This window comes from Rutidosis leptorrhynchoides, chromosome 2, assembly GCF_046630445.1.
Source record: "Rutidosis leptorrhynchoides isolate AG116_Rl617_1_P2 chromosome 2, CSIRO_AGI_Rlap_v1, whole genome shotgun sequence".
NCBI classification, from domain to species: Eukaryota; Viridiplantae; Streptophyta; class Magnoliopsida; order Asterales; family Asteraceae; genus Rutidosis; species Rutidosis leptorrhynchoides.
The window spans coordinates 638,796,083-638,868,171 of NC_092334.1; positions in this window are offsets into that span (position 1 = coordinate 638,796,083).

Below are 72,089 nucleotides of genomic sequence, written 5' to 3' on the forward strand. Positions count from 1 at the left end.
TAAGTGTAAAAGAAATGGTCATAGCGCGGTAAAGTGTGAGGTCTACGGACCAGGGGTTAACAGAACGAAAGGAACAAATGGTGTCGGAACGAGTAATGACGGAGCGAGTAGTGTCGGAGCAAGTTATGCCAATGTAGTTTGTTATAAATGTGGAAAACCGGGCCACATTATTAGAAATTGCCCGAACCAGGAGAACACGAATGGACAAGGCCGCAGAAGAGTTTTCAATATTAATACGGCAGAGGCACAGGAAGACCCGGAGCTTGTTATGGGTACGTTTCTTATTGACAATAAATTTGCTTACGTTTTATTTGATTCGGGTGCGGATAGAAGCTATATGAGTAGAGATTTTTGTGCTAAATTAAGTTGTCCATTGACGCCTTTGGATAGTAAATTTTTACTCAAATTAGCAAATGGTAAATTAATTTCAGCAGATAATATATGTCGGAATCGAGAAATTAAACTGGTTAGCGAAACATTTAAGATTGACTTGATACCAGTAGAGTTAGGGAGTTTTGATGTGATAATCGGTATGGACTGGTTGAAAGAAGTGAAAGCAGAGATCGTTTGTTACAAAAATGCAATTCGCATTATACGAGAAAAAGGAAAACCCTTAATGGTGTACGGAGAAAAGGGCAACACGAAGCTACATCTTATTAGTAATTTGAAGGCACAAAAACTAATAAGAAAAGGTTGCTATGCTGTTCTAGCACACGTCGAGAAATTACAAACTGAAGAAAAGAGCATCAATGATGTTCCCATCGCAAAAGAATTTCCCGATGTATTTCCGAAAGAATTACCGGGATTACCCCCACATCGATCCGTTGAATTTCAAATAGATCTTGTACCAGGAGCTGCACCAATAGCTCGTGCTCCTTACAGACTCGCACCCAGCGAGATGAAAGAACTGCAAAGCCAATTACAAGAACTTTTAGAGCGTGGTTTCATTCGACCAAGCACATCACCGTGGGGAGCTCCTGTTTTGTTTGTCAAGAAGAAAGATGGTACATTCAGGTTGTGTATCTACTACCGAGAGTTGAACAAACTTACCATCAAGAACCGCTACCCACTACCGAGAATCGACGACTTATTTGATCAACTACAAGGCTCGTCTATTTATTCAAAGATTGACTTACGTTCCGGGTATCATCAAATGCGGGTGAAAGAAGATGATATTCCAAAGACTGCTTTCAGAACACGTTACGGTCATTACGAGTTTATGGTCATGCCGTTTGGTTTAAATAATGCACCAGCTGTGTTCATGGACCTTATGAACCGAGTGTGTGGACCATACATTGACAAGTTTGTCATTGTTTTCATTGATGACATACTTATTTACTCAAAGAATGGCCAAGAACACGGTGAACATTTGAGAAAGGTGTTAGAAGTATTGAGGAAGGAAGAATTGTACGCTAAGTTTTCAAAGTGTGCATTTTGGTTGGAAGAAGTTCAATTCCTCGGTCACATAGTGAACAAAGAAGGTATTAAGGTGGATCCGACAAAGATAGAAACTGTTGAAAAGTGGGAAACCCCGAAAACTCCGAAACACATACGCCAGTTTTTAGGACTAGCTGGTTACTACAGAAGGTTCATCCAAGACTTTTCCAGAATAACAAAACCCTTGACTGCGTTAACGCATAAAGGGAAGAAATTTGAATGGAAGGATGAACAAGAGAAAGCGTTTCAGTTATTGAAGAAAAAGCTAACTACGGCACCTATATTGTCATTGCCTGAAGGGAATGATGATTTTGTGATTTATTGTGACACATCAAAGCAAGGTCTCGGTTGTGTATTAATGCAACGAACGAAGGTGATTGCTTATGCGTCTAGACAATTGAAGATTCACGAACAAAATTATACGACGCATGATTTGGAATTAGGCGCGGTTGTTTTTGCATTAAAGACTTGGAGGCACGACTTATATGGGGTCAAAAGTATTATATATACCGACCACAAAAGTCTTCAACACATATTTAATCAGAAACAACTGAATATGAGGCAGCGTAGGTGGATTGAATTGTTGAATGATTACGACTTTGAGATTCGTTACCACCCGGGAAAGGCAAATGTGGTAGCCGACGCCTTGAGCAGGAAGGACAGAGAACCCATTCGAGTAAAATATATGAATATAATGATTCACAATAACCTTACTACTCAAATAAAGGAGGCGCAACAAGGAGTTTTATAAGAGGTAAATTTAAAGGATGAAATACCCAAAGGATCGGAGAAGCATCTTAATATTCGGGAAGACGGAAACCGGTATAGGGCTGAAAGGATTTGGGTACCAAAATTTGAAGATATGAGAGAAATGGTACTTAGAGAAGCTCATAAAACCAGATACTCAATACATCCTGAAACGGGGAAGATGTACAAGGATCTCAAGAAACATTTTTGGTGGCCGGGTATGAAAGCCGATGTTGCTAAATACGTAGGAGAATGTTTGACGTGTTCTAAGGTCAAAGCTGAGCATTAGAAACCATCAGGTCTACTTCAACAACCCGAAATCCCGGAATGGAAATGGGAAAACATTACCATGGATTTCATCATTAAATTGCCAAGGACTGCAAGTGGTTTTGATACTATTTGGGTAATAGTTGATCGTCTCACCAAATCAGCACACTTCCTGCCAATAAGAGAATATGACAAGATGGAGAAGTTAGCACGAATGTATTTGAAGGTAGTCGTCTCCAGACATGGAATACCAATCTCTATTATCTCTGATAGGGATGGAAGATTTATTTCAAGATTCTGGCAGACATTACAGCAAGCATTAGGAACTCGTCTAGACATGAGTACTACCTATCATCCACAAACCGATGGGCAGAGCGAAAGGACGATACAAACGCTTGAATACATGCTACGAGCATGTGTTATTGATTTCGGAAACAGTTGGGATCGACATCTACCGTTAGCAGAATTTTCCTACAACAACAGCTACCATTCAAGCATTGAGATGGCGCCATTTGAAGCACTTTATGGTAGAAAGTGTAGGTCTTCGATTTTTTGGAGTGAAGTGGGGGATAGACAGATTACGGGTCCGGAGATAATACAAGAAACTACCTAGAAGATCATCCAAATTCAACAACGGTTGAAAACCGCCCAAAGTCGACAAAAGTTCTACACTGACATTAAAAGAAAAGATATAGAATTTGAAATTGGAGAGATGGTCATGCTTAAAGTTGCACCTTGGAAAGGTGTTGTTCGATTTGGTAAACGAGGGAAATTAAATCCAAGGTATATCGGACCATTCAAGATTATTGATCGTGTCGGACCAGTAGCTTACCGACTTGAGTTACCTCAACAACTCGCGGCTGTACATAACACTTTCCACGTCTCGAATTTGAAGAAATGTTTTGCTAAAGAAGATCTCACTATTCTGTTATATGAAATCCAAATCAACGAAAAACTTCAATTCATCGAAGAACCTGTCGAAATAATGGATCGTGAGGTTAAAAGACTTAAGCAAAACAAGATACCAATTGTTAAGGTTCGATGGAATGCTCTTAGAGGACCCGAGTTCACCTGGGAACGAGAAGATCAGATGAAGAAGAAATACCCGCATTTATTTCCAGAAGATACGTCAACACCTCCAACTGCTTAAAATTTTGGGACGAAATTTATTTAACTGGTAGGTACTGTAGTGACCCGAACTTTTCCATGTTTATATATATATTAAATGAAATTTTTAATTACATGATTAAGTGTTTCCAACATATTAAGCAATCAAACTTGTTAAGACTTGATTAATTGAAATAGGTTTCATATAGACAATTGACCACCCAAGTTGACCGGTGATTCACGAATGTTAAAACTTGTAAAAACTATATGATGACATATATATGGTTATATATATAGTTAACATGATATTATGAAAAGTAAACATATCATTAAGTATATTAATAATAAACTACATATGTAAAAACAAGACTACTAACTTAATGATTTTGAAACGAGGCATATATGTACCGATTATCGTTGTAACGACATTTAATGTATATATATCATATTAAGAGATATTCGTACATCATAATATCATGATAATATAATAATTTAAAATCTCATTTGATATTATAAACATTGGGTTAACAACATTTAACAAGATCGTTAACCTAAAGGTTTCAAAACAACACTTACATGTAACGACTAACGATGACTTAACGACTCAGTTAAAATGTATATACATGTAGTGTTTTAATATGTATTCATACAATTTTGAAAGACTTCAAGACACTTATCAAAATACTTCTACTTAACAAAAATGCTTACAATTACATCCTCGTTCAGTTTCATCAACAATTCTACTCGTATGCACCCGTATTCGTACTCGTACAATACACAGCTTTTAGATGTATGTACTATTGGTATATACACTCCAATGATCAGCTCTTAGCAGCCCATGTGAGTCACCTAACACATGTGGGAACCATCATTTGACAACTAGCATGAAATATCTCATAAAATTACAAAAATATGAGTAATCATTCATGACTTATTTACATGAAAATAAAATTACATATCCTTTATATCTAATCCATACACCAACGACCAAAAACACCTACAAACACTTTAATTCTTCAATTTTCTTCATATAATTGATCTCTCTCAAGTTCTATCTTCAAGTTCTAAGTGTTCTTCATAAATTCTACAAGTTCTAGTTTCATAAAATCAAGAATACTTCCAAGTTTGCTAGCTTACTTCCAATCTTGTAGAGTGATCATCCAACCTCAAGAAATCTTTCTTATTTACAGTAAGATATCTTTTTAATACAAGGTAATACTCATATTCAAACTTTGATTCAATTTCTATAACTATAACAATCTTATTTCGAGTGAAAATCTTACTTGAACTGTTTTCGTGTCATGATTCTGCTTCAAGAACTTTCAAGCCATCCAAGGATCCTTTGAAGCTAGATCCATTTTTCTCATTTCCAGTAGCTTTATCCAAAAAACTTGAGGTAGTAATGATGTTCATAACATCATTCGATTCATACATATAAAGCTATCTTATTCGAAGGTTTAAACTTGTAATCACTAGAACATAGTTTAGTTAATTCTAAACTTTTTCGCAAACAAAAGTTAATCCTTCTAACTTGACTTTTAAAATCAACTAAACACATGTTATATATCTATATGATATGCTAACTTAATGATTTAAAACCTGGAAACACGAAAAGCACCGTAAAACTGGATTTACGCCGTCGTAGTAACACCGCGGGCTGTTTTGGGTTAGTTAATTAAAAACTATGATAAACTTTGATTTAAAAGTTGTTCTTCTGGGAAAATGATTTTTCTTATGAACATGAAACTGTATCCAAAAATCATGCTTAAACTCAAAGTGGAAGTATGTTTTCTAAAATGGTCATCTAGACGTCGTTCTTTCGACTGAAATGACTACCTTTACAAAAATGACTTGTAACTTATATTTCTGACTATAAACCTATACTTTTTCTGTTTATATTCATAAAATAGAGTTCAATATGAAACCATAGCAATTTGATTCACTCAAAACGGATTTAAAATGAAGAAGTTATGGGTAAAACAAGATTGGATAATTTTTCTTGTTGTAGCAACGTAAAAATTGGTAACAAATCTATATTAATCATATCCTAGCTAACTTATATTGTATTATACATGTATTCTAATATATTATGTAATCTTGGGATACCATAGACACGTATTCAAATGTTTTGACATATCATATCGACCCATGTGTATATATTATTTGGAACAACCATAGACACTCTATATGCAGTAATGTGGGAGTTAGCTATACAGGGTTGAGGTTGATTCCAAAAATATATATACTTTGAGTTGTGATCTAGCCTGAGACGTGTATACACTGGGTCGTGGATTGATTCAAGATAATATATATCAATTTTTTTTTCTGTACATCTAACGTTGGACAACTAGTTGTAGGTTACTAACGAGGACAGCTGACTTAATAAACTTAAAACATCAAAATGTATTAAAAGTGTTGTAAATATATTTTGAATATACTTTGATATATATGTACATATTTGTTATAGGTTCGTGAATCGACCAGTGGCCAAGTCTTACTTCCCGACGAAGTAAAAATCTGTGAAAGTGAGTTATAGTCCCATTTTTAAAATCTAATATTCTTGGGATGAGAATACATGCAGGTTTTATAACTGATTTACAAAATAGACACAAGTACGTGAAACTGCATTCTATGGTTGAATCATCGAAATCGAATATGCCCCTTTTTATTAAGTCTGGTAATCTAAGAATTAGGGAACAGATACCCTAATTGATGTGAATCCTAAAGATAGATCTATTGGGTCTAACAAACCCCATCCAAAGTACCGGATGCTTTAGTAGTTCGAAATTTATATCATATCCGAAGGGTGTCCCGGAATGATGGGGATATTCTTATATATGCATCTTGTTAATGTCGGTTACCAGGTGTTCACCATATGAATGATTTTTATCTCTATGTATGGGATGTATATTGAAATATGAAATCTTGTGGTCTATTGTTACGATTTGATATATATAGGTTAAACCTATAACTTACCAACATTTTTGTTGACGTTTAAAGCATGTTTATTCTCAGGTGAATATTAAGAGCTTCCGCTGTTGCATACTAAAATAAGGACAAGATTTGGAGTCCATGTTTGTATGATATTATGTAAAAACTGCATTCAAGAAACATATGTCGATGTAATATATTTCTATTGTAAACCATCATGTAATGGTCGTGTGTAAACAGTATATTTTAGATTATCATTATTTGATAATCTACGTAATGCTTTTGAAACCTTTATTGATAAAATAAAGGTTATGATTGTTTTAAAAATGAATGCAGTCTTTGAAAAACGTCTCATATAGAGGTCAAAACCTCGCAACGAAATCAATTAATATGGAACGTTTATAATTAATATGAACGGGACATTTCATCTGAGTCCTAACTGTTCTTTCGTAATTCAGCAGTTGAATATGAACACAAAATCCAGCGTCTAAACTCCAAACAACAAATAAAAATTAATAGTAAAATTGTAGCTCAATTTACCTTTGGAGCATATATAACGTATGAGATGTACGATGTTCCACACCTCTGGCACACAATCTGCAAAATCAGCAGCTGCTACCTATTCGTTGCTATTTTGAGGTCTCAATCTCACTGCAACTTGTCAAACTATAACACAGTAAGATTCACATATCAGAAAATAACAATATCTGATATCGGCTAAAAAGTCATGTTTTTACCCCCGATATTGAATCCTAAAAGCATAAAGTTTAAAGCTTTGTCGGCAAAATAAACGATTTTTCGGTTGAAATTGTAGATAAAGTAATTACAAAGACAATGCAAAAAGAATCAAGAGAAACGGAGCTAAAACGAAGATTCTAGAGCGAAAACGGTGAAAGACAAGAAATCAAGTTACGATCCAGGGAATCAAGGCTGACCAGCACCCCATCCGGCCTGCCATACGGGCTGCCATATAGCCTGCCTGTATGGACACAGCCTGCCAAATACACCCCATTATGCGGCCCACCATGCGGCCCACCATGCGGCCTGCCAAATATGCCCTACCATACGGCCTGCCATGCGGCCTGCCAGACGTATTTTGGCAATTTCCAAGTCTATTTAAAGGGTCTTTGTCATTCATTCCAACACACACCTCTCTTCACTCTCTCACTACAATACACTTTCTCCCACTAGAGCTTTCAATGCCTTCTCACCTCCGAGCGGGAAATTTAGTACCCGGAGGCGAACGCCGAAGATTGTAATAGGAGCGGGCTAGAGGTTGTCAGCACTTGTAATGGTCCAGATCTCGTCTGTAAATGGTGAACACTTTCCTTAATTTAATAAAGTTATTATCATGAGTTGCTTTCATCCTGCATAATTATCTATCTGTTACAATTGTTTATCATGTGTTGAATATTTTATCTGAAAGTTATTATATTGTTATGCTGGAACCTTGACGGTTTAGAAGTTTAATTTACGGATCACCCTTTCTGCTTATTCAATTGGCTATAACCTAGTAGTAGGACCTGATCAACCCTAGAATACAAGGTAAGTAGTTATGTGTACTTAACGTCACCATAGGGATATAGTACCTACGTATGAATAACCATTTATTCGCCATAGAAGAGCTGCCCATTTAGATTGTGATTAGAGTTAGCAATAGAGAGTTCAGTTAACACTAGCTTACTCAGAAGCATGATTCGCGTCAGAAGCAATGTTCTTGAGATATTGTAAGATGATCCGGGGTTGAATAAGTGATCGCAAATGAGAGACTTCTATCCCAATTAGCAGTACCTTAGAATATCTAAGATTGCACATCTATTAATGTTAAGGCATAGCATAGTGATTTAGTGGTAGGATATTGCTTTAGTTAGACCAACTAGGATTAAGAAAAGCTGAGACTTTCCTTTATTGGGTAAACCACTTTGTTCATGTACCTAGGATTTCATCCATAAGGTCGTTCAAACCTTTCAGGTTAACATTGGGAGTAGGGATACCTGTCTTAGCCAGAATCTTCAAGGCCTAAACTCTTAGTGACAAATCAGTTGGGTTCACAGCTAGTTGATTGAGGTTTAGTGTTTATCTTAGGAAGTCAAACTCTTGTGATAAATCCCCTTCAGAACTCTATTCTTCACACCTATCTTTACTTTTATTGTCTAATTACTATTTTATCTAGTTAATCTATCACCTCTTGTCATTAGGGTTAACTATATAGGCACTTTTGTCCCACATTACTGAGCAAACATATAAAAATACGTACCTGAGTTATATTTACCACTTACTCATTAAAAGGAAGACAAGTAGGTGAGTTATAGCTTGGAACCCCAGCTAAATATAAATAATAAAACAACCACTACTCACCCTCGTGGTAGCTGATTCTGACGTGCCGCGGCCTAACGACACCGCGAAAATAAAACCGTCCGTTTCGGCCATATCACGAGGAGAAGTAAGTTTCTGGCGCCGCTTCCGGGGAACTCGAATTTCCGTCTGTTAAGGTAATCGTTGGTTCTATCAAGATATCTGAGATTCTTGAGTGGTGTCTAAGAAAGACAATTATACACGGACTTGGTTATTGGATTTTCCGAACAGTCTCCAATTATATTGGAACCAAAAGGATCCTGCCTCTCCGTTGTCTGCCTGGCCACTTGTTTCAAAGATAAATTGACAAGAAATACACATGCTTAACAAGCAGAGAGTTTGTCGGTATAGGATTTAAAGACGCCATTATAATAAACCCTTTTCAAATTATAAAAATAAAATATTAATTATGGTTTTAATTTCTGTAGTTTCCAACTTAACCGACTACGAAGAAAGTGCGAATGGCAGTTGCTCTCCCACAACTTTGGAAACCGGGGAAGTTTTTCTTTATAAACCTAAAACAAATCTAAACCCTGATGAGTCTCATCAAGACTTAGTTCTTGATTCTTGTAGTCCAAGACGCCGGATAGTTTCATCTGACTTGGAGATTTCATTGCTTTTGGAAAATTTTTACTCAAATGAACCATGATTCGACCCTCTTCACGATCCAAAAGGGAGGCTCAGTCTTAACGAACTCCTGATTATGGAAGATGAGATAAGGGAAGAATATCCAACTGTTTTCAATTATCCAGACTTGTTCGAATTTAATCCTAAAGAGATACGAAACCCTGATAAAACAAAAGCTCCGTTTATTGGAAATCTGTTAAATCCTAGCAGAAGGTTAGACGTCTATAGAGAATTCATTAGGCACATCTATTCCTCAGATTTCCCATTTTCAACATTTCAAATCAATCTGTTAAAAGAGCTGCGTTCTCAGAATCGTTCTCTTCACAAACTGTTAAAAGAATGTGGGGATGACCTTTTCGTCAAGTATCGGGATGCAGAAATTAATTTCAAATTCGATTTAGAGTCATTCGTCAGTTTTCTCCCTCACTTCACTAATAAGGAAATTTCTCTAATTCATATAAACCGTTATGTCTCGGCAATGATCTCTGAATTAGAATTTTGGATTGAAAGCAAGAAACCTAACCCTATTTCAACCTACGAAAATCGAGATTTCTTTTACTTTGATCCAACCTCATTTCTCATCAAAAGATTAATTGAAGCTTTTCCGAATTCTACCGAGGAAAGAATACATCAGAATTTCTTCACAAAAAGAAAGGAAGTATATTCAGAACTCGTGCAGATCCTCACTATGTCAAAATTTCCATTTACAATCCCGCAAAGGAAGATCATTCGAGAAATATCTTCAAACTTTAAATTTACTATCGGTGATCCTGACTGCGCGGAAGATCTTTTATTTCAAGACACAGTGGCAAAACTTCTTTTTAAACTAAATTATAGAGATATTGGGCCAAGGGATGGAATTTCGAACACTAAGAAAGTTAAAAGGGCTTTGGTTAAACTTATGGACGATATCGGAGATTTACAGAAGCGCGAGTGCAAGATATTAAGAGATTTCGAAATGTTTTCAATACACTCCGCTGATTTACTCTGGATGGTCAAAGAAGCTTTAAACTTGTCTTTCTTTCCGCGTCATTTCTAGAATTTAGTTGTAGAACCTATGTAATTTGTGTTTTTAATAAAAATAAAATATTTCAATTTTTAGTTGTCTTTTCTTATTTTAGTTAATAATATATCTTAGAAAATATGAAAAAATAAAATAAAATAACCAGGATTAAAATCCGAGGTAAAATTTTATCTATCTTTTCTCAAAACCCTTTAAAATTTTAAAATCATAAAAATTTAAAAAATTGTGCAAGTCGGGTGGGGGAAATAAGCCCGCGAGCCACACAGGCCTTTTCTTTTCCTTTTTCCTTCTCTTTTCTTTCTCTTTTCTTTTTGGCTTTCTTCTTCCCCTTCCCTGCTCCTTCGGCCGACGCACCCCACACACCACCACCACACTCAAAACTCAACCAAATTCAACAAATCAAAGTTCGAAACTTGTTCTCTCTAGCCTCCTAAACTCGATTCCATCGTCAATTTCGCACAAAAGGTACTCTTTCTTGATGAAAATTCGAATTTTATCCTAGGGTCAAATTTTTGAATTTTTAGAAAAACCTTGTTTTTGACTCAATTTTGGATTCCTTTATGCTTAGATAGATAATGTGATTACTTTGTGTTACTTTTTATGCTTGATTGAGGCATTTTGGATAGTTTTTGGCTCTCGACTCACTAGTTGAGGTTTTAGGGTAAAATTTGATGAAATCTTTGGAAATTTGATGTTTTGCTAGCTTAGTTAGGCTTAGTGATTCATTAGGAATGTTTATAAACTGATTTTGGAACAAAGTGGGCTTGTTTGCTTGAATTTGATAATTTGCTCAAACTACACGTAATTAGGACTTCGGTTTTTCCTATAGTTAAAACGTTTTTAAAACTTAGGATTGTCTTAAAACTAGTTCAAATAAAGATATCATTGATTTGCTTGCGAAAGTGTAGCCTAATCCTTGATTTCCCTTATTTTGTACGTTTTGAACAAATTTATTATTTTTCTTTCAAACGGCTCTAATGTTTGACTTTAACATGTTATAGCTCAAGTTTGATGATTAAAAATATTTAAGGTAATTAAGAATGGTCATTAGAATCATTGTATGCTTAAAAATAATCACATTTGGTTCAAAATTGCTTATTATGACTAAATTACTATAATTATTATTTTTAGCATTATTTATTGTAATCACGGGTACACTTTGAATTTTGCTCAAAAGTAAGTTTATAGTTCGTTTAAATGTTGTTTGCGGTAATTTGGCTATATTTGACTATAACAGGATTTTGAAAAATCCCATTTTTAAAGCCCTCATTTCAAATTTTTTTCGAAAAATATAGGCATTTTTGGATTCTAAATCTAAATTTTTGGAGCATAACCTATTTTTCTTGATTTTTGCAGATGGCTAATCGTTTACCAAATGATTATGAGTTGCCCCACTATTCGCGGGCAAGAAAATCCGAATGATAATGAGCCGTTTATGAGAGTTTGAATCAACCGAAATAAAGCGGGTAACAAATACATCAATTGGACGATATTGGAACAATGTGGTTGGGCTGATGAGCTCAGAAGAATCTTGACCTTCCAAGCCGAGGGTAGAATGCACCGGTCGTGGAAACAGTTGTTTGAGTTAAATGAAACGACATACAATGAGCCATATGCAGAGTTTATGGCTACCTGGAGTTTTGATTCGGATGTTGATCCAGAAGATTATAATAATCAGGAGTGTATCCATTTCCGACACCAAAACCACATGTATCATCTGACTCTCGCACGGTTTGCGAGACACTTGGAGTTGTATAAATCATCGCAGCTCACCCGGCCAATATTCAGGAATGGATATACCACCTTGAATCACATGGATCATCAAGCTTTCTGGCGAGAGCACACCACAGAGAATGGGCCATGGCAATCGGGTAAAAAGGCATCTAAATTCGCCAACCCCGTACTCCGAATCCTCCACCACCTAATCACCAAAACCCTCCATCCTAAAGCCAGATTTGGCGGTGTTGTTACGATCAGAGACATGCGCCTGATGCACGCCATGATGAATAACCAAAATATGCAGGTGGAACATCTCCTAGCTCAGGCTTTCACTAGTGAGAAGAATTCGACAAGCACAGTTGTGTCGGTTTTAGGGGGCGTTGTTACCAGATTGCTTAGGAACATGTGTGTTTTGGGAAGTGTTGAACGGTTTAATTATAGGACTGGAGTCGTGTCAGAGAAAATAGGGTATAAACTGTTGAGTTACTGGAATTATATTCGCGTTGAGGGTGAGCAGTTAATCATTCAGGCGAACCCAGAGATACCCGGTTCTGAAGATCGAACGGTGCCAGAGGTAAGAGTACAGGGATTCAGACCTGATACTAGGACACGGGATGGTAGGAGACAACGAGGTTCTCAGGAACCTATGGATGAGGATGATCCCACAGCACATGGACGGCCCACTGACACCCGCCGACACTCATCGGTTGGAGAGGGTGATCGACCACGATATCCACCATACCAGTACCACATGGGGGGATATACCCGGGCACGAGAGCTGGTTTGCCCAACATGCGATTCTTCAGAATCTGGATCATTTCACTCACTATGTGGGCAGACAGCTCTACGTCCCGCCTTATGAAAGGACCCGTCCTAATCCATCCGGAAAAAGTCCATATCGATTATAAACGATTCACAACAGTAGATTACATCGCGAGGTACTTGACCTCTATATGATACATTTACAAACATTGCATTCGTTTTTGAAAAGACAATCTTTCATTACATCGAAAGTTGATGGCATGCATACCATTTCATAATATATCTAACTATAATTGACTTAATAATAATCTTGATGAACTCAACGACTCGAATGCAACGTATTTTGAAATATGCCATGAATGACTCCAAGTAATGTCTCTAATATGAGCTAATGCACAACGAAAGATTTCTTTCATACCTGAGAATAAACATGCTTTAAAGTGTCAACCAAAAGGTTGGTGAGTTCATTAGTTTAATATAAATAATCATTTCATAATTTTAATAGACCACAAGATTTCATATTTCCATTTCTCATAAACATACGTCCCATGCATAGAGACAAAAATATCATTCATATGGATTGAACACCTGGTAACCGACATTGACAATATGTATATAAGAATATCCCCATCATTCCGGGATCCTCCTTCGGACATGATATAAATTTTGAAGTACTAAAGCATCCGGTACTTTGGATGTGGCTTGTTGGGCCCGATAGATCTATCTTTAGGATTCGCGTCAATTTGGAGATCGGTTTCCAAATTCTTAGATTACCAGACTTAATAAAAAGGGGCATATTCGATTTCGATCATTCAACCATATAATGTAGTTTCGATTACTTGTGTCTATTTCGTAAAACATTTATAAAAATTGCGCATGTATTCTCAGCCCAAAAATATAAAAGGGTAAAAAGTCAAATGAAACTCACGCATATAAATATTGTAAAACAGTTAATAAAGCATTTGCATGTATTCTCAGTCCAAAAATGTAAAGAGTAAAAGGGAGCAAATGAAACTCACTGTACTGTATTTTGTAGTAAAAATACATATGACGACATTGAATAATGCAGGGTTGGTCTCGGATTCACGAACCTATATCATTTGTATATTCATTAATATATGATTGCAATTGAATATATATATATATATATATATATATATATATATATATATATATATATATATATATATATATATATATATATATATATATATATATATATATATATATATATATATATATATATATATATATATATATATATTATTGGTGATGTAAATTGGCATTTTTAATCTTCCATAAATTTTATTTCTATATTTCCATTCTATGTGTATATATATAATAATGTTGATATGGTTAAGTTTTGTATATTAAATATATCTTTATACACACACACACACACACACACACACACACACACACACACACACACACACACATACACACATATATATATATATATATATATATATATATATATATATATATATATATATATATATATATATATATATATATATAATTATATTGTTTGTTGAAACTAATAATTATAATAATAGTAAAATAATATTTGTCATGGTAAAATGATAATGTTTTTAATATTTATTACTACTAGTAAAGATAATAATGTTAATAATAATTATAATAATAATAATAATAATAATAATAATAATAATAATAATAATAATAATAATAATAATAATAATAATAATAATAATAATAATAATAATAATAAGAGTGATATTAATAACAATACTTGTAAAAATATCAAATTTTATTTTTAATGAAAGTCATGATAATGATTTTAATCATTATTAATAATACTCCTAATAATCTTAATGATAATAATTATATTGATACTAACAATTCCATTAATTACAAAAAGTTACAAATACTAAAAGTACTAATAATTTGTATTTTCTTCAAAATAATCATAATTAAACATATTCATGATAATAATATCATAATTACTACTTATAATAATAATAACTTTAATACTTATAAATATGATAATTATAATTATACTACTTAATAATATCATGCATAATATTAATCATACATCAAGATTTTAAGAGTAATAATAACTATCATAATAATAACAACAACAACAATAATTATAATAATAATAATAATAATAATAATAATAATAATAATAATAATAATAATAATAATAATAATAATAATAATAATAATAATAATAATAATAATAATAAAACAAATAATGTGACTACCTTTAAGAAAACAGCAAAAAGGAATGTCCCTGCCAGAACTCGAACCCGAGACCTCTCGTTAATCATCAACACTCCATAACCAACGACCCATTTCTGTTTTTCCTGAATTACATGCTATCTAATATTATTTAACACTTATTTTTCTAATCCCATTTTCTTCATCTTCTTCAGTTTCCAAATCGTCCACAGTTCATATATAGATATTAAACTCGTAATAACAAAATACTAATTGTATTAGAAAGTGTAGATGAACCAGAAACAATTTGTAAATAATGATTTTGATTAATCAGTTAAAAAATATATATATATTATCTGTATCGCGAAGAACACAAATAACTCCAACCTTGATTTTGAAATTCAAACGGTTTTAGCTCATTGTTTCTACATAAAATAGGTTGTAAATCGTTCATGAAAACTTTTTGAAACATCAATTAAACATAAAACATCCAAACAAGTTCGAATTTCACGTTGAACAGATATGTTGACTTTAAAAAAAATCACTTTGACTCCAAAATTAAGATTCTATATGAAGAATTGACATGTGATATTTTGCAGATAGCTGTAATTGAAGATTCCTAACAGAACTTCATTTCTACATTTTGCTAACTCGTTCGAATTTGAAGTTTTTGAAAATAAAAATAAAACAGGGGTAACGTGTCTGGTTTTCTCAGAACTCCTTAATTAATTCGACAAATGCAGTAGTTAACAATAGTGTATATTTGATAATGGATGACATAAGGGTGAATGAACCCTTACAGCTTGTTGTAATCGATTTTTTGTGTAATGAATCGAGGTCGACAGGTAGATATTCAGTTTGTATAGAAATATATAAAACAATTATAAAAAGCAAATATAATTCCTAACAATTTGTACTGGATTTTTTTGGATTGTTTTTAGAATTGGATAAGGACAGGTAATAGATACAGGACCAAAACAAAAATCCCCTACAGTTCGATGGAGATGGTTACTGGACTTGTTCCATATCTGTTTTTATATTAATTAATTCCTAATAATTATAACACAATTAATTTATTATTAATAATAAGATAACTAATAATAAGGACATAAATCAATAATATCAAAATAATACTAATAGTAATATTAATCATATTAATAATCAAGATTGTAATAATAACAATATAAATGATAGTGTTTATAATAATACTTATAAAAATAATGATAATGAATAAATAATATTAATAACAAGAAATATGATAATTATTAATAATAATGTAATAATAATAATAATAATAATAATAATAATAATAATAATAATAATAATAACATTACAACTAAGTTATACATTTAATTGTTCTTATAATATATATATATATATATATATATATATATATATATATATATATATATATATATATATATATATATATATATATATATATAAAGTCTTTATTTTGATAATTATAATTTTACAAATAATAATAATATTAATATTAATAATAGTTATTGATAATGATAATGTTATTAACAATAAAAATAATATTAATATAACCTATTAATATTAGTACATAATTATTTACACAAAATGAAATATTAACATTTCTAAATACATAATATTTATAAATTACTTATATTGTTATATTCATATATATATATATATATATATATATATATATATATATATATATATATATATATATATATATATATATATATATATATATATTACATTTAAATTTATATCTCTATATCTAATTATATATATATATATATATATATATATATATATATATATATATATATATATATATATATATATATATATATATATCTTTACACACCATTGTTCGTGAATCGTCGTGCATAGTCGAAGGGTAATTGATGACATGAATACAGATTTTAAAACTTTCGAGACTCAACTTTACAGATTTTACTTATCGTATCAAAATCATATAAAGATTAAGTTTAAATTTAGTCGAAAATTCTCGGGTCGTCACAGTACCTACCCGTTAAAGAAATTTCGTCCTGAAATTTGAGTGAATAAAAATGTTTTCATGACGAATATGAGTTGATAAATAGAGTTTTATCATCATTGAGTAATATGGATAAAATGATTCGATTAATCGAAGCATATGAATGAAGGTATCACAAAAGATCGAGATGAAGAAATGGAGATTTTTCCATAACTTTTGACATAGTCGCGATTGAATTCCGGAATTCAAGGGATTTAAAGAGAATCTTCGAAATCTGAGAGATTTGATTCTTCGGCGGATAAGGAGATTAAGATCTCTTTAATTAAATACGGTGATCTGCCTCGATTACTCTGCCTAATATTTCCATTATAAATTAAACTCTTCCGTTCCATTATTCTCACCATTCCTATACTTTCCTTCTTATTTCATACATCCAAAAGATTGTGAGAATGCTTAATCCAGTTCTAATCCTTGTTCTTATTTTGGCTATCGCAATACTCATTCTCCTTTTCCAATTTTCACAGGAGGATTCTATTTTCTTCCACTTCGACCTTGGTGTTATATTGTTTTTTAATTCTCACGTGTCTTTAAATTGCGTTAAACATTGACATACACGGTTTGTAATTTATGTGTTGTTATCGGGCTTTATATTCTCCCTTATATTTCGAAGTCCCTTCTTCTGTTTTCCATAATCATCGTCATCCCCAGTTAATGCTCTCTTTTATTTACTGCGATTTATATCCCAATTTCTATTTCGGAGCTTTGTCCCTTCGTTTCTTCTTCTTGCGATTAAGCACCGCTTATAATGGTTCAGAATTCACAGGTATAAACTTTGGAATGAACATTGTTAATGTTCTAAGAAGGAAATCGTAATGGCACGATTTGATTTGTTAAATTACCAGAATCACTGAGAATAGAACTATCAAGAATATATTTTCTTGATATGTTCGGAAGTGAAGTAGAATGAACGAGTCGTGTAACATGGCACATGATGAAGTTATGATCTGTGAATCATAATGTCCCATTAGAACTCAGCATGACTTACTGTAATATAATCACGTTGATCAAGTGTCATTATATTATACTAACTCATGCATCAGTTCCCAACATTACTTCAATAACATTCATATTTTAAGCTCGAAAGTTTACAGAATATAGAAACTAACAGTTTCTATATGATGTAATACTGATAGCACGAAGAGATCAATGATTTCATATACGAATAGTTATAAAAATATCTCCAGAAATATGGAGGATATTTATAATGAAAGATACGATAATATCTCGGAATATCTAAGATCAGAGGATGATAGAAACTATTGTCTGCAAGGGTTTAGAGTAAGGAGCAAGATATTCACTAAAGACTTTAGCAGACATTGAATCATTTGGATTATTTGAAGTCAAACTTATTCTTTGTGATTTGTCCACGGCTTTCTTCATAGTTTCGCATAATCTGCTTTTCGTTACTAAATTTTCTATTGAATGTTTCCAATATAATGATACACAGGAAGCACGAGGAGGTATATAATTTCGGACGAGAATATTTATGAAAATATCTTCAGAAATATCGAATTACCTGGATTCTTTAAATATATGGTATGGTCCTTGTATTTGTCCTCGGACTCCTTTGTGGTTAGCTCAATCCGTTTTCCAGTTCCAACTTTTCTGAGCTTTTCCAACATACTATTCTTTATCATCAAACTTTCGATGATTATGGTCGTTTACGGTTGTCTATGGTTTCTGCTGCTTCATTCAGCTTTTTCAACATTCAGAGTATTGATTTGCGACTGAGTGATTTTCAGAATTCTAGAAGGAGAGATCATAATTCTAAGAGATAAATGTCATACATATAAATATTGATGTAGATATGATGTGAGTTTTCAAAGTACTGATTGCTGATTCCCGGTAATTGGTATGGCAGTTCTCGTTACAAAATACGGATGAGTATATGATAGGGTTTTAATGAATAAATATAATGATTTGTCAGAGAGATTTAAGCCAAGAAGTAACGAGGTTGCTGGTATGTCTGCTGGTAATATGGTGGAATATAAAAGAATTCTCCGGTATCAAAAGGGTAATCGTATATATCAGGGTTATAGTAAGGCTACTTCAAATGAAAAGTCGAAGTTGACTTGATGAAGCTGTGACAAAATTGGCTACCTTGAAAAGGGATCGCAAAATTATTTTTGCTAATAAATGCCAAAGGATCTGACGCGGCTATGTGTTAAACTTTTACTCAGTTGCCGAGAGTTTCTCAGGTGCATAACTATATACCAAAAAATCTTTCCTTCCGTAGATGAAGTGCGGTTGATTCATCCTATCGATTGAGGTGTTTTCAAGAATCATGAAAGGTTTGAACGCAGATTGTAATCGTCAAGATACAAATGAGGTTGAAGATGAAATCAAGTGGCAAACTTGAAGATTTGTTTAGTTTCATATGTTATAATCAATATTTTAATTCATTTTAATTGTCCAATGTTGGTGGTCCTCAATTGATAGTCCACAGTTAGCAATATATAATTTTTGAATTAATTAATACGTGTCGTGACCCGTATACATCTCAGACTCGATCACAACTCAAATTATATATATTATTGTAGAATCAACCTCAAACCTGTATAGAGAACTCGTTCATTACTGCAAATAGAGTGTCTATGGTTATTCCAAATAATATATATAAATGTGTCGATATGATATGTCAGAACTTTGTATACGTGTCCCGATATTTAAAGTGCGTAAAATAAATAACAGAAATTAAATAACAATAAATAAAGTGCGTAAAGTAAATAACAGAAATTAAATGACTATAAATAAAATTGCGAGAATGTAAATTGCGATAAACAAACTGCGATAAATAAATTGCGATAATTAAATGGTAATACGGAATTAACAGTTAGCTAGGATCAGTTAGCTAGGATTTTGTTAGTGTGGATTCTTAATAGAATTTCATATTGTTAATTAATCTGTTTCTAATCAATTTTTATTGTGTCCAGTATTTCTTCATTATGCCACTTGTTGGATTCTGATAGGTCAAAATCTAAATATGTAATTGGATGAATATGGTTATTCTGTGGTGAACGGATTTGTATATTGGTGGATGTAAGTAGGATAGTATATGACTGTTGAAACAGATTCAAAGAACGTACAATGTAACTTATTAATGTGAAATTTAAATAGTCCTCGGGTATTACCTACCCGTTAAAATATTTTCACCATTAACAGTTTGTACAAGAGAATTTTTAAATTACAATCTTTATGAAAACATATGTACATATATATTTTCTTCAGATGTATTCATGGATTTAATGAGTTAATATGATATTAAACTCATTTGCTTTTCAGTTGGAACTAGAATAACTAATCTCTAAAACTTTAGAGATTACATATTCGCCATGTCGAACGAAGATAAATGAGGTAGAACGATACGTAGAACGAAGATCATACTCAAAGTACATATGATGATATTGAAGCATGGATTGTTGATGGTACTGGTGCTGTTATTGATTGTACTGTTGGTGCCGGTGATGTTGCTGAAGCTGGTACATTTTGCACCATATTCTCCGAATTGATTATTCGAGCGTGAAGTTCGTTCACTTATTACTCCAGGATGATTGTCGGTCGGAACGAGCGGATGAATAAGGTTCAGAATTGTGGATAGAATATAATCTTGTTGAGTTACCCTAGAAATGAGACTGAAAATGGTGTCTCGAACAGGTTCGCCGGTAAACGCTTCAGGTTCATTGTCAAGAGGTGAATTCGGTTGATGGAAGGGATTGCCTTCTGCGCGTTTCCATTAATTAAGTCGACTACGAACCCATCAGATGAATTTGATAATGGCTGATTGGTTGATTCATACTGGTGACGCTGTTTTCGGAGCTTAGGTGAACATCTATGTCAAAATAGCTGTCGAAATAACTATCGAAATAGCTATCGGAATAGCTATCAGAATCTGAGGGACTCGAACTGGTTGCAGGATTCATCTCGTATGATCAGATGAAGGATTTTTTATAAGAATTAGATTATAGGATGTAGATTAGTACCCTGCAATACAAAATTTACATATGCATATATAATACTAAAATCCCATAAGTTACGGAGGAATCTACGGAAGTTGTCAGGCAGTTACAGTAACAGATACGCTAAGATATGAAGTAGCAGATACGCTAAGATATGAATTTTTGTCTATACACTATTCATGCAGTCAATGCAGTAAAACGTGTCTAGACTAAGAATGATAAGCAAGTGATTCTCTAAGAATGATAAACAGGTAATTTTTGACACGAAATGATAAGCAAAACTTTTGACATGCAGACACGGTCGAAGTCCAGACTCACTAATGCATCCTAACGACTATCAGTTAGACACACTAATGCAAAACCGGTTCGCTAAGACCACCGCTCTGATACCAACTGAAAGGACCCGTCCTAATCCATCCGGACAAAGTCCATATCGATTATAAACGATTCACAACAGTAGATTACATCGCGAGGTACTTGACCTCTATATGATACATTTACAAACATTGCATTCGTTTTTGAATAGACAATCTTTCATTACATCGAAAGTTGACGGCATGCATACCATTTCATAATATATCTAACTATAATTGACTTAATAATAATCTTGATGAACTCAATGACTCGAATGCAACATCTTTTGAAATATGCCATGAATGACTCCAAGTAATGTCTCTAATATGAGCTAATGCACTGTGACGACCCGAAAATTTCCGACTAAATTTAAACTTTATCTTTATATTATTCTGACACGATAAGCAATGTTTGTTAAGTTAAACCTCAAGGATTTTAAACTATGTTTATACATTCATTTAAACCTCGACCAAATTCCAATGATTCACGAACCATTAAATGAACATATATGAATATGTATGTATATGTGTATATGTTATAAATTGAAAATGTCAACAAAGTATTTAAACGTATAATGCTTTATATGAACGTATTTGTTTCAATATGATTATCGACGAAATTAAAAAAAAATATATATTAAATGATTGAATTATCAGAAACATTGAATTATGATTACAAGTCTCTGTTGAGAGGTCCACTATGATTTGAGAAAATCTATTCCTCTTAACGATATTCGGAATAATTTTTAAAGCTATTTATAAATAAAAATAAAAAGTGTCATTTACGAAAGTTAGACAAAAGCTAGTGGAAAATTGGTTTCCATAATATTCTATTAATCTATTTTCAAACGTACAAAAAACATTTTCAGTTTAAAAATAACTTTATTATTAAAACCTATATAACTTTTATAAATATCTAGAATCACTTTTGACAACTCATTACTTAACCAGTATAATAAATATAACGATATTTATATTTTATTTCATTAAATATATATAACGATTTAAATTAATATTATATATATTTATACGCGTATTATACATACATAGTTTTTATACTTTTACTATACTTTAACTTTACCTTTACTTTACTTTTACTTTACTTTAACTTTAATAATTCATACTTTAATAATTCACTTTAATAATTCATACTTTAATAATTCACTTTAATAATTCATACTTTAATAATTCACTTTAATAATTCATACTTTAATAATTCACTTTAATAATTCATACTTTAATAATTCACTTTAATAATTCATACTTTAATAATTCACTTTAATAATTTAAAAATCTATTATAAATAGAATTCAATAGGTTTCATTATTTCATAGAAACTTGAAAATATATTTCTCTAAACTCTCTCAATCGATTTACATATATATATATATATATATATATATATATATATATATATATATATATATATATATATATATATATATATATATATATATATATATATATATATATATATATATATTTGCTCTGTATTATTTCAAGATATTATTAGTATATATAAAATATTACGACGGAGTGCTATCCGAGTGATTTCAAAATAGTTTTTTTTGAATGAGTCGAAGCTAAGGAAATTATGGGTTATATGGAGGTGATGGGTATGGGTATGCTCATGAGGTCAATCTAGTGTTTATCATCTCCGTTGCGTCTACGTACTTTCCTGCAATATTGAATCTCAATATTGATACGTGAACACTCATAACTTAACTTTTATATATCAATAGTGTATCCCTGACTAGTGCTCGAGTATATAGGATTATGCATGCTTGTACATTCGATATTGTCCTTAGATAGGTTTGTTGAATCCTGAATTAGATACATATGCTACTGAGATAGGGTATATGATATGCATATCATTGGAAAGCTAACAAAAAATTAAGAACTTTTCATTTAGATATCGAATGGTTTCGATGAACGGATTAGAAGTTATAGTCAACTGAATTTTAGTATTATTGTTAAAATGATTATTATTACTATCGTCGTTATTATTTTAATAGAAATATCATTGTTATTATAAAATATCATTATTACTATTATGTTAGTATTATCATTTTATCATAATACCATTTTTAGTAAATATAAATATTGTTATAGAATAATAATAATTATTATTACAAAATAATACAACTTTCACTTATTATTTGTCACGACCCTACTTTTTCCGTTATCTTTTTCCGTTAATTATTTAACGACCGTTAACTGTCAGTGTGCCACGTCATTTCTATGACCTATATTATTATATTTGTAATAATATATATATATTAATTATTATGTGTTATGTGAATATATGTATTCATATTTTAATTTATACGTTTCTACGTCTCGCGGATTTCCATCCGGCGAATCTTTTCGGTTTTTAAACCAACGGTCGAGCTTTCGGGATTTTTAAATCCTAAATATTTTAAATATGATATTTTAAGGTCATATTATTAATAGGTGTATTTATATTTATTTTTCGTCGCGCGTTTGTTATCTTTCCGGATTTTTAATCGCGTAAACGTGTTTTGGCGTTTCGGGCTTCGTTCGGGCTTTCGGGCCACAAGGAAATTAACTTTTAACAAATTTGGCCTCATGGGGCCCACCCCCATGCAAAACTCGGCCGAAGCCAAGGGGGGGGTATCCCCTTTACACTTTGTTTTCCATTTTATCTTTCATATTTTTAGATTAATTCCCTAAAACCTAAATTTTATCTTTTTCTCTCCTTCTCCCTCTCCCTTTGCCGTCGCCATCACCAACCCTAGCATCATCATCATCAAAAATTATTGCTTGATTTAAGAATTGAAGATCATAATCGCATTCCTTGTTTCGTTCTCTACACGATTCCACTCTTTGATTCTCGATTTGGGTATAAACCCTAACCCTAGAACTTTTCATATTTATTTATATTTATGTATTTTGAGTTTATATTATTAGTATGATGTATATTAGTTGTTGTAATGTTGTTTGGATGCGTAGAATTACTCGTTTGTACATGTTTTCGGTTTGTAAATTTTGGACAGCAGTTTGATTCGTATATTCTGACTTTGTAACTGATATGAATGTTAAAATAAAGTACATAAATGAGTTCCTCTCATCAAGAAATTAATTTTAGACTCCGGATTCATGTCGTTTCGATTCCCGGAGCCCTAGATATGCTTAATTTGGTTTTTGTTAAAGATTGAAAGGTGTTCTTGGCATGAACAAGGTTGGGTCTGACTTTGTGACCATCCTTGGTGTCTTTAGGGTGTGTCATTTGGTTAGGACTGATGGTGAGACGAATTTTTATGTTCGGGTCACCTAAATCCGAGCCACGGTTCACCCGTTGTGCCCGAATTACTGTTTTGAGTAAATTGATTTCCCAAATGTTGTCATGGCTGATATCCACGACCTAGGGACTGTTCTTGGAGTGTTCTTGAGTTCATAATTGTGTCGGGTGGTTTGAGTAGGTGAAGTTGCATATGTGGCTTGCCCGAAACCGACACCCGGGGCTCAAGATACGACCCGACGAACTTTTAAACTTAAAACTTATGGTTAATGATTAAACTTATGTTAAAATTTATGGACTTCATTATTAATTAATTACTTACGATAAAAGAAGTAATTATTATTATTTAAAACTTATGATATAAATATTTATTATATCATTTAATTATTAATTATAATTTAATTAACATTTTAATTAGACTTATGATTAATAATACTTTTATTATTAAAGGAAAATACTTATGATAAGTATTAAATTTGTTTTTGAGAAATTATTAAAAGACTTATAATAAATATTAAATAATTATTTAATTATTATAAGACTTAATTATTATTTAATTATGATTTAATTATTAAATACTTATGATTTAATAATTTTAATTAGAAACTTATGATATGATTAATAATTCATTATTAATTAATAATACTTATGATATGATTTAAAATTCATTATAAATTAATAATATTTATATTATGATTGATATTTAATTAAGTAATTAAATACTTATGTTATACTAATTATAACATTTCAACTTATATTAACTTTAATAATTCATTTTATTTAATTAAACTTATGTTAAGACATTATTATACACTTTTGACTTTAAATAACATTATAACCTATGTTATTATTATAACTTACACTTTTAAAATTAAGGTTGACTATGTTTGACCAAGGTTGACTTTTGAGTTGACTTTCGGTTGACTTTGACTTTCAGTTGACTTCTGTTGACTTTCTAAATAAGGAAACTTTCCTAACTTCAAAACTTTCTAAAAATAGAACTTTCTAAATTTGGAAACTTTCCAAAAATAGAAACTTTCCAAAAATAGAAACTTTCCAAAAATAGAAACTTTCCAAAAGTAGAAACTTTCCTAAAAAAGAAAACTTTCCAAAAATGGAAACCTGCTAAAAATAGAAACTTTCTAAAAATAGAAAGTGTGTGTCCTTATGCTGTTCCAATCAAACCGATGCTTGCTGAGTAATGTTCTATGCCTACTTGCAACATGTACAATAGCTATCATACTAAGACTTGGCCTAAGTTAGTTATTTATTTCGACCTGCTTTATTTATAGGTCGGCGTTGTGATCTTTCTTGATCACTTTACTTTACTTGCTGTTCGCTTGTTTGTGAGATTTCTTCAGTTGCTATTTAAGGTGAGTTATAGTCCCGTTTTTACATACTTTTCAAAGTATATTTTTGGGATGTGATTACATGCAGATTTTTATTTACGTTTAGACACAAGTAACAGTTAAATTTAATTATTCATTGTGAGTTGGACAAAAATATTCCCTAGTCTGGTAACTGTAATCATTGGTTTCTACCGATGAACGCGAATCCTACGGATAGATCTATCGGGTTTGACAACCCCATTTCGAGCTAGTCGCGCTAGCAATTTATAATCGGAATGTTTAGTACTTCGTAATTTGTTGTAGATACACTGTCCAAGTATATATTTTTATTGTGTTTGGCAAGGGAAAATAAAGGGTTAAGTGGTTACCAGGTGACTCATTGATAATGGAATAATGTTTAATGTTTTCTAACATTTTTAAATCTTGTGGTCTAAAGTTTACTTATTTATTTAAACCTATAATTCACTCAACCTTTGTGTTGACAGTTTACTTGCATGTTTTCACAGGTACTTGAGTTATTTGATGCTTCCGCTGTCATTAGAAGAGTCTGCATGCATTTGGGCAGATTTTATGAAACTATTTATGAAACTTAAGTTTGCATTCTATTTTGGATAATTTAAATTGTGGGTTTGTTGGCAATGTTTTGTGTCAACTTTTGGTTCATTACTATGGTTGGTTGATTTTAAACTACTTAATTGGGTTTGTTTCCTTTTTGGGCAACATTTTGAAATAAAAGAATGCAACTTTGTTTATTTAATTCATTTAAGTCCGATCAAGCTGTGGGACCAACTGACGGATCCGTTAAGTGTTTTGACGGGGTCGTCACATGTGGTATCAGAGCTCTGGTTGTAGGGAACTAGGCGGTCTTAATGTGGTCAACCCGTGGTTATTAGGGTGCATTAGAGTCTAGTCTACAGCCCGACCTTTTTGCTATAGCATTATTATGCATTTCATTTCGTATAAGTTATATTATTAGCTTTCATATCTTTTTAGTATGTGGTTTGCGGTTTTGCTGTTTGCAGATGTCGACTTCGAGCGATAACTCTGTTGCTGCTCCTGCTCCACCGTCTCCTGCTAGACGTCGTGCTAATCAACCAGAGATCGATGATCCTGTTCATTACTATTTTTCTACCATTACTCATATAAACCGGGCTTATAATGAGGTGACACGTATTAACGCCCTTAGTGATTGTTTGCGCACCTTGCCACATAATGAAGTTATGGACGAGATCCGTGCCGACATGGGTAACTTTATCACTTTCAAGCATAGGGTTGAGGATGCGAACCGCAAGCGTGATCGAGAAGTTAATGCTAAGTTCGAGGCTCTCGAGAGCACTGTTCGTGTGTTGAAGGAAGAGTTGGATGTTGTGAAAGGGAAGTTGCGTAAGTATGAGGATCCTGCTGAGACTCATGCTGGACCAGCTTATCACACCCGCTCTAAGCGAATGTGATGTGATTATTCATATTGACTATCTATTTCATCAGACTTAATGTCCTTTTATACATACATTTTGGGTTATGTACGGCGTTTTGCCGAGGATTTTATTAAGATTTTGTTATGGGATATTTTTCATTATGTATGGATGGTTATTTTTATGACATCTATTATCATTATCATGTTTTATTTCTGATGTTGTGGCTCTTGGCATGTTATATTATGCGTAATATATGTTCATGTATGTTAGGTGCTATGTATGTTGTATGATGTTATCATAAAATATGTATGCATGTGATAGTTATTTCTATAACAATCATAACTGTCATGTTATTACTCATAGTGTTAGTTGACTAATATCTTAATGGTTAGTCTTTTCGTGTTTTGATCTATTCCTTTATGACACTAGTATTATTCTTGGTACTAACGGATGTGTTATTCTATTTTGAAGATCATGCCTCCAAGAGAGTCCACTGAAGCGCGTATGCAACGCCTGATCAATGAAGGAATTGCTGCTGCTATGGCAGCAAATGCTAATGTTAACGCCAATGTGAACAACAACGTGGGATGCTCCCACAAAACTTTTATGGCTGGTCGACCTCAAGAATTCAGTGGTACGGAAGGACCAATAGGGCTTACTCGTTGGTTCGAGAAAATCGAATCTATTTTCAGGGTCAGTCGGGTCCGTGAAGAGGACAAAGTTAGTTTCGCTAGTTGCACTCTCAAGGATAGTGCCTTGACATGGTGGAACAATCTGGTTAGTAGTTTGGGAAGCGATGTAGCTTATGGTTGGGCCTGGAATGATTTTAAGGAAAGATTGATCACCCGCTATAGACCTCGGGGTGAGCTTAAGAAGCTAGAGGTTGAGCTCAAGAATTTGAAAATGCATGGCACCGAGTTAGATGCCTATGAACGAAGGTTTTTCGAGTTAACTTTGCTGTGTCCTAGGGTTTATGCGGATGAGGACCGCAAAATTGAGGCTTACATTGATGGTTTGTCCGAGAAGATTGAACACGGGGTTGAGTCCAGTGAACCCCAGACTATTGAGGCAGCTATGTCTATGGCCCACAAACTTAATGACAAGGTGTTGAGAAGAAGCAAGACTACAGTTGTTGAAAGTAGTGAGGAGGTTGTCAAGAAGGCTGATAATGGGAAACGAAAGTGGGATAACAACCGCAATCAAAACTAAAATCAGCAGAAGAAACAGGATACCTCAGGTGCTAACAACAGAAATCAGCGTGTGTGTCCTCGTTGCTATAAAGTTCATGATGGTTACTGCACAGTTACTTGTAAGAGGTGCTCTAAGCAAGGGCACATTGCTAAAGATTGTACAGTGCTTTTGCCGGGGTCTGCTACTCCCGCGACTGGTGGTAATAATAATAATGTTGGTAATAGAGGTGGTAATGGTAACGGTAATGGGAAATCGAATAATGGAGGTAATCCAAGGGTTTGTTATGAGTGTGGGAAGCCGGGGCATTTTCGAGATGCTTGTCCCAACAAGAAGACTGCAGAGACTGCACGCGGCCGAGCGTTCAACATTAATGCTAAGGATGCGGAGGAAGATCCTAAGCTTGTTACTGGTACGTTCTCAGTCAACGATTTATCAGTTTATGTTCTATTTGATTCAGGGGCTGATTTAAGTTTCATGTCGAGTAAATTAAGTCCGAGAATCAAAACGCCGTTAACTCTCTTAGACAATACTTATGTTGTTGAAGTAGCTAATGGTAAGGAACTTACTGCTAAGACTGTACATCGTAAGTGTAACATTAATCTGGGTGGTAGGGATTTCGAGATAGATTTGATACCGATTGAACTTGGTAGTTTTGATATTGTTATTGGTATGGATTGGTTGTCTGCAAACCGTGCTGAGATCGTGTGTTATGATAAGGCTATTCGAATTACTGATGTGATTGGAGAGCCACTGATGGTCTTTGGAGATAAGAAATGCACACAGTTAAACCTTATTAGCTGTATGAAAGTTCATAAACATCTCCGCAAAGGCTGTCATGCTATCCTTGCTCATGTTGTTGATCCTTGTAAGGAAGTAAAGAACGTTGATGACGTTCATATTGTTAGGGATTTTCCTGAGGTGTTTCCCGATGACTTACCTGGCCTTCCGCCACTACGCGCGGTAGAATTTCAAATTGATCTTGTTCCCGGCGCTGCTCCTGTAGCACGTGCTCCTTATCGTCTTGCGCCTTCTGAACTTCAAGAAGTGTCAAGTCAACTCCGTGAGTTGTTAGACAAAGGTTTTATTCGTCCTAGTTCGTCCCCTTGGGGAGCTCCTGTTCTGTTTGTTAAGAAGAAGGATGGTTCTTTTCGTTTATGCATTGATTATCGTGAACTGAATAAGCTCACTGTTAAAAATCGTTATCCTCTTCCGAGAATTGATGATCTGTTCGATCAGCTTCAGGGTTCTTCTGTTTATTCAAAAATTGATCTTCGTTCTGGCTATCATCAGTTGCGTGTTAAAGAATCTGATGTTTCAAAAACTGCTTTTCGCACCCGTTACGGTCACTTTGAATTTCTTGTTATGCCTTTCGGATTGACAAATGCACCTGCTGTGTTCATGGACCTCATGAACCGTGTGTGTAGACCCTATCTGGACAAGTTCGTTATTGTTTTCATCGACGACATCCTTATCTATTCTAAGAGTGATGAAGAGCACGAAGAACACTTGAGGTTAGTGCTTGATTTGTTAAAGAAAGAAGAGTTGTACGCTAAGTTCTCTAAGTGTGCTTTTTGGTTAAGAGAAGTTCAGTTCCTTGGTCACATTGTTAGCAAACAAGGAATACAAGTTGATCCTGCTAAAATTGAGGCGATTGAAAAGTGGGAAACCCCGAAAACTCCTACTCAAATTCGTCAGTTCTTAGGATTGGCAGGTTACTATCGAAGGTTCATCCAGGATTTCTCTCGTATAGCGAAACCTCTGACTGCTTTAACGCATAAAGGGAAAAAGTATGAGTGGAAGGATGAACAGGAGAATGCTTTTCAGATTTTGAAGAAGAAACTGACTACCGCTCCGATATTGTCTCTACCGGAGGGTAATGATGATTTTGTTGTTTATTGTGACGCTTCGCGTCAAGGCTTTGGTTGTGTTTTGATGCAACGAAAGAAAGTTATTGCGTACGCATCAAGTCAGTTGAAGATTCACGAGCAGAACTATACAACTCATGATTTAGAGTTGGGGGCCGTTGTTTTTGCACTTAAGATTTGGAGACATTATTTGTATGGGGTCAAGAGTACTGTGTACACAGATCACAAAAGTCTTCAACATATCCTCGATCAGAAACAGTTGAACATGAGACAACGAAGATGGATTGAGACGTTGAATGATTACGATTGTGACCTTTTGTATCACCCGGGTAAGGCCAATGTTGTGGCTGATGCATTGAGTCGTAAAGAAAGGACTGAACCTCGCAGGGTTAGGGCCTTGAATATGACAGTTAGATCAAACCTCGCAAGGCAGATTCTTGAGGCACAACAAGAAGCCTTAAAGGAAGAGAATTTTGTGAAAGAGAACGTAAGAGGTATGGCTAAGAAATTTGAGATTCGAGCAGATGGTACTAGGTACTTTGTAGGACGTCTTTGGGTTCCGAAGTTTGGTGAACTACGACAACTTGTTTTGGATGAGGCTCATAAGTCTAGGTACTCTATTCATCCTGGTTCAGGAAAGATGTATCATGATCTTAAGGAGCGGTATTGGTGGCCAAATTTGAAAGGTGATGTGGCTACATATGTGGCTAAGTGTTTGACCTGTTCTAAGGTCAAAGCTGAACATCAAAAATCGTCCGGATTGTTGGTACAACCAGAAATTCCCGAGTGGAAGTGGGAAGGTATCACTATGGATTTTATCACTAAGTTACCAAGAGTTGCGGGTGGTTATGATGCGATTTGGGTGATTGTAGATCGACTCACTAAGTCGGCTCACTTTTTGCCGATTAGGGAAACCGATTCCATGGAGAAACTCACCCGTTTGTATTTGAAAGAGATTGTTTCGAGGCATGGTGTTCCCGTTTCTATAATTTCCGACAGAGATAGTCGATTTGTATCTAGATTTTGGCAATCGTTGCAAGAAGCCATGGGCACTAGATTGGATATGAGCACCGCTTATCATCCTCAAACGGATGGTCAAAGTGAGAGGACCATTCAGACATTAGAAGATATGTTGCGAGCTTGTGTGATTGATTTTGGGAATGGGTGGGATAAGTATTTGCCGTTAGCTGAGTTTTCTTATAACAACAGTTATCACGCAAGTATTAAAGCCGCACCGTTTGAAGCTTTGTACAGTAGGAAATGTAGATCTCCTATTTGTTGGAATGAGGTTGGGGATGCTCAACTTACAGGTCCAGAGATTATCCACGAGACTACTGAGAAGATTGTTCAAATTAAAGAAAGGTTGAGAACTGCTAGAAGTCGGCAAAAGAGTTATGCCGACAAAGGAAGGAAAGATGTTGAATTTCAAGTTGGTGATCGTGTTATGTTAAAAGTTTCGCCTTGGAAGGGTGTTATTCGTTTTGGTAAAAGAGGGAAGTTAAGTCCTTGTTTTGTGGGACCGTTTGAGATCATTGAAAGAGTTGGACCGGTGGCTTATCGTTTGAAGTTGCCACAAGAACTCAGTGCTGTTCACGATGTTTTCCATATTTCGAACTTAAAGAAGTGTTTGGCTGAATTTGATCAGACTATTCCTTTGGAGGAACTTCAAGTTGACAAGCAATTGCATTTTATTGAGGAGCCAGTTGAGATCATGGACCGAGAGGTTAAGACTCTTAAACAGAGCAGAATTCCTATTGTTCGGGTCCGATGGAACGCTAGACGCGGTCCCGAGTTTACTTGGGAGCGTGAAGACCAAATGAAGCAGAAGTATCCGCATTTGTTCTCAGATGCCGAGTCAACCCCTGCGCCTGCTTAAATTTCGGGACGAAATTTCCGTAACGGGGAGGTACTGTCACGACCCTACTTTTTCCGTTATCTTTTTCCGTTAATTATTTAACGACCGTTAACTGTTAGTGTGCCACGTCATTTCTATGACCTATATTATTATATTTGTAATAATATATATATATTAATTATTATGTGTTATGTGAATATATGTATTCATATTTTAATTTATACGTTTCTACGTCTCGCGGATTTCCATCCGGCGAATCTTTTCGGTTTTTAAACCAACGGTCGAGCTTTCGGGATTTTTAAATCCTAAATATTTTAAATATGATATTTTAAGGTCATATTATTAATAGGTGTATTTATATTTATTTTTCGTCGCGCGTTTGTTATCTTTCCGGATTTTTAATCGCGTAAACGTGTTTTCGCGTTTCGGGCTTCGTTCGGGCTTTCGGGCCACAAGGAAATTAACTTTTAACAAATTTGGACTCATGGGGCCCACCCCCTTGCAAAACTCGGCCGAAGCCAAGGGGGGGGGGGTATCCCATTTACACTTTGTTTTCCATTTTATCTTTCATATTTTTAGATTAATTCCCTAAAACCTAAATTTTATCTTTTTCTCTCCTTCTCCCTCTCCCTTTGCAGTCGCCATCACCAACCCTAGCATCATCATCATCAAAAATTATTGCTTGATTTAAGAATTGAAGATCATAATCGCGTTCCTTGTTTCGTTCTCTACACGATTCCACTCTTTGATTCTCGATTTGGGTATAAACCCTAACCCTAGAACTTTTCATATTTATTTATATTTCTGTATTTTGAGTTTATATTATTAGTATGATGTATATTAGTTGTTGTAATGTTGTTTGGATGCGTAGAATTACTCGTTTGTACATGTTTTCGGTTTGTAAATTTTGGACAGCAGTTTGATTCGTATATTCTGACTTTGTAACTGATATGAATGTTAAAATAAAGTACATAAATGAGTTCCTCTCATCAAGACATTAATTTTAGACTCCGGATTCATGTCGTTTCGATTCCCGGAGCCCTAGATATGCTTAATTTGGTTTTTGTTAAAGATTGAAAGGTGTTCTTGGCATGAACAAGGTTGGATCCGACTTTGTGACCATCCTTGGTGTCTTTAGGGTGTGTCATTTGGTTAGGACTGATGGTGAGACGAATTTTTATGTTCGGGTCACCTAAATCCGAGCCACGGTTCACCCGTTGTGCCCGAATTACTGTTTTGAGTAAATTGATTTCCCAAATATTGTCATGGCTGATATCCACGACCTAGGGACTGTTCTTGGAGTGTTCTTGAGTTCATAATTGTGTCGGGTGGTTTGAGTAGGTGAAGTTGCATATGTGGCTTGCCCGAAACCGACACCCGGGGCTCAAGATACGACCCGACGAACTTTTAAACTTAAAACTTATGGTTAATGATTAAACTTATGTTAAAATTTATGGACTTCATTATTAATTAATTACTTACGATAAAAGAAGTAATTATTATTATTTAAAACTTATGATATAAATATTTATTATATCATTTAATTATTAATTATAATTTAATTAACATTTTAATTAGACTTATGATTAATAATACTTTTATTATTAAAGGAAAATACTTATGATAAGTATTAAATTTGTTTTTGAGAAATTATTAAAAGACTTATAATAAATATTAAATAATTATTTAATTATTATAAGACTTAATTATTATTTAATTATGATTTAATTATTAAATACTTATGATTTAATAATTTTAATTAGAAACTTATGATATGATTAATAATTCATTATTAATTAATAATACTTATGATATGATTTAAAATTCATTATAAATTAATAATATTTATATTATGATTGATATTTAATTAAGTAATTAAATACTTATGTTATACTAATTATAACATTTCAACTTATATTAACTTTAATAATTCATTTTATTTAATTAAACTTATGTTAAGACATTATTATACACTTTTGACTTTAAATAACATTATAACCTATGTTATTATTATAACTTACACTTTTAAAATTAAGGTTGACTATGTTTGACCAAGGTTGACTTTTGAGTCGACTTTCGGTTGACTTTGACTTTCAGTTGACTTCTGTTGACTTTCTAAATAAGGAAACTTTCCTAACTTCAAAACTTTCTAAAAATAGAACTTTCTAAATTTGGAAACTTTCCAAAAATAGAAACTTTCCAAAAATAGAAACTTTCCAAAAATAGAAACTTTCCAAATATAGAAACTTTCCAAAAGTAGAAACTTTCCTAAAAAAGAAAACTTTCCAAAAATGGAAACCTGCTAAAAATAGAAAGTGTGTGTCCTTATGCTGTTCCAATCAAACCGATGCTTGCTGAGTAATGTTCTATGCCTACTTGCAACATGTACAATAGCTATCATACTAAGACTTGGCCTAAGTTAGTTATTTATTTCGACCTGCTTTATTTATAGGTCGGCGTTGTGATCTTTCTTGATCACTTTACTTTACTTGCTGTTCGCTTGTTTGTGAGATTTCTTCAGTTGCTATTTAAGGTGAGTTATAGTCCCGTTTTTACATACTTTTCAAAGTATATTTTTGGGATGTGATTACATGCAGATTTTTATTTACGTTTAGACACAAGTAACAGTTAAATTTAATTATTCATTGTGAGTTGGACAAAAATATTCCCTAGTCTGGTAACTGTAATCATTGGTTTCTACCGGTGAACGCGAATCCTACGGATAGATCTATCGGGTTTGACAACCCCATTTCGAGCTAGTCGCGCTAGCAATTTATAATCGGAATGTTTAGTACTTCGTAATTTGTTGTAGATACACTGTCCAAGTATATATTTTTATTGTGTTTGGCAAGGGAAAATAAAGGGTTAAGTGGTTACCAGGTGACTCATTGATAATGGAATAATGTTTAATGTTTTCTAACATTTTTAAATCTTGTGGTCTAAAGTTTACTTATTTATTTAAACCTATAATTCACTCAACCTTTGTGTTGACAGTTTACTTGCATGTTTTCACAGGTACTTGAGTTATTTGATGCTTCCGCTATCATTAGAAGAGTCTGCATGCATTTGGGCAGATTTTATGAAACTATTTATGAAACTTAAGTTTGCATTCTATTTTGGATAATTTAAATTGTGGGTTTGTTGGCAATGTTTTGTGTCAACTTTTGGTTCATTACTATGGTTGGTTGATTTTAAACTACTTAATTGGGTTTGTTTCCTTTTTGGGCAACATTTTGAAATAAAAGAATGCAACTTTGTTTATTTAATTCATTTAAGTCCGATCAAGCTGTGGGACCAACTGACAGATCCGTTAAGTGTTTTGACGGGGTCGTCACATGTGGTATCAGAGCTCTGGTTGTAGGGAACTAGGCGGTCTTAATGTGGTCAACCCGTGGTTATTAGAGTGCATTAGAGTCTAGTCTACAGTCCGACCTTTTTGCTATAGCATTATTATGCATTTCATTTCGTATAAGTTATATTATTAGCTTTCATATCTTTTTAGTATGTGGTTTGCGGTTTTGCTGTTTGCAGATGTCGACTTCGAGCGATAACTCTGTTGCTGCTCCTGCTCCACCGTCTCCTGCTAGACGTCGTGCTAATCAACCAGAGATCGATGATCCTGTTCATTACTATTTTTCTACCATTACTCATATAAACCGGGCTTATAATGAGGTGACACGTATTAACGCCCTTAGTGATTGTTTGCGCACCTTGCCACATAATGAAGTTATGGACGAGATCCGTGCCGACATGGGTAACTTTATCACTTTCAAGCATAGGGTTGAGGATGCGAACCGCAAGCGTGATCGAGAAGTTAATGCTAAGTTCGAGGCTCTCGAGAGCACTGTTCGTGTGTTGAAGGAAGAGTTGGATGTTGTGAAAGGGAAGTTGCGTAAGTATGAGGATCCTGCTGAGACTCATGCTGGACCAGCTTATCACACCCGCTCTAAGCGAATGTGATGTGATTATTCATATTGACTATCTATTTCATCAGACTTAATGTCCTTTTATACATACATTTTGGGTTATGTACGGCGTTTTGCCGAGGATTTTATTAAGATTTTGTTATGGGATATTTTTCATTATGTATGGATGGTTATTTTTATGACATCTATTATCATTATCATGTTTTATTTCTGATGTTGTGGCTCTTGGCATGTTATATTATGCGTAATATATGTTCATGTATGTTAGGTGCTATGTATGTTGTATGATGTTATCATAAAATATGTATGCATGTGATGGTTATTTCTATAACAATCATAACTGTCATGTTATTACTCATAGTGTTAGTTGACTAATATCTTAATGGTTAGTCTTTTCGTATTTTGATCTATTCCTTTATGACACTAGTATTATTCTTGGTACTAACGGATGTGTTATTCTATTTTGAAGATCATGCCTCCAAGAGAGTCCACTGAAGCGCGTATGCAACGCCTGATCAATGAAGGAATTGCTGCTGCTATGGCAGCAAATGCTAATGTTAACGCCAATGTGAACAACAACGTGGGATGCTCCCACAAAACTTTTATGGCTGGTCGACCTCAAGAATTCAGTGGTACGGAAGGACCAATAGGGCTTACTCGTTGGTTCGAGAAAATCGAATCTATTTTCAGGGTCAGTCGGGTCCGTGAAGAGGACAAAGTTAGTTTCGCTAGTTGCACTCTCAAGGATAGTGCCTTGACATGGTGGAACAATCTGGTTAGTAGTTTGGGAAGCGATGTAGCTTATGGTTTGGCCTGGAATGATTTTAAGGAAAGATTGATCACCCGCTATAGACCTCGGGGTGAGCTTAAGAAGCTAGAGGTTGAGCTCAAGAATTTGAAAATGCATGCACCGAGTTAGATGCCTATGAACGAAGGTTTTTCGAGTTAACTTTGCTGTGTCCTAGGGTTTATGCGGATGAGGACCGCAAAATTGAGGCTTACATTGATGGTTTGTCCGAGAAGATTGAACACGGGGTTGAGTCCAGTGAACCCCAGACTATTGAGGCAGCTATGTCTATGGCCCACAAACTTAATGACAAGGTGTTGAGAAGAAGCAAGACTACAGTTGTTGAAAGTAGTGAGGAGGTTGTAAAGAAGGCTGATAATGGGAAACGAAAGTGGGATAACAACCGCAATCAAAACTAAAATCAGCAGAAGAAACAGGATACCTCAGGTGCTAACAACAGAAATCAGCGTGTGTGTCCTCGTTGCTATAAAGTTCATGATGGTTACTGCACAGTTACTTGTAAGAGGTGCTCTAAGCAAGGGCACATTGCTAAAGATTGTACAGTGCTTTTGCCGGGGTCTGCTACTCCCGCGACTGGTGGTAATAATAATAATGTTAGTAATAGAGGTGGTAATGGTAACGGTAATGGGAAATCGAATAATGGAGGTAATCCAAGGGTTTGTTATGAGTGTGGGAAGCCGGGGCATTTTCGAGATGCTTGTCCCAACAAGAAGACTGCAGAGACTGCACGCGGCCGAGCGTTCAACATTAATGCTAAGGATGCGGAGGAAGATCCTAAGCTTGTTACTGGTACGTTCTCAGTCAACGATTTATCAGTTTATGTTCTATTTGATTCAGGGGCTGATTTAAGTTTCATGTCGAGTAAATTAAGTCCGAGAATCAAAACGCCGTTAACTCTCTTAGACAATACTTATGTTGTTGAAGTAGCTAATGGTAAGGAACTTACTGCTAAGACTGTACATCGTAAGTGTAACATTAATCTGGGTGGTAGGGATTTCGAGATAGATTTGATACCGATTGAACTTGGTAGTTTTGATATTGTTATTGGTATGGATTGGTTGTCTGCAAACCGTGCTGAGATCGTGTGTTATGATAAGGCTATTCGAATTACTGATGTGATTGGAGAGCCACTGATGGTCTTTGGAGATAAGAAATGCACACAGTTAAACCTTATTAGCTGTATGAAAGTTTGTAAACATCTCCGCAAAGGCTGTCATGCTATCCTTGCTCATGTTGTTGATCCTTGTAAGGAAGTAAAGAACGTTGATGACGTTCATATTGTTAGGGATTTTCCTGAGGTGTTTCCCGATGACTTACCTGGCCTTCCGCCGCAACGCGCGGTAGAATTTCAAATTGATCTTGTTCCCGGCGCTGCTCCTGTAGCACGTGCTCCTTATCGTCTTGCGCCTTCTGAACTTCAAGAATTGTCAAGTCAACTCCGTGAGTTGTTAGACAAAGGTTTTATTCGTCCTAGTTCGTCCCCTTGGGGAGCTCCTTTTCTGTTTGTTAAGAAGAAGGATGGTTCTTTTCGTTTATGCATTGATTATCGTGAACTGAATAAGCTCACTGTTAAAAATCGTTATCCTCTTCCGAGAATTGATGATCTGTTCGATCAGCTTCAGGGTTCTTCTGTTTATTCAAAAATTGATCTTCGTTCTGGCTATCATCAGTTGCGTGTTAAAGAATCTGATGTTTCAAAAACTGCTTTTCGCACCCGTTACGGTCACTTTGAATTTCTTGTTATGCCATTCGGATTGACAAATGCACCTGCTGTGTTCATGAACCTCATGAACCGTGTGTGTAGACCCTATCTGGACAAGTTCGTTATTGTTTTCATCGACGACATCCTTATCTATTCTAAGAGTGATGAAGAGCACGAAGAACACTTGAGGTTAGTGCTTGATTTGTTAAAGAAAGAAGAGTTGTACGCTAAGTTCTCTAAGTGTGCTTTTTGGTTAAGAGAAGTTCAGTTCCTTGGTCACATTGTTAACAAACAAGGAATACAAGTTGATCCTGCTAAAATTGAGGCGATTGAAAAGTGGGAAACCCCGAAAACTCCTACTCAAATTCGTCAGTTCTTAGGATTGGCAGGTTACTATCGAAGGTTCATCCAGGATTTCTCTCGTATAGCGAAACCTCTGACTGCTTTAACGCATAAAGGGAAAAAGTATGAGTGGAAGGATGAACAGGAGAATGCTTTTCAGATTTTGAAGAAGAAACTGACTACCGCTCCGATATTGTCTCTACCGGAGGGTAATGATGATTTTGTTGTTTATTGTGACGCTTCGCATCAAGGCTTTGGTTGTGTTTTGATGCAACGAAAGAAAGTTATTGCGTACGCATCACGTCAGTTGAAGATTCACGAGCAGAACTATACAACTCATGATTTAGAGTTGGGGGCCGTTGTTTTTGCACTTAAGATTTGGAGACATTATTTGTATGGGGTCAAGAGTACTGTGTACACAGATCACAAAAGTCTTCAACATATCCTCGATCAGAAACAGTTGAACATGAGACAACGAAGATGGATTGAGACGTTGAATGATTACGATTGTGACCTTTTGTATCACCCGGGTAAGGCCAATGTTGTGGCTGATGCATTGAGTCGTAAAGAAAGGACTGAACCTCGCAGGGTTAGGGCCTTGAATATGACAGTTAGATCAAACCTCGCAAGGCAGATTCTTGAGGCACAACAAGAAGCCTTAAAGGAAGAGAATTTTGTGAAAGAGAACGTAAGAGGTATGGCTAAGAAATTTGAGATTCGAGCAGATGGTACTAGGTACTTTGTAGGACGTCTTTGGGTTCCGAAGTTTGGTGAACTGCAACAACTTGTTTTGGATGAGGCTCATAAGTCTAGGTACTCTATTCATCCTGGTTCAGGAAAGATGTATCATGATCTTAAGGAGCGGTATTGGTGGCCAAATTTGAAAGGTGATGTGGCTACGTATGTGGCTAAGTGTTTGACCTGTTCTAAGGTCAAAGCTGAACATCAAAAACCGTCCGGATTGTTGGTACAACCAGAAATTCCCGAGTGGAAGTGGGAAGGTATCACTATGGATTTTATCACTAAGTTACCAAGAGTTGCGGGTGGTTATGATGCGATTTGGGTGATTGTAGATCGACTCACTAAGTCGGCTCACTTTTTGCCGATTAGGGAAACCGATTCCATGGAGAAACTCACCCGTTTGTATTTGAAAGAGATTGTTTCGAGGCATGGTGTTCCCGTTTCTATAATTTCTGACAGAGATAGTCGATTTGTATCTAGATTTTGGCAATCGTTGCAAGAAGCCTTGGGCACTAGATTGGATATGAGCACCGCTTATCATCCTCAAACGGATGGTCAAAGTGAGAGGACCATTCAGACATTAGAAGATATGTTGCGAGCTTGTGTGATTGATTTTGGGAATGGGTGGGATAAGTATTTGCCGTTAGCTGAGTTTTCTTATAACAACAGTTATCACGCAAGTACTAAAGCCGCACCGTTTGAAGCTTTGTACAGTAGGAAATGTAGATCTCCTATTTGTTGGAATGAGGTTGGGGATGCTCAACTTACAGGTCCAGAGATTATCCACGAGACTACTGAGAAGATTGTTCAAATTAAAGAAAGGTTGAGAACTGCTAGAAGTCGGCAAAAGAGTTATGCCGACAAAGGAAGGAAAGATGTTGAATTTCAAGTTGGTGATCGTGTTATGTTAAAAGTTTCGCCTTGGAAGGGTGTTATTCGTTTTGGTAAAAGAGGGAAGTTAAGTCCTCGTTTTGTGGGACCGTTTGAGATCATTGAAAGAGTTGGACCGGTGGCTTATCGTTTGAAGTTGCCACAAGAACTCAGTGTTGTTCACGATGTTTTCCATATTTCGAACTTAAAGAAGTGTTTGGCTGAATTTGATCAGACTATTCCTTTGGAGGAACTTCAAGTTGACAAGCAATTGCATTTTATTGAGGAGCCAGTTGAGATCATGGACCGAGAGGTTAAGACTCTTAAACAGAGCAGAATTCCTATTGTTCGGGTCCGATGGAACGCTAGACGCGGTCCCGAGTTTACTTGGGAGCGTGAAGACCAAATGAAGCAGAAGTATCCGCATTTGTTCTCAGATGCCGAGTCAACCCCTGCGCCTGCTTAAATTTCGGGACGAAATTTCCGTAACGGGGAGGTACTGTCACGACCCTACTTTTTCCGTTATCTTTTTCCGTTAATTATTTAACGACCGTTAACTGTTAGTGTGCCACGTCATTTCTATGACCTATATTATTATATTTGTAATAATATATATATATTAATTATTATGTGTTATGTGAATATATGTATTCATATTTTAATTTATACGTTTCTACGTCTCGCGGATTTCCATCCGGCGAATCTTTTCGGTTTTTAAACCAATGGTCGAGCTTTCGGGATTTTTAAATCCTAAATATTTTAAATATGATATTTTAAGGTCATATTATTAATAGGTGTATTTATATTTATTTTTCGTCGCGCGTTTGTTATCTTTCCGGATTTTTAATCGCGTAAACGTGTTTTCGCGTTTCGGGCTTCGTTCGGGCTTTCGGGCCACAAGGAAATTAACTTTTAACAAATTTGGACTCATGGGGCCCACCCCCATGCAAAACTCGGCCGAAGCCAAGGGGGGGGGGTATCCCCTTTACACTTTGTTTTCCATTTTATCTTTCATATTTTTAGATTAATTCCCTAAAACCTAAATTTTATCTTTTTCTCTCCTTCTCCCTCTCCCTTTGCAGTCGCCATCACCAACCCTAGCATCATCATCATCATCAAAAATTATTGCTTGATTTAAGAATTGAAGATCATAATCGCGTTCCTTGTTTCGTTCTCTACACGATTCCACTCTTTGATTCTCGATTTGGGTATAAACCCTAACCCTAGAACTTTTCATATTTATTTATATTTCTGTATTTTGAGTTTATATTATTAGTATGATGTATATTAGTTGTTGTAATGTTGTTTGGATGCGTAGAATTACTCGTTTGTACATGTTTTCGGTTTGTAAATTTTGGACAGCAGTTTGATTCGTATATTCTGACTTTGTAACTGATATGAATGTTAAAATAAAGTACATAAATGAGTTCCTCTCATCAAGACATTAATTTTAGACTCCGGATTCATGTCGTTTCGATTCCCGGAGCCCTAGATATGCTTAATTTGGTTTTTGTTAAAGATTGAAAGGTGTTCTTGGCATGAACAAGGTTGGATCCGACTTTGTGACCATCCTTGGTGTCTTTAGGGTGTGTCATTTGGTTAGGACTGATGGTGAGACGAATTTTTATGTTCGGGTCACCTAAATCCGAGCCACGGTTCACCCGTTGTGCCCGAATTACTGTTTTGAGTAAATTGATTTCCCAAATGTTGTCATGGCTGATATCCACGACCTAGGGACTGTTCTTGGAGTGTTCTTGAGTTCATAATTGTGTCGGGTGGTTTGAGTAGGTGAAGTTGCATATGTGGCTTGCCCGAAACCGACACCCGGGGCTCAAGATACGACCCGACGAACTTTTAAACTTAAAACTTATGGTTAATGATTAAACTTATGTTAAAATTTATGGACTTCATTATTAATTAATTACTTACGATAAAAGAAGTAATTATTATTATTTAAAACTTATGATATAAATATTTATTATATCATTTAATTATTAATTATAATTTAATTAACATTTTAATTAGACTTATGATTAATAATACTTTTATTATTAAAGGAAAATACTTATGATAAGTATTAAATTTGTTTTTGAGAAATTATTAAAAGACTTATAATAAATATTAAATAATTATTTAATTATTATAAGACTTAATTATTATTTAATTATGATTTAATTATTAAATACTTATGATTTAATAATTTTAATTAGAAACTTATGATATGATTAATAATTCATTATTAATTAATAATACTTATGATATGATTTAAAATTCATTATAAATTAATAATATTTATATTATGATTGATATTTAATTAAGTAATTAAATACTTATGTTATACTAATTATAACATTTCAACTTATATTAACTTTAATAATTCATTTTATTTAATTAAACTTATGTTAAGACATTATTATACACTTTTGACTTTAAATAACATTATAACCTATGTTATTATTATAACTTACACTTTTAAAATTAAGGTTGACTATGTTTGACCAAGGTTGACTTTTGAGTTGACTTTCGGTTGACTTTGACTTTCAGTTGACTTCTGTTGACTTTCTAAATAAGGAAACTTTCCTAACTTCAAAACTTTCTAAAAATAGAACTTTCTAAATTTGGAAACTTTCCAAAAATAGAAACTTTCCAAAAATAGAAACTTTCCAAATATAGAAACTTTCCAAAAGTAGAAACTTTCCTAAAAAAGAAAACTTTCCAAAAATGGAAACCTGCTAAAAATAGAAACTTTCTAAAAATAGAAAGTGTGTGTCCTTATGCTGTTCCAATCAAACCGATGCTTGCTGAGTAATGTTCTATGCCTACTTGCAACATGTACAATAGCTATCATACTAAGACTTGGCCTAAGTTAGTTATTTATTTCGACCTGCTTTATTTATAGGTCGGCGTTGTGATCTTTCTTGATCACTTTACTTTACTTGCTGTTCGCTTGTTTGTGAGATTTCTTCAGTTGCTATTTAAGGTGAGTTATAGTCCCGTTTTTACATACTTTTCAAAGTATATTTTTGGGATGTGATTACATGCAGATTTTTATTTACGTTTAGACACAAGTAACAGTTAAATTTAATTATTCATTGTGAGTTGGACAAAAATATTCCCTAGTCTGGTAACTGTAATCATTGGTTTCTACCGGTGAACGCGAATCCTACGGATAGATCTATCGGGTTTGACAACCCCATTTCGAGCTAGTCGCGCTAGCAATTTATAATCGGAATGTTTAGTACTTCGTAATTTGTTGTAGATACACTGTCCAAGTGTATATTTTTATTGTGTTTGGCAAGGGTAAATAAAGGGTTAAGTGGTTACCAGGTGACTCATTGATAATGGAATAATGTTTAATGTTTTCTAACATTTTTAAATCTTGTGGTCTAAAGTTTACTTATGTCAAACCCCGTCCAAGACCCCCTGGACGAAATCATCAATGTCTGGTTCCATTGCGATGATCGACTCCAAGTAATGTTCTTTAAATGATCAAATGCATAGCGGAAGACTTAATTCGTACCTGAGAATAACATGCTTTAAAATGTCAACATAAAGTTGGTGAGATATATAGGTTTGATGCTAGCAGCGTTATAACTATGGACCACAAGATTTCATATATAAAAATATAATACACTCGCAAGTGTATAAAATCATTCTGCTTATGTTGAGGCCTCAGTAACCAACCTTAACAATAATATAATAAGTCATCTTCGCAAAGATGGATATGTACACTCGCAAGTGTATAAATAATCCTCGAAGTACTAAACATCCGCCCACTAGTTCTTATGTCTAGTGCAGCCTACTGGATGGGGGTGTTAAACCCGATAGATCTATCTTTAGGATTCGCGCTTACATGTTATTATAACATAGAACTAAATTACCTAGCACATCAATCCGCAGAATATCATTTTTAATCACTTGTGTCCATAACGTAAATCATTTATAAAAACAGCGCATGTATTCTCAGCCCAAAAATATTTAAAGTTTAAAAGGGACTATATACTCACCATACTGTATTTTGTAGTAAAAATACAAATAACATCATTGAACAAGTATAGGGTTGGCCTCGGATTCACGAACCTATATCGAGTATGTATATTAACACATATAATTAACATGTAATAATGATCAAACTAGTTTATATATATTACTTATTTAATTTAGTAATATATTTGTTATTTCAAGATTATATATATATATTTATTTTGTATACTTAATATTTATACATATCGTTATACTAATACATATATCTATCTATATAATTAGTATTATTTTGTTAAATCAATTTGTTATATGTAAATATTTATGTAAATAATGTTATTATGTTTGTAGTAATAATAATAATGTAATAATAATATTAATGATAATAGTAATGATAATAAAATTTATGTAAATAAAATTATATATAAAATCATGTTAATAATAATAATAATAATAATAATAATAATAATAATATTAATAAATGAGAGTAACTACCTCATAAAGCCTTTTCAAAAAAATCATGGCTGCTGCAAGACTCGAACCCTAGACCTCTCGATACCCGTCAACACTCCTAAACCATTGGGCTATTATCGATTTTCTGATTTATAATACCCACAAATAAATATAACCCGTATATATTACGCTTCTTTCTTCTTCTTTATCGACTAACCCTCATGACCTCATCATCACTAATATACATCATCATTATCTAATCACTTTTATTATCATACGCATAATCCTAAACATAATCATATCATAATGATCATTATCATTATCGTGTATTTATAATCACCTTCATCATCTTATAAACGTCACCTCCATCATACACTTAAATATTTTTCATCAAATTCATAATTGATCGTCCTTAATCACCACATCAATCGATCTCGGTTTCCATTGCATGTTATTGTACTTCACTGGTACAGCTGCACACAGCATCCATTTATCTCGAATAAATAGATAGGGAAAATAGCAACCGTGGTCCAATTACTTAAGATGGATCTTCGGCCCACTTAGCAAGACCCATTTAACTAAAGCCCAACCAATGTTATTTGAATCTGTAAGAGTTACTTCTAGGGTTTCCTGGGCATCAACAACATCACGTGTTATCATCTTTATCTTGTCTGTTCCAACAGAAAAACGCAGCGGCAATTAAAAACAGAAAACTCGAGTAACAGTAAGTCTTCCACTGTATCTTCTTCGTTATACTGTAGGTTTACATGGGTTTACATGGTGGGTTCCGTTTCAAGCCTCTAAACAGCAGCAGGGTTATAGTTAAGTGGTAGTTGCGATGGTTGGTGATGATTTTTGTCGAGCAGGAAATGAAGAGAGAGAGGCGTAGAGCGAGAGTGAGTGGATTATGGGTTCTCGAAGTAAATAAAAAAAATGGTGGTCGACATGATTTTGGGTGACGGTTGGAAGTGGTGGTGATTGAAGATCAATACCCAGAGTAGAAACATTAATAGGGTTTGGGTGATGGTGGGTGGTTTAAAAGGGTTTCTTAGTTTACAAGGGTGAAGGTGGGTTTGTGCATACGTAAATATAGATATATATAGAGAAAGAGGTAGTAGAACCTTGGCGATTTATGGTGATGGAACACATGGTGGTGATGATTGTGTTGGTCACGAAAATAAAGAGAAGCGATTAGTGCGCAAGCTTGTCGAATGATGGTGATGAAATGGATTTTGGTTTAGAATATGAACAAACAGCGAAAGTGGTGATCGGTGGATTGAGTGGTGATTAATTTGCTTTTGATGAAGATGATCATGGTTACGGTGGTGATGGGAGTCGATGGTGGTAGCTCACAACAAGAAGGTGACAGAGTTACAATTAGATAGATGGTGTGTGATTAAATGTGGTGGTTAAAAGGTACTCCGTATATTAAAAAAATATGACAGGTTTACGATAGGAAATAAGTCATATTTGATGGTGTGAATTGGGTGATGCTCAGGAGATAAACAGAAAGAATGAAGGGAGTCAAAGAGTGTGAAATGATGATTCCCTGTATCTTAGTAGATTTATATATTTGTAAATTAAAATACTAATAATTAATAATAATAATAATAATAATAATAATAATAATAATAATAATAATAATAGTTTCTTATAAAGCATTTGTGTGATTGTGTGATTGTCAATTAGAAACAGTAGTTGTCAATTAGAAACAGGAAAGGAGTTGATTTATTGTATGATGTGTCGTTGGTGACTAGCAAAAAGAAGAAACCTTGGTTAAGAATTTGTTGGCTTCATATGCAAAGTATCCGTATGATATATAAGTAATAACATAATACTTATTATATAATTCAAGCATGATTGGAAAGAAAATGGAAAGATGCTCAAGTGGGTTTGAGTGGATAACAAAAGAACAAGTCTATTTGTTTGATTCCGTATGACACAAATATAAACATATCTATATCTATGACTTTAACACTAATAATTAATAATAATAATAATAATATAATAATATTAATAATAATCAAAGATATAGAAACGTGCAGGCAATTGAAATGAGATTTAAAAACAGTAAAGAAGGCTAAATTCTTGTAGTTACTAGACTATTATAACGTGCCCCGTTGTTCACTTAGTGGCGAATAAAAGGTCTTCAGAAAAATTCCATATTTTTACATTAAATATCTTTATTTATTTATTTTGATCATTGTGGTATAAAATTCGATCACTAATTTGTTAAATAAAAATTACATCAACTGTCCCTCTCATTTATGGGTAAAATATAAAAAGTGTTAAATTTTAATAACAAAATCTTAAATACATTTAATCGTTGACAAAACATATTCGTAGTCATTTATAGTTAATATATTCTACATATTCAGATAAAAAGTTTTTTTTTTTTTTAAGTTATCTTATAATTGTTTAGTATCATATTTAATTTATTATATATAACTATATAATCATTTATATATACATTAAAGGTTCGTGAATCGTCGAGAATAGTCAGAGGGTAATTGATTACATGAATATAGATTTCAAAACTTCCGAGACTCAACATTACAGATTTTTGCTTATCGTGTCGGAAACATATAAAGATTAAAGTTTAAATTTGATCGGAAATTCCCGGGTCATCACAGTACCTACCCGTTAAAAGAAATTTCGTCCCGAAATTTGATTGAGGTCGTCATGGCTAACTATAAGAATGTTTTCATGACGAGTATGAGTTGATAAATAAAGTTTTATCATCATTGAGTAATATGGATAAAACTATTTGATTATGCGAGGAGTACAGGTGAAGCTATCACCAAAGAGTGAAATGAGTAGGTATAGATTCGTCATATCTTTTGACGTAGATAGGATTGATTTCCAAGTTCAAGAGATTTGGGGAAAATCTTCGTAATAAGATTTAATTCTTCGGTAATTACGGAAATCAGGATCTTCTTGGATTAAATGCAATATTCTGTTTCGATTGCTCTGTCGGATATTTCACTATAAATCCACCCTATTCATTTCCTTTATATTTTGGAGTTCCATACTTTTGTTTTCTCTTCCCGACTTTAAGTCAAACGAATAATGATCCAGAATTCATGGATATGAAATTTCGAATGAATATGACTAACGTTCTAAGAAAGAGATTGTAAATAGCACGATTTTGATTGGTTAATTTACCAGAATTCAATAGAAAAGATAGAACTATCAGGAGATATGTTCTTAATATGTTTGGAGATTGAGTAGAATGCAAGAGTCGTGTAAATGGTACATGATGACGGTATGTTCTGTGAATCATCACGTTTCATTAGAAACTCAGCATGAATTACTGTAATATAATGACGTTGATCAAGTGTCATTATATTATAATAACTCATGCATCAGTTCCCAACACTACTTCAAAAACATTCATATTTTAAATTCAAAGGTTCGCATAATATATAAACTAAAACAGTTCCTTTTATGATATAATACGGATAGCGCAGAGAGATAATTAATATTGAACGAGAATATTTATGAAGATATCTTCAGAAATATTGAGGATATTAATAAAGAAAGGTACGATGATATCTTAGGATTTCAGAATTAAATTGTGATGAAGAAATTCATTCACGGTGATTTAGAGTGGTTAAGGAGTAAGGTATTCGCTAAAGATTTCATCAGAAACAGAATCATCTGAATTCTCTATGTACAAGTTTAATCCTTGTAATTTGTTCAAAGTTTCATGATGAGAGATATTTTTAGGGATAAAGGTTATATGGATATATAACTTTTGATGTAGTAACGCTGCGAGATTCAAATACTGATTGTTGATTTCCCGATACTTGGTATGGCAATTCTCGTTACAAGATGCAGATGAGTAAAAGATGGGGTTTCAATGAATAAGTATAGTGACTTTTCGGAGAGGCTTAATTCAATGAGTAATGAAGTTGCTGGTAAATTTATTGCTAATGCGGTGAGATATAAATGGTTCTTCGGTAACAATGACGAAGGGGCAAACGTATATACCAAAGTTATAATAAGACTTATTCGAATGAAAGATCGAAGTTGATTTGTTGGAGCTGTTACAAAATTGGCTAATTTGAAAAGGAATTGCATAGTTATTTTCGGTAATAACAACGCCGAAGGAGTTAGCACAGATACTTGTTAAACGATTTACTCAGGTTCCGAGTGTTTTTCAGGTGCGTAACTATATGCATAAATCTTCCCTTCCTTAGATGAAGTGCGGTTGGTTCATCTTCTCGATTGAGGTATTTTCAAGAATCATGAAAGGTTTGAACGCAGATTGTAATCGTCAAGATACAATTGAGGTTTAAGATGAAAATCAAGTGGCAAACTTGAGAAATTATTTAGTTTCATATGTTATAATCAATATTTTAATTCATTTTAATTGTCCACTGTTGGTAGTCCTCAGTTGATTAGTCCACAGTTAGCTATAAACAGTTAGCTAGGATTTTGTTAGCGTGGATTCTTAACAAAATTTCTCATAGTTAATTTGTTTGTTTCTAACAAATTTTATTCCGTCAAATGTTTTTCTTCATTATGCCACTTGTTGGATTCTGATAGGTCAAAATCCGAATATGAAATTGAATGGAAATGGTTATTCTGTGGTGAACGGATTCATATATCTGTGGATGTAAGTAGGATAGGAAATGACTGTTGAATCAGATTGAAAGAATGTACAGTGTAACTTATTAATGTTAAACTAAATATTCCTCGGGTATTACCTACCCGTTAAAATATTTTCACCATTAACAGTTCGCACGAAAGAATTTTTAATTACAATCTTTATGAAAATATACTTACATATATATTTTCTTCAGATGAAATCATGGATTTAATGAGTTAATATGATATTAGTCTCATTTGATTTACCGTTAGAACTTGAATACATAATCTCTAAAACATTAGAGATTACATGATCGCCATGAAGAACGAAGATAATTGATGTAGAACGATACGTAGAACGATGATTATACTTGAGGTACAGAGTGAGATGTTGAGGCGTGGATTGTTGATGGTACTAGTCCTGTCATTGATGGTACTGTTGATGCCAGTGATGTTGTTGAAGCTGGTAAATTTTGCACCATATTTTTTAAAGCTACAACTCGAGTGCGAAGCTCGTTGACCTATTACTTTGGGATGATTGTCGGTCAGAATGAGCTAGTGAATAAGGTTTTGAATTTAGGATAGTATATAATCATGGCGAGATATTCGGTAATGAAGGTGAAAATGGTGTTTCGAACAGGTTCGCCGGTAAGTGCTTCAGGTTCTTCACCAAGAGGTGAATTCAGTTGATGGATATGATCTCCTTCTTCGTGTCTCCATTGATTAAGTCGACTACGAACCCATCAGGTGAATTGGGGATAGCTGATTGATTGAATCATTTTGGTGATGCTGCTTTCAGAGCTGGAGTGGAATTCCATGTCGGAATCTGAGGGACTTGAACTAGTGGTGAGTTCCATTGCGTACGATTGAATAAAGGATTTTTCAATATGAAATGATTTTCGGATGTTGGATGATATTCTAATTACATAGAATACCTATACATAGTACAAAAGATCCCGTAGATTACGAAGGGATTTAAAGAAACGTGTCAGATAAAGTCTACAGTAGTAGATACGCTAAGATATGAATTAGCAGGTACGCTAAGATATGAATTTTGTCTATACACTATTCATGCAATCAATGCAGTAAGATGTGTCTAGACTAAGAATGATAAGCAGGAAGTTTTTTTACAAAATGATAAGCAAAACTTTTGACATGTAGACCAGGTTCAAGTCCAGACTCATTAATATAACCTAACAACTACTAGGTCAAAGTCCAGACTTCACTAATGTATCCTAACAACTAACTGTTAGACGCACTAATGCAGACTCACTAATGCATCCTAACAACTACCTGTTAGACACACTAATGTCGACCTGGTTCGCTAAGACCACCGCTCTGATACCATTCTGTCAAACCCCGTCCAAGACCCCCTGGACGAAATCATCAATGTCTGGTTCCATTGCGATGATCGACTCCAAGTAATGTTCTTTAAATGATCAAATGCATAGCGGAAGACTTAATTCGTACCTGAGAATAACATGCTTTAAAATGTCAACATAAAGTTGGTGAGATATATAGGTTTGATGCTAGCAGCGTTATAACTATGGACCACAAGATTTCATATATAAAAATATAATACACTCGCAAGTGTATAAAATCATTCTGCTTATGTTGAGGCCTCAGTAACCAACCTTAACAATAATATAATAAGTCATCTTCGTAAAGATGGATATGTACACTCGCAAGTGTATAAATAATCCTCGAAGTACTAAACATCCGCCCACTAGTTCTTATGTCTAGTGCAGCCTACTGGATGGGGGTGTTAAACCCGATAGATCTATCTTTAGGATTCGCGCTTACATGCTATTATAACATATAACTAAATTACCTAGCACATCAATCCGCAGAATATCATTTTTAATCACTTGTGTCCATAACGTAAATCATTTATAAAAACAGCGCATGTATTCTCAGCCCAAAAATATTTAAAGTTTAAAAGGGACTATATACTCACCATACTGTATTTTGTAGTAAAAATACATATAACATCATTGAACAAGTATAGGGTTGGCCTCGGATTCACGAACCTATATCGAGTATGTATATTAACACATATAATTAACATGTAATAATGATCAAACTAGTTTATATATATTACTTATTTAATTTAGTAATATATTTGTTATTTCAAGATTATATATATATATTTATTTTGTATACTTAATATTTATACATATCGTTATACTAATACATATATCTATCTATATAATTAGTATTATTTTGTTAAATCAATTTGTTATATGTAAATATTTATGTAAATAATGTTATTATGTTTGTAGTAATAATAATAATGTAATAATAATATTAATGATAATAGTAATGATAATAAAATTTATGTAAATAAAATTATATATAAAATCATGTTAATAATAATAATAATAATAATAATAATAATAATAATATTAATAAATGAGAGTAACTACCTCATAAAGCCTTTTCAAAAAAATCATGGCTGCTGCAAGACTCGAACCCTAGACCTCTCGATACCCGTCAACACTCCTAAACCATTGGGCTATTGTCGATTTTCTGATTTATAATACCCACAAATAAATATAACCCGTATATATTACGCTTCTTTCTTCTTCTTTATCGACTAACCCTCATGACCTCATCATCACTAATATACATCATCATTATCTAATCACTTTTATTATCATACGCATAATCCTAAACATAATCATATCATAATGATCATTATCATTATCGTGTATTTATAATCACCTTCATCATCTTATAAACGTCACCTCCATCATACACTTAAATATTTTTCATCAAATTCATAATTGATCGTCCTTAATCACCACATCAATCGATCTCGGTTTCCATTGCATGTTATTGTACGTCACTGGTACAGCTGCACACAGCATCCATTTATCTCGAATAAATAGATAGGAAAAATAGCAACCGTGGTCCAATTACTTAAGATGGATCTTCGGCCCACTTAGCAAGACCCATTTAACTAAAGCCCAACCAATGTTATTTGAATCTGTAAGAGTTACTTCGAAGGTTTCCTGGGCATCAACAACATCACGTGTTATCATCTTTATCTTGTCTGTTCCAACAGAAAAACGCAGCGGCAATTAAAAACAGAAAACTCGAGTAACAGTAAGTCTTCCACTGTATCTTCTTCGTTATACTGTAGGTTTACATGGGTTTACATGGTGGGTTCCGTTTCAAGCCTCTAAACAGCAGCAGGGTTATAGTTAAGTGGTAGTTGCGATGGTTGGTGATGATTTTTGTCGAGCAGGAAATGAAGAGAGAGAGGCGTAGAGCGAGAGTGAGTGGATTTTGGGTTCTCGAAGTAAATAAAAAAAATGGTGGTCGACATGATTTTGGGTGACGGTTGGAAGTGGTGGTGATTGAAGATCAATACCCAGAGTAGAAACATTAATAGGGTTTGGGTGATGGTGGGTGGTTTAAAAGGGTTTCTTAGTTTACAAGGGTGAAGGTGGGTTTGTGCATACGTAAATATAGATATATATAGAGAAAGAGGTAGTAGAACCTTGGCGATTTATGGTGATGGAACACATGGTGGTGATGATTGTGTTGGTCACGAAAAGAAAGAGAAGCGATTAGTGCGCAAGCTTGTCGAATGATGGTGATGAAATGGATTTTGGTTTAGAATATGAACAAACAGCGAAAGTGGTGATCGGTGGATTGAGTGGTGATTAATTTGCTTTTGATGAAGATGATCATGGTTACGGTGGTGATGGGAGTCGATGGTGGTAGCTCACAACAAGAAGGTGACAGAGTTACAATTAGATAGATGGTGTGTGATTAAATGTGGTGGTTAAAAGGTACTCCGTATATTAAAAAAATATGACAGGTTTACGATAGGAAATAAGTCATATTTGATGGTGTGAATTGGGTGATGCTCAGGAGATAAACAGAAAGAATAAAGGGAGTCAAAGAGTGTGAAATGATGATTCCCTGTATCTTAGTAGATTTATATATTTGTAAATTAAAATACTAATAATTAATAATAATAATAATAATAATAATAGTTTCTTATAAAGCATTTGTGTGATTGTGTGATTGTCAATTAGAAACAGTAGTTGTCAATTAGAAACAGGAAAGGAGTTGATTTATTGTATGATGTGTCGTTGGTGACTAGCAAAAAGAAGAAACCTTGGTTAAGAATTTGTTGGCTTCATATGCAAAGTATCCGTATGATATATAAGTAATAACATAATACTTATTATATAATTCAAGCATGATTGGAAAGAAAATGGAAAGATGCTCAAGTGGGTTTGAGTGGATAACAAAAGAACAAGTCTATTTGTTTGATTCCGTATGACACAAATATAAACATATCTATATCTATGACTTTAACACTAATAATTAATAATAATAATAATATAATAATATTAATAATAATCAAAGATATAGAAACGTGCAGGCAATTGAAATGAGATTTAAAAACAGTAAAGAAGGCTAAATTCTTGTAGTTACTAGACTATTATAACGTGCCCCGTTGTTCACTTAGTGGCGAATAAAAGGTCTTCAGAAAAATTCCATATTTTTACATTAAATATCTTTATTTATTTATTTTGATCATTGTGGTATAAAATTCGATCACTAATTTGTTAAATAAAAATTACATCAACTGTCCCTCTCATTTATGGGTAAAATATAAAAAGTGTTAAATTTTAATAACAAAATCTTAAATACATTTAATCGTTGACAAAACATATTCGTAGTCATTTATAGTTAATATATTCTACATATTCAGATAAAAAGTTTTTTTTTTTTTTTAAGTTATCTTATAATTGTTTAGTATCATATTTAATTTATTATATATTGTAGTGACCCGAACTTTTCCATGTTTATATATATTAATTGAGATTGATATTTACATGATTAAATGTTTCCAACATGTTAAGCAATCAAACTTGTTAAGACTTGATTAATTGAAATATGTTTCATATAGACAATTGACCACCCAAGTTGACCGGTGATTCACGAACGTTAAAACTTGTAAAAACTATATGATGACATATATATGGATATATATATATATATAGTTAACATGATACTATGATAAGTAAACATATCATTAAGTATATTAACAATGAACTACATATGTAAAAACAAGACTACTAACTTAATGATTTTTAAACGAGACATATATGTAACGATTATCGTTGTAAAGATATTTAATGTATATATATCATATTAAGAGATATTCATACATGATAATATCATGATAATATAATAATTTAAAATCTCATTTGATATTATAAACATTGGGTTAACAACATTTAACAAGATCGTTAACCTAAAGGTTTCAAAACAACACTTACATGTAACGACTAACGATGACTTAACGACTCAGTTAAAATGTATATACATGTAGTGTTTTAATATGTATTTATACACTTTTGAAAGACTTCAATACACTTATCAAAATACTTCTACTTAATAAAAATGCTTACAATTACATCCTCGTTTAGTTTCATCAACAATTCTACTCGTATGCACCCGTATTCGTACTCGTACAATACACAGCTTTTAGATGTATGTACTATTGGTATATACACTCCAATTATCAGCTCTTAGCAGCCCTTGTGAGTCACCTAACACATGTGGGAACCATCATTTGGCAACTAGCATGAAATATCTCATAAAATTACAAAAATATGAGTAATCATTCATGACTTATTTACATGAAAACAAAATTACATATCCTTTATATCTAATCCATACACCAACGACCAAAAACACCTACAAACACTTTCATTCTTCAATTTTCTTCATCTAATTGATCTCTCTCAAGTTCTATCTTCAAGTTCTAAGTGTTCTTCATAAATTCCAAAAGTTCTAGTTTCATAAAATCAAGAATACTTTCAAGTTTGCTAGCTCACTTCCAATCTTGTAAGGTGATCATCCAACCTCAAGAAATCTTTGTTTCTTACAGTAGGTTATCATTCTAATACAAGGTAATAATCATATTCAAACTTTGGTTCAATTTCTATAACTATAACAATCTTATTTCAAGTGATGATCTTACTTGAACTTGTTTTCGTGTCATGATTCTGCTTCAAGAACTTCGAGCCATCCAAGGATCCATTGAAGCTAGATCCACTTTTCTCTTTTTTCCAGTAGGTTTATCCAAGGAACTTAAGGTAGTAATGATGTTCATAACATCATTCGATTCATACATATAAAGCTATCTTATTCGAAGGTTTAAACTTGTAATCACTAGAACATAGTTTAGCTAATTCTAAACTTGTTCGCAAATAAAAGTTAATCCTTCTAACTTGACTTTTAAAATCAACTAAACACATGTTCTATATCTATATGATATGCTAACTTAATGATTTAAAACCTGGAAACACGAAAAACACCGTAAAACCGGATTTACGCCGTCGTAGTAACACCGCGGGCTGTTTTGGGTTAGTTAATTAAAAACTATGATAAACTTTGATTTAAAAGTTGTTATTCTGGGAAAATGATTTTTATTATGAACATGAAACTATATCCAAAAATTATGGTTAAACTCAAAGTGGAAGTATGTTTTCTAAAATGGTCATCTAGACGTCGTTCTTTCGACTGAAATGACTAACTTTACAAAAACGACTTGTAACTTATTTTTCCGACTATAAACCTATACTTTTCTGTTTAGATTCATAAAATAGAGTTCAATATGAAACCATAGCAATTTGATTCACTCAAAACGGATTTAAAATGAAGAAGTTATGGGTAAAACAAGATTGGATAATTTTTCTCATTTTAGCTACGTGAAAATTGGTAACAAATCTATTCCAACCATAACTTAATCAACTTGTATTGTATATTATGTAATCTTGAGATACCATAGACACGTATACAATGTTTCGACCTATCATGTCGACACATCTATATATATTTCGGAACAACCATAGACACTCTATATGTGAATGTTGGAGTTAGCTATACAGGGTTGAGGTTGATTCCAAAATATATATAGTTTGAGTTGTGATCAATACTGAGATACGTATACACTGGGTCGTGGATTGATTCAAGATAATATTTATCGATTTATTTCTGTACATCTAACTGTGGACAACTAGTTGTAGGTTACTAACGAGGACAGCTGACTTAATAAACTTAAAACATCAAAATATATTAAAAGTGTTGTAAATATATTTTGAACATACTTTGATATATATATATATATATATTGTTATAGGTTCGTGAATCAACCAGTGGCCAAGTCTTACTTCCCGACGAAGTAAAAATCTGTGAAAGTGAGTTATAGTCCCACTTTTAAAATCTAATATTTTTGGGATGAGAATACATGCAGGTTTTATAAATGATTTACAAAATAGACACAAGTACGTGAAACTACATTCTATGGTTGAATTATCGAAATCGAATATGCCCCTTTTTATTAAGTCTGGTAATCTATGAATTAGGGAACAGACACCCTAATTGACGCGAATCCTAAAGATAGATCTATTGGGCCTAACAAACCCCATCCAAAGTACTGGATGCTTTAGTACTTCGAAATTTATATCATATCCGAAGGGTGTCCCGGAATGATGGGGATATTCTTATATATGCATATTGTTAATGTCGGTTACCAGGTGTTCACCATATGAATGATTTTTATCTCTATGTATGGGATGTGTATTGAAATATGAAATCTTGTGGTCTATTATTATGATTTGATATATATAGGTTAAACCTATAACTCACCAACATTTTTGTTGACGTTTTAAGCATGTTTATTCTCAGGTGATTATTAAGAGCTTCCGCTGTCGCATACTTAAATAAGGACGAGATTTGGAGTCCATGCTTGTATGATATTGTGTAAAAACTGCATTCAAGAAACTTATTTTGTTGTAACATATTTGTATTGTAAACCATTATGTAATGGTCGTGTGTAAACAGGATATTTTAGATTATCATTATTTGATAATCTACGTAAAGCTTTTTAAAACCTTTATCTATGAAATAAAGGTTATGGTTTGTTTTAAAAATGAATGCAGTCTTTGAAAAACGTCTCATATAGAGGTCAAAACCTCGCAACGAAATCAATTAATATGGAACGTTTTTAGTCAATAAGAACGGGACATTTCAGTTGGTATCCGAGCGTTGGTCTTAGAGAACCAGAATTTTGCATTAGTGTGTCTTATCGAGTTTGTTAGGATGCATTAGTGAGTCTGGACTTCGACCATGTTTACTTGAAAAATGATTGCTTAACAAATTTTGTTGGAAACTATATATTTTTAACATGTGAATATTATGTGATATATTAATCTCTTAACGCGTTTGATATTATGTGATAGATGTCTACCTCTAGAACAAGTCCCATTGACTCACCTAATAATAATGAAGAGTCAAATGTAAATTGGAATGATTTGTGGACTGATTCACAAGTTCCCGAAGAGGAACCGGAAGAAGAGTCGGAACCGGAAGAAGAATCGGAACCGGAAGAAGAATCGGAACCGGATGAAGAAATAGAACCGGTGGGGGAAATAATAAAACGGTTAAGTAAAAGAAAATCCTCAACCAACCGACCAAGGTTAATTATGGTCAATGGTGTTTCCGCCAAGGAAGCAAAATATTGGGAGGATTACCAATTCTCCGATGAATCGGATTCCGACGAGAATTCCGATGATATTATAGAAATTACCCCAACTGAATTTAAAAAGGCAAAAGAAAATAATAAGGGAAAGGGCATAAAAATAGAGAAATCTAATTCCAACCCCGATGAGCTTTATATGTATCGTCAACCCCCGAAGTTCTTAAGTTGTAACAATGACCCGGGAACCTCTAAACCACCAGGTTTTTCTAAACCAATGTGGACAACGACGGCTCGTATTAGGGGAACATCATATATCCCTAGAAACTTGGCAAAATGAACCAAAACCGAAGAAGAAGAAACGACCGAGTCAGAATAAGATAGTTGTATTCGTGTGGTGTAATATATGTAATATAGTGTTCTTATGCTTTATGATATATGTAAAAATTGCTTGTATTAATAAGTATTTTTTTATGAATCTAACTCTTGTCTATTTTACAGTTTAAAAACACAAAATGGATAGACAACCCAATATTTTAAGAGACCTACCCGGAGACATGATTGATGAAATCTTGTCTAGAGTCGGCCAGAATTCCTCGGCACAACTATTTAAGGCGAGATCAGTTTGTAAGACATTCGAAGAACGTTCCAAGAATGTCTTGGTTTATAAGAGACTTTCGTTTGAAAGATGGGGGATATCACATTGGGAAACCCATAAGTTACGATGTGTTTACTTTGACGCATATATTGCGGGGAACCCAAATGCTATTTTACGCAACGGGTTAAGAAATTATTTTGACTCAATATATCCAAATATTGGACTTCGTGATTTAGAAAAAGCGGCTAACATGCAACATAAAGAAGCATGTTATGCATACGGATTAGTAATGTTCGCTTCTCACCAAAGTGAGAACAAGAACATCGGGCTACAACTATTAAACAAAACGTTTCCACAAGTGACGGAGTCGGTAATTGGGGTAAGAAATGAGGTTTTTAGATTATTACGGGACTGTTGGACATTACGTAACCCTCGTCCCTTTGATGACGCTACAACACGCTGTCTTATCAACGGCCATAACGGTTATGTTGCACAAGACCAAGGATGGGAAGTAGTCCTAGTAAAACCAGAATGCATGACTTGTTTCTGGACGTATGAATTACGTGTCTTTATTGCCTTTGCTGAACGACTTGTGTACTAGCTAGAATTATCTTCACAACTATCTTGTATCAAAGTTATTGTGTGCTATATTTCATGCTTTATGTAAAATAAGCGGTATTGTAAGTTTGTAAAATATTGTATAAAAGTTTGAACGCGAAATATTATTATAATCAGTTTTTCATATAGAATTGTAGTAGTTGAATTGTATATTAGCTACTAAGTATGAACTTAACGGGTAGGTACTACCCGAATTTAAACTTATAAAACGCTAATATGAAGAAAAAGCTTTTATAAATGAGTTCATATTATGCTACGAAATACTATTAACTACTCTTAATATTCTGTATGATTAACTTGTTCCATTTGACTATTTTGAAGGAAATGGCACCGACTACTCGACACACCGTGAATATGAATGAAGAGGAATTCCGTACTTTTCTAGCTTCAAACATAGCCGCAGTACAGGCTGCGCTACATACCAACAATAACCTTGGATCTAGCAGTACAGGAAATCGTGTAGGATGCACCTACAAAGAATTCACTGCCTGCAAACCTTTGGAATTTGATGGAACCGAAGGACCGATCGGATTGAAACGGTGGACCGAGAAGGTCGAATCGGTGTTTGCCATAAGTAAGTGTACTGAAGAGGACAAAGTAAAGTACGCTACGCATACCTTCACAGGTTCTGCGTTAACATGGTGGAATACCTATCTAGAGCAAGTGGGACAAGACGATGCGTACGCACTACCGTGGTCAGCATTCAAGCACTTGATGAACGAGAAGTACCGTCCCAGAACCGAGGTCAATAAGCTCAAGACAGAACTTAGAGGGTTACGAACCCAAGGATTTGATATTACCACGTACGAAAGACGATTCACAGAATTGTGCCTATTGTGTCCGGGAGCATTCGAAGATGAGGAAGAGAAGATCGACGCTTTTGTGAAAGGATTACCGGAAAGAATCCAAGAAGATATAAGTTCACACGAGCCCGCCTCCATACAACAGGCATGTAGAATGGCTCACAAACTCGTGAACCAAATTGAAGAAAGAATTAAAGAACAGACTGCTGAAGAGGCCAATGTGAAGCAAGTCAAAAGAAAGTGGGAGGAAAACGGTGATAAGAATCACCAATACAACAGCAACAGCAATTACAACAATAATCGCAACAATTATCCCAACAATCGCAACATCAATCGCAACTACAACAAACGGCCCAACAATAACAACAATAACAACAACAGCAACTACAACAATCATCCCAACAACAATAATAACCGCAACAACAACAACAATCAGAAGCAGCTATGCCAAAGGTGTGAAAAGAATCACTCGGGGTTCTGCACCAAATTTTGCAACAAGTGTAAAAGAAATGGTCATAGCGCGGCGAAGTGTGAGGTCTACGGACCAGGGGTTAATAGAACGAAAGGAACAAATGGTGTCGGAACGAGTAATGGCGGAGCAAGTAGTGTCGGAGCAAGTTATGCCAATGTAGTTTGTTATAAATGTGGAAAACCGGGCCACATTATTAGAAATTGCCCGAACCAGGAGAACACGAATGGACAAGGCCGTGGAAGAGTTTTCAATATTAATGCGGCAGAGGCACAGGAAGACCCGGAGCTTGTTACGGGTACGTTTCTTATTGACAATAAATCTGCTTACGTTTTATTTGATTCGGGTGCGGATAGAAGCTATATGAGTAGAGATTTTTGTGCTAAATTAAGTTGTCCATTGACGCCTTTGGATAGTAAATTTTTACTCGAATTAGCAAATGGTAAATTAATTTCAGCAGATAATATATGTCGGAATCGAGAAATTAAACTGGTTAGCGAAACATTTAAGATTGATTTGATACCAGTAGAGTTAGGGAGTTTTGATGTGATAATCGGTATGGACTGGTTGAAAGAAGTGAAAGCGGAGATCGTTTGTTACAAAAATGCAATTCGCATTATACGAGAAAAAGGAAAACCCTTAATGGTGTACGGAGAAAAGGGCAACACGAAGCTACATCTTATTAGTAATTTGAAAGCACAAAAACTAATAAGAAAAGGTTGCTATTCTGTTCTAGCACACGTCGAGAAAGTACAAACTGAAGAAAAGAGCATCAATGATGTTCCCGTCGCAAAAGAATTTCCTGATGTATTTCCGAAAGAATTACCGGGATTACCCCCACATCGATCCGTTGAATTTCAAATAGATCTTGTACCAGGAGCTGCACCAATAGCTCGTGCTCCTTACAGACTCGCACCCAGCGAGATGAAAGAACTACAAAGCCAATTACAAGAACTTTTAGAGCGTGGTTTCATTCGACCAAGCACATCACCGTGGGGAGCTCCTGTTTTGTTTGTCAAGAAGAAAGATGGTACATTCAGGTTGTGTATCGACTACCGAGAGTTGAACAAACTTACCATCAAGAACCGCTACCCACTACCGAGAATCGATGACTTATTTGATCAACTACAAGGCTCGTCTGTTTATTCAAAGATTGACTTACGTTCCGGGTATCATCAAATGCGGGTGAAAGAAGATGATATTCCAAAGACTGCTTTCAGAACACGTTACGGTCATTACGAGTTTATGGTCATGCCGTTTGGTTTAACTAATGCACCAGCTGTGTTCATGGACCTTATGAACCGAGTGTGTGGACCATACCTTGACAAGTTTGTCATTGTTTTCATTGATGACATACTTATTTACTCAAAGAATGACCAAGAACACGGTGAACATTTGAGAAAGGTGTTAGAAGTATTGAGGAAGGAAGAATTGTACGCTAAGTTTTCAAAGTGTGCATTTTGGTTGGAAGAAGTTCAATTCCTCGGTCACATAGTGAACAAAGAAGGTATTAAGGTGGATCCGGCAAAGATAGAAACTGTTGAAAAGTGGGAAACCCCGAAAACTCCGAAACACATACGCCAGTTTTTAGGACTAGCTGGTTACTACAGAAGGTTCATCCAAGACTTTTCCAGAATAGCAAAACCCTTGACTGCATTAACGCATAAAGGGAAGAAATTTGAATGGAATGATGAACAAGAGAAAGCGTTTCAGTTATTGAAGAAAAAGCTAACTACGGCACCTATATTGTCATTGCCTGAAGGGAATGATGATTTTGTGATTTATTGTGATGCATCAAAGCAAGGTCTCGGTTGTGTATTAATGCAACGAACGAAGGTGATTGCTTATGCGTCTAGACAATTGAAGATTCACGAACAAAATTATACGACGCATGATTTGGAATTAGGCGCGGTTGTTTTTGCATTAAAGACTTGGAGGCACTACTTATATGGGGTCAAAAGTATTATATATACCGACCACAAAAGTCTTCAACACATATTTAATCAGAAACAACTGAATATGAGGCAGCGTAGGTGGATTGAATTATTGAATGATTACGACTTTGAGATTCGTTACCACCCGGGGAAGGCAAATGTGGTAGCCGATGCCTTGAGCAGGAAGGACAGAGAACCCATTCGAGTAAAATCTATGAATATAATGATTCATAATAACCTTACTACTCAAATAAAGGAGGCGCAACAAGGAGTTTTAAAAGAGGGAAATTTAAAGGATGAAATACCCAAAGGATCGGAGAAGCATCTTAATATTCGGGAAGACGGAACCCGGTATAGGGCTGAAAGGATTTGGGTACCAAATTTTGGAGATATGAGAGAAATGGTACTTAGAGAAGCTCATAAAACCAGATACTCAATACATCCTGGAACGGGGAAGATGTACAAGGATCTCAAGAAACATTTTTGGTGGCCGGGTATGAAAGCCGATGTTGCTAAATACGTAGGAGAATGTTTGACGTGTTCTAAGGTCAAAGCTGAGCATCAGAAACCATCAGGTCTACTTCAACAACCCGAAATCCCGGAATGGAAATGGGAAAACATTACCATGGATTTCATCACTAAATTGCCAAGGACTGCAAGTGGTTTTGATACTATTTGGGTAATAGTTGATCGTCTCACCAAATCAGCACACTTCCTGCCAATAAGAGAAGATGACAAGATGGAGAAGTTAGCACGACTGTATTTGAAGGAAGTCGTCTCCAGACATGGAATACCAATCTCTATTATCTCTGATAGGGATGGCAGATTTATTTCAAGATTCTGGCAGACATTACAGCAAGCATTAGGAACTCGTCTAGACATGAGTACTGCCTATCATCCACAAACTGATGGGCAGAGCGAAAGGACGATACAAATGCTTGAAGACATGCTACGAGCATGTGTTATTGATTTCGGAAACAGTTGGGATCGACATCTACCGTTAGCAGAATTTTCCTACAACAACAGCTACCATTCAAGCATTGAGATGGCGCCGTTTGAAGCACTTTATGGTAGAAAGTGCAGGTCTCCGATTTGTTGGAGTGAAGTGGGGGATAGACAAATTACGGGTCCGGAGATTATACAAGAAACTACCGAGAAGATCATCCAAATTCAACAACGGTTGAAAACCGCCCAAAGTCGACAAAAGAGCTACGCTGACATTAAAAGAAAAGATATAGAATTTGAAATTGGAGAGATGGTCATGCTTAAAGTTGCACCTTGGAAAGGCGTTGTTCGATTTGGTAAACGAGGGAAATTAAATCCAAGGTATATTGGACCATTCAAGATTATTGATCGTGTCGGACCAGTAGCTTACAGACTTGAGTTACCTCAACAACTCGCGGCTGTACATAACACTTTCCACGTCTCGAATTTGAAGAAATGTTTTGCTAAAGAAGATCTCACTATTCCGTTAGATGAAATCCAAATCAACGAAAAACTTCAATTCATCGAAGAACCCGTCGAAATAATGGATCGTGAGGTTAAAAGACTTAAGCAAAACAAGATACCAATTGTTAAGGTTCGATGGAATGCTCGTAGAGGACCCGAGTTCACCTGGGAGCGTGAAGATCAGATGAAGAAGAAATACCCGCATCTATTTCCAGAAGATTCGTCAACACCTTCAACAGCTTAAAATTTCGGGACGAAATTTATTTAACGGGTAGGTACTGTAGTGACCCGAACTTTTCCATGTTTATATATATTAATTGAGATTGATATTTACATGATTAAATGTTTCCAACATGTTAAGCAATCAAACTTGTTAAGACTTGATTAATTGAAATATGTTTCATATAGACAATTGACCACCCAAGTTGACCGGTGATTCACGAACGTTAAAACTTGTAAAAACTATATGATGACATATATATGGATATATATATATAGTTAACATGATACTATGATAAGTAAACATATCATTAAGTATATTAACAATGAACTACATATGTAAAAACAAGACTACTAACTTAATGATTTTTAAACGAGACATATATGTAACGATTATCGTTGTAAAGATATTTAATGTATATATATCATATTAAGAGATATTCATACATGATAATATCATGATAATATAATAATTTAAAATCTCATTTGATATTATAAACATTGGGTTAACAACATTTAACAAGATCGTTAACCTAAAGGTTTCAAAACAACACTTACATGTAACGACTAACGATGACTTAACGACTCAGTTAAAATGTATATACATGTAGTGTTTTAATATGTATTTATACACTTTTGAAAGACTTCAATACACTTATCAAAATACTTCTACTTAATAAAAATGCTTACAATTACATCCTCGTTTAGTTTCATCAACAATTCTACTCGTATGCACCCGTATTCGTACTCGTACAATACACAGCTTTTAGATGTATGTACTATTGGTATATACACTCCAATTATCAGCTCTTAGCAGCCCTTGTGAGTCACCTAACACATGTGGGAACCATCATTTGGCAACTAGCATGAAATATCTCATAAAATTACAAAAATATGAGTAATCATTCATGACTTATTTACATGAAAACAAAATTACATATCCTTTATATCTAATCCATACACCAACGACCAAAAACACCTACAAACACTTTCATTCTTCAATTTTCTTCATCTAATTGATCTCTCTCAAGTTCTATCTTCAAGTTCTAAGTGTTCTTCATAAATTCCAAAAGTTCTAGTTTCATAAAATCAAGAATACTTTCAAGTTTGCTAGCTCACTTCCAATCTTGTAAGGTGATCATCCAACCTCAAGAAATCTTTGTTTCTTACAGTAGGTTATCATTCTAATACAAGGTAATAATCATATTCAAACTTTGGTTCAATTTCTATAACTATAACAATCTTATTTCAAGTGATGATCTTACTTGAACTTGTTTTCGTGTCATGATTCTGCTTCAAGAACTTCGAGCCATCCAAGGATCCATTGAAGCTAGATCCACTTTTCTCTTTTCCAGTAGGTTTATCCAAGGAACTTAAGGTAGTAATGATGTTCATAACATCATTCGATTCATACATATAAAGCTATCTTATTCGAAGGTTTAAACTTGTAATCACTAGAACATAGTTTAGTTAATTCTAAACTTGTTCGCAAATAAAAGTTAATCCTTCTAACTTGACTTTTAAAATCAACTAAACACATGTTCTATATCTATATGATATGCTAACTTAATGATTTAAAACCTGGAAACACGAAAAACACCGTAAAACCGGATTTACGCCGTCGTAGTAACACCGCGGGCTGTTTTGGGTTAGTTAATTAAAAACTATGATAAACTTTGATTTAAAAGTTGTTATTCTGGGAAAATGATTTTTATTATGAACATGAAACTATATCCAAAAATTATGGTTAAACTCAAAGTGGAAGTATGTTTTCTAAAATGGTCATCTAGACGTCGTTCTTTCGACTGAAATGACTAACTTTACAAAAACGACTTGTAACTTATTTTTCCGACTATAAACCTATACTTTTCTGTTTAGATTCATAAAATAGAGTTCAATATGAAACCATAGCAATTTGATTCACTCAAAACGGATTTAAAATGAAGAAGTTATGGGTAAAACAAGATTGGATAATTTTTCTCATTTTAGCTACGTGAAAATTGGTAACAAATCTATTCCAACCATAACTTAATCAACTTGTATTGTATATTATGTAATCTTGAGATACCATAGACACGTATACAATGTTTCGACCTATCATGTCGACACATCTATATATATTTCGGAACAACCATAGACACTCTATATGTGAATGTTGGAGTTAGCTATACAGGGTTGAGGTTGATTCCAAAATATATATAGTTTGAGTTGTGATCAATACTGAGATACGTATACACTGGGTCGTGGATTGATTCAAGATAATATTTATCGATTTATTTCTGTACATCTAACTGTGGACAACTAGTTGTAGGTTACTAACGAGGACAGCTGACTTAATAAACTTAAAACATCAAAATATATTAAAAGTGTTGTAAATATATTTTGAACATACTTTGATATATATATATATATATATATTGTTATAGGTTCGTGAATCAACCAGTGGCCAAGTCTTACTTCCCGACGAAGTAAAAATCTGTGAAAGTGAGTTATAGTCCCACTTTTAAAATCTAATATTTTTGGGATGAGAATACATGCAGGTTTTATAAATGATTTACAAAATAGACACAAGTACGTGAAACTACATTCTATGGTTGAATTATCGAAATCGAATATGCCCCTTTTTATTAAGTCTGGTAATCTATGAATTAGGGAACAGACACCCTAATTGACGCGAATCCTAAAGATAGATCTATTGGGCCTAACAAACCCCATCCAAAGTACTGGATGCTTTAGTACTTCGAAATTTATATCATATCCGAAGGGTGTCCCGGAATGATGGGGATATTCTTATATATGCATATTGTTAATGTCGGTTACCAGGTGTTCACCATATGAATGATTTTTATCTCTATGTATGGGATGTGTATTGAAATATGAAATCTTGTGGTCTATTATTATGATTTGATATATATAGGTTAAACCTATAACTCACCAACATTTTTGTTGACGTTTTAAGCATGTTTATTCTCAGGTGATTATTAAGAGCTTCCGCTGTCGCATACTTAAATAAGGACGAGATTTAGAGTCCATGCTTGTATGATATTGTGTAAAAACTGCATTCAAGAAACTTATTTTGTTGTAACATATTTGTATTGTAAACCATTATGTAATGGTCGTGTGTAAACAGGATATTTTAGATTATCATTATTTGATAATCTACGTAAAGCTTTTTAAAACCTTTATCTATGAAATAAAGGTTATGGTTTGTTTTAAAAATGAATGCAGTCTTTGAAAAACGTCTCATATAGAGGTCAAAACCTCGCAACGAAATCAATTAATATGGAACGTTTTTAGTCAATAAGAACGGGACATTTCATATATAACTATATAATCATTTATATATACATTAAAGGTTCGTGAATCGTCAAGAATAGTCAGAGGGTAATTGATTACATGAATATAGATTTCAAAACTTCCGAGACTCAACATTACAGATTTTTGCTTATCGTGTCGGAAACATATAAAGATTAAAGTTTAAATTTGATCGGAAATTCCCGGGTCATCACAACTTATTTATTTAAACCTATAATTCACTCAACCTTTGTGTTGACAGTTTACTTGCATGTTTTCACAGGTACTTGAGTTATTTGATGCTTCCGCTGTCATTAGAAGAGTCTGCATGCATTTGGGCAGATTTTATGAAACTATTTATGAAACTTAAGTTTGCATTCTATTTTGGATAATTTAAATTGTGGGTTTGTTGGCAATGTTTTGTTTCAACTTTTGGTTCATTACTATGGTTGGTTGATTTTAAACTACTTAATTGGGTTTGTTTCCTTTTTGGACAACATTTTGAAATAAAAGAATGCAACTTTGTTTATTTAATTCATTTAAGTCCGACCAAGCTGTGGGACCAACTGACGGATCCGTTAAGTGTTTTGACGGGGTCGTCACATTATTATTATGATCAATATTATTTTATCAAATAAATAGGGGATACAAAGATATTTTTCACCACGCGTAATATAATTACATTAATAATACTTACCACTATAGTTTTACGATATTAAGTGAACTTTATAAATTTTACTACTTAAGATATATAAAAGTATATTTTATTATATATAAACGTTAATATAAATTTTTATTAATAAATGACTTTTATTATTATAAAATCTAATAAATATATTTAAATATATAAAACGACTATAGTTAAGTTATATAATAAACACGTATAAATTTTAGAAGTCATTTTGGGTCAAGTTGACTTTTGTTGACTTTTACATATTAGTCTCGAGCATTAGGATTGTGGTACACTATGACTTGACCAAAAATTGTTAGACAAATATTGACCAACATATAAATATATATAATTAATATAGGTTCGTGAATCCGAGGCCAACCTTGCACTTGTTAAATGACGTTATATGTATTTTTACTACGAAATACAGTATGGTGAGTTTTCATAGCTCCCTTTTTAAATGCTTTTGCATTATATATTTTTGGGCTGAGAATACATGCATATTTTATAACTGTTTTACGAAATAGGCACAAGTACTAAAACTAATTCTACGTGGGTTTAAACCAGAAATATCCCCTTAGCTTGGTAACTATAACTACTGGTGTATGACTGGTAGGTGCGAATCCTAAAGATAGATCTATTGGGCCTGACAAACCCCATCCTGACTATGGGATGCTTTAGTACTTCGAGGTTTATATAACACACCTGATTCGGTGTACTTTCAGAGGGTAAAACATGAACGTTAAGGCTTGTTACCGAGTGCCTACAACTTATAGAATACTTTTATACACTTGCGAGTGTACATATATTTATAAACAAAAATATTGTGGTCTATTAATATATTGAAATGATTGTTATGATAAACCTATGAACTCACCAACCTTTTGGTTGACACTTTAAAGCATGTTTATTCTCAGGTATTAAAGAAATCTTCCGTTGTGCATTAGCTCATTTTAAGGATATTACTTGGAGTCATTCATGGCATATTTTGAAAGACGTTGCATTCGAGTCATTGAGTTCATCAAGATTATTATTAAGCCAATTATAGTTGGATGTATTATGAAATGGTGTGCATGCCGTCAACTTTCGTTGTAAAGAAAGTTTGTCTTTTAAAAACGAATGCAATGTTTATAAAATGTATCATATAGAGGTCAAATACCTCGCGATGTAATCAACTATTGTGAATCGTTTATAATGTATATGAACGGGTCCTTTCAGTTGGTATCAGAGCGGTGGTCTTAGCGAACCAGGTCTGCATTAGTGTGTCTAACTGATAGTCGTTAGGATGCATTAGTGAGCCTGGACTTCGACCGTGTCTGCATGTCAAAAGTTTTGCTTATCATTTTTGTCGGAATTGCCTGCTTATCATTCTTAGTCTAGACACGTCTTACTGCATTGATTGTATAAATAGTGTATAGACAAAATTCATATCTTAGCGTATCTGCTAATCCATATCTTAGCGTATCTGTTACTGTAAACTTTGCCTGACATATCACGTAAATTCCTCCGTAATCTATGAAATCTTTTGCGCTATATATATAGATATTCTATGTAATTAGAATACCACCCAATAGCCGAAAAATCATTTCATATCAAAAAAATCCTTTATTCAATCGAACGAAATGGAATTCGTCATTAGTTCAAGTCCCTCGAATTCCGATATGGAATCCCACTCAAGCTTCGAAAGCAGTGTGACCGGAATGGATCAACCAATTAGCCATCATCTATTCTAGATGAATCGGGGATAGGTTCGTAGCCTCCTCAATAATTAGAGACAAGAAGAAGGTGATCCCTTCCATCCACCACATTGCCCTCTTGGCGATGAACCTGAAGCACTTACCGGCGAACCGGTCCGAAACACCATTTTCTCTCTCATTTCCAGAGTATCTCGTCACGATTATATACTACATTAAATTCTAAATTTTATTTATCCACTCGTCCGAACCGACAATCGCCCCGGTGTAATAGAAGAAGTCAACGAGCTTCGCGCTCGAGTAGTGGCTTTAGAGAATATGGTGCAAGGGTTACAAACACCAACAAATAACGAAGTATTAATTCATAATTTCAATTTTATTGAATAAATACTCCGTAAAAGTTATGTAATTTCTAAAGTCTTTAGGGTTTATTCAGTTCTAGTTTCAACCGTAAATCAAATGAGTTTAATTTAATATTAACTCATTAAATCTATGTTACATCTGAAGAAAATATGCACATATATATTTTCATAAAGACTGTAATAATATTCTGTTGTACAAAATATTAATTATGAAATTTTTTTTAACGGGTAGGTAATACCCGAGAGATATATAAATTCAAAATTAATATGTTACATTTTTCGAATCTGATTAAGCAAATCATCAACTATACTCCCAAAATCTCACAACAATATACATTCTTGTATAGTAATCAAAACAACCATTATCACCCAAATTTGATTACGCATTCTGATTTTGACAAATCAAAATCCAAGTCATGATTTAACAGAAGACATCACTCTTAGATTCCTACATCTTTCAAAGCTATACTTTGGCTTCAAAACTGTGTTAGAACATCATATGTATATTAACGATTACAAACTGTGTTCAAACTCTCCGAAGTTTTCGAAGACACTTCAAACAATGAACAATTGAGATGATGATCCAACCACATATTACCCACATTTATGTACCTAAAAAGCTCTCGAAGCCAAAGTCATAGTTCGACACGTATCCGTGTTAGACCCTTTGGCATTTATTAGCTAAAATGACTTTTCAATTCCTTTTCAAAGTAGACAGTTTTGTCACAGCTCCAGCAAGTCAACTTCGAATTTTCAGTCGGACTAGTCTTATTATAACCTCGATAGATACGTTGCCCTTTCGTCATCATTACTGGGGACCTTTCATATCTCGCCACCTTAGCAATAAACTTACCAACAACTTCAATTATCTTTAACTTTTCAAAAAATCATTATATTTATTGAAATCACATCATTTACTCATTCGCATCTTGTAACGAGAATTGTCATACGAATCATCGGAAAACAGTAACCAGTATTTTGAAATCTCGCAGCATGTCTACGCCAACAGTTATATGTGTACGTAAAACGTCTATCTCCTGGACTTACATACTTTGAATGTGAAGTTCTGAAAAATATTTTGAACTGCAAATGCTGACGAAGCATCAAAAACTGTAAACGATCTTAACAGTAAAAAAAGTTTGATGACAAAGAATAGTAAGGTGGTAAAGCTGAGAAAAAGAGAAGGTTTGGAACTGGAAAACGGATTGAACAGACTATGAAGGAGGCTGTGGACAAATCACAAAGACTAAATCTACCTTCAAAGAATCTAAATGATTCTGTGTCTGCTGAAGTCATTATCGAATACCTTGCTCCTGACTCTAAACCCTTACGGACAATATTCTTCATCATCCTCTGATATTAGAAATTTTAAGATATCATCGTATCTTTCATTATAAATATCCTCCATATTTCTGAAGATATTTCCATAATTATTCTTATCTGAAATCATTTACCTCTTCGTGCTATCTGTATTACATCATAAAAGAAACTATTTTAATTTCTAAATTCTGAAACTTTCGGATTTAAAATAGGAATATTTTTGAAGTAGTGTTGGGAACTGAAGCATGAACTAGTATAATATAATGACACTTGATCAACGTGATTAT